The 72089-nt window shown below is 47.8% G+C and overlaps 1 long non-coding RNA gene across 1 annotated transcript; it reads left to right on the top strand.

Annotated features, from left to right (window-relative positions):
- Window positions 1-44601: 44601 nt before the first annotated feature.
- Window positions 44602-48538, top strand: LOC139279556 (uncharacterized). The gene is made up of 3 exons (XR_011596504.1): window positions 44602-44690; window positions 47809-47969; window positions 48109-48538. It is a non-coding gene; the product is annotated as an uncharacterized lncRNA (long non-coding RNA).
- Window positions 48539-72089: the final 23551 nt, after the last annotated feature.

Below are 72089 nucleotides of genomic sequence, written 5' to 3'. Positions count from 1 at the left end.
AAATGGTTAAAGTGGTTACCAGGAAGAGTGGTGAAGATATGTGGTCCTCGCACATATTTGGCAAAGATGTTTGATAATGGACAGGTTAGGTTTGTTCATATTGATCATATTTTACCTACAGACATGGAAGGAGTTGAAGGTGGGAATGATTCAATTATTTCTGACTCATCAGATAGTTTTGATATACCAGTAGCAAATCCTAAAACCAATGTACTGGAAACAAATCCAGGAGAGAATCAGAATGAAAGTCTGAGTCCGAGTCAGGAAAACAAAGAGCCTGAAGTTAGAGTGAGTTCAAATGAAAATCAAGGAAATTCCGTGGAGAAAATGTTCCTCAGGATGAGCCTCAAATGAGTGTGAAATCAACACCATGTTTGGAAGGTTCTGTTCGAGAGCGAAGGTATCCTCTTCGAAACAGAAAACAAGTGGTAAAGTTAAATTTGTAAATATGTATAAAAATGAAGTTATTTATGATGTTTGTTATGATGGCTTTTTCATTAAGGAGGGAGAAGTGTGGTGTCTAAGTGCTGTAAGCTTGTAATGCTTGTAGCTCCATACTGTGGATGTGGACGTATTGTGTACTGCAGCTGCAGAGTTATAATAAACAGACAGGCAGCTTCCGGTAGCTTCCGGACAGAGAGCCTGCCATCTTAAGCGCTGTGTGTGTGTGTTCTGTGAAGATATCACAGCATTGTACTCACCTTTCCTGACCTCATGAGATCATGAAATCTTTCCCGGCAATGAATCGAGGAGCAGCTGACAATACTCCCGCTGCTCACTTCTTCGGCGATCTCCAACCCAGCCCTCTTGGTTTCTCTGGTTACTCTTTTCCTGCCACTGACGGGGAATAGAACCTCCCTGCTTGCTCTGACTCCCTGGACCAGGACTTCCAGTGAGGCATCTGGGAACCTTGGTGCTGCCATCTGGTGCTGTGACTCCATTCTTACTAGTGCCCACACATATCTCTTCGGTGTATATCAATAGCCGCTACTTCCAACCACCTGTACGCCTCCTCCAACAACCTTCAACTGTGATGTGTTCAAGGCTCCTTTAAATATCTGAGCTGAAAGCGAGTCATCGAGACGTCATCAGACCCACTTTATTTAAATGGTCGGGGAACCAGCATGGCTGCTTCAATTGGTGTAATTGAGTTAAACGCGCGGTGCAGAATGCGCTGTTGGAAACTTCGGAATGGTGACCCGCTGCACGACCCGCACGCATTCGCCTCGATTCTCGGATAAAGATCGCGGACAATGTGTTATTATGGCTTTGTGGGGAATTTTAGCCCCCCAAAATAGGTGAGTTTCAGTTGGATGGGAAGTTTCAAATTTAAAATTCTGAAAGACGAACTCAAGCCGCCTCGAAACTATCCACCTCCGTGTATTACGCAAGTAGGATGAGAGGCGGGTGACAAATACACTGTTGGAAGGCTGGTGCTTCATTGAAACCTTTCAAGGAGGCTTGTGCATCCATTTTAACAGGATTTCTATTTTTTAATCACAATCAGCTGGATTTCCTGGGCCTCAGGAAATCCAGCAGGTAAAAGGAGATAATTGGGAGGGTTCTTAAAGAATACTTTGCCTCTGTTTTCACAAAGGAAAGCGGCAATGCAGATACTGCTATCGAGGAGGCGTGTGATATTCTGGATTAAATAACTATATTAAGAGAGGAAGTATTAAGAGGTTTAGCAGCTTTGAAAGTAGATAAGTCCACAGGCCCCGATGAAATGCATCCTAGGCTTGAGCGAAGTTAAAGAGGAAATAGCAGAGGCCTTGACCATCATTTTCCAGTCCTCTGATTCTGGGCATGGTGCCGGAGGATTGGGGGATTGCTAATGTAGTACCCTTCTTTAAGAAGGGAGAAAGGGATCGGCCTAGAAATTACAGGCCTGTCATCCTAACCTCAGTGGTGGGACAATTATTGAAAAAAATCCTGAAAGACAGGATAAATCTGCATTTGGAAAGGCAAGAATTAATTAGGGACAGTCAGCATGGATTTTTTAAGCGAAGATCATGTTCAACTAACCTGATTGAATTTTTTGAGGAGGTAACCAAGAGGGTCGATGAGGGTAGTGTGTACGATGTAGTATATATGGACTTTAGCAAGGCTTTTGATAAGGTCCCACATGGTAGACTGGTCATGAAGGTTAAAGCTCATGGGATACAGGGCAAAGTGACAAGTTGGATCCAAAATTGGTTTGGAGGTAGGAAGCAAAGGGTAATGATTGATGGATGTTTTTGTGACTGGAATGATGTTTCCAGTGGGGTTCCACAGGCCTCAGTACTGGATCCCTTGCTTTTTGTGGTATATAACAACGATTTAGATTTGAATATAGGGAATATGATTAAGAAGTTTGCAGATGACACTAAAATTGGCTGTGTAGTTGATAATGAAGAGGAAAGTCATGGGCTGCAGAGCAGTGGCAAATGGAATTTAATTCAGAGAAGTGTGAGGTGATGCACCTTGGGAGGGCTAATAAGGAAAGGGTATACACATTAAGCGGTAGGCCATTTAATAGTGTAGATGAAAAAAGGACTTTGGAGTGCTTGTCCACAGATCCCTGAAAGTAGCAGGCCAGGTATATATGGTGGTTAAGAAGGCATACGGAATACTTGCCTTTATTGGCCGAGGCATAGAATATAAGAGCAGGGAGGTTATGATTAAATTGTATAATACTTTGGTTAGGCCACAGCTGGAGCACGACATGCAGTTTTGGTCACTGTATTATAGGAAGGACGTGATTGCACTAGAGAGGGTGCAGAGGAGATTTACTAGGATGCTGCCTGGAATAGAGAATCTTAGTTATGAGGACAGATTGGATAGGCTGGGTTTGTTCTCATTGGAACAGAGGAGATTGAGAGGAGACCTCATTGAGGTGTACAAAATATTGAGGGGCCTAGACATAGTGGATAGTAAGGGTCTATTTCCATTGGTGGAGGGGTCTATGATGAGGGGGCATTGTTTTAAGGTGGTTGGTGGAAGGTTTAGAGGGGATTTGACGGGGGGCCTTTTTACGCAGAGGGTTGTGGGGATCTGGAACTCGCTGGCTGGAAGATTGGTGAATGCAGAAACTCTCACCACTTTTAAGAGATAGTTGGATGGTCACGCAAAGTGCAGTAACCTGCAGGGTTACGGATCTACAGCTGGCAAGTGGGATTAGACTGGGTGACTTTTTGTTGGACAGCGCAGATATAATGGTAAGTACTGCAGGGAATAGAATACAGCCAGGGTGATCTCCTGGACTAGTGTTGATTGCCTGGATGGATCGGAGAGGAATTTTCCCAGATTTTTTCTCCCTAAATTGGCCTGGATTTTTATGTGGGGTCTCTCCCAGGAGATCACATGGCTCCGGTGGGGGTGGAGTGTAGAATGTTTCAGTATAATGGGTGTCGCAGTTGTGTGAGGCGGACTGGTTGGGCTGGGTGCTCTTTGCCTTTCCGTCATTATATGTAACCTTTAGGGCTGCTGACCAAGGGCCGCGCGGCTTTGTCAGCTGGCGCGGACACGATAGACCGAAATGGCCTCCTTGTGCGCTGCAAATTTCTCAGTTTCTATGTTTCTAATTAAGGCTGAATCCATTAGCTTTTACAATGCTGTTCCTGGGCCAGGAGGAACTGATGTGTTTCCTCCAGTCCCAATAAGCCCTCCTATAAACAATCCCACCCCGTCCCCCACAAACCTCCACAATTTCCCCCCCCCCCCACATTGTCGACAGCTCTGTGCACACCATGGAGCCCATCATTGCCAGTGTGCAGACGTTGGTGGACTCCCAGCGTGACCATGCAGATCCAGCTGTGATGCTGCATGTCGTGGGCGATGTGGCAGCTGCCATTACAGCACAGGCACAAGGGAATGAACGTCGGAGTGCTGCTTTGGAGAGGATAGCCAGTGCCCTCAAAGCTCAGAATGCTCGTATGCACTCTGGGCAACAAGCCTCAGAGCGTCTAACTGCTGTCGTCCCTGGTGGCATTGAGACTGTATCGCCTCTCATGCTGTCTCAGTTAGATGCCACACGAGATCTGACTGCTGCCATCATGGCTGGGTCCACCAGGGTCCATGGGGGACCTTCTGGTGTCGTGACACACCACCAACCTATGCCCCCGCAAATTGGTGAGGATGGTTCAGTGCTGCCCTGTGGAGAGGCACAGGCTCCTCGGACCAGGATCCTGATATGATCTCTCAGGATCACAGCAGTCCTGAGCCCAGACCTGTCACTCAGTCATTGCCGCCAAGCAAGGAATTGCCCCAGCCAATCCCGACTGAACGCACCAGGAGAGTGCTGCCCAGTCTGCAGTCGACCCTTCCAGAGCTGGTCGAGGGCGTCCTAGAAGGACATCTGTAGCCTCTACACTTGAAACACAACAGTCTTCCCAGACCCATGATGCAGCCACAGGGGAGACACTGCGGCGTAGTTCGAGTATAGGTTTGCATAGGAGGGGTTATAAGGAAATGCACAAGGGTGATAAATGATTATGTTTGTTTTTTTGCACCTTTCTTTCTTGTGTAATTATTTTCTGTTTCAATATCTGTGCAGGTCTCTCATTTCACTGTGGCCAATGATGTGTGAAAGGGCTCATTGGGTTGGCTATGGAGATGCAAAGATGAAGGGTGAAGTGTGCATGAACTCATCAGAAAAGGGCAGCAATGAGATGGTCCTGCACTTCCTTTGCAGGATTTGGATGGTGACAGCGCCTCCTGGTCCTCCTCCTGCACCGCCTCCTCCTGTGCATCGTGCTCCTGGTCCTCCTCCTGCACCGCCTCCTCCTGTGCATCGTGCTCCTGGTCCTCCTCCTGCACCGTCTCCTCCTGTGCATCGTGCTCCTGGTCCTCCTCCTGCACCGCCTCCTCCTGTGCATCGTGCTCCTGGTCCTCCTGCACCACCTCCTCCTGTGCATCGTGCTCCTGGTCCTCCTCCTGCACCGCCTCCTCCTGTGCATCGTGCTCCTGGTCCTCCTGCACCACCTCCTCCTGTGCATCGTGCTCCTGGTCCTCCTCCTGCACCGCCTCCTCCTGTGCATCGTGCTCCTGGTCCTCCTCCTGTACCGCCTCCTCCTGTGCATCGTGCTCCTGGTCCTCCTCCTGCACCGCCTCCTCCTGTGCATCGTGCTCCTGGTCCTCCTCCTGTACCGCCTCCTCCTGTGCATCGTGCTCCTGGGCCTCCTCCTGTGCATCGTGCTCCTGGTCCTCCTCCTGTGCATCGTGCTCCTGGTCCTCCTCCTGCACCACCTCCTCCTGTGCATCGTGCTCCTGGTCCACCTCCTCAGGTGGCACTGCTGGCTCATCCTTTAATGGTTGTGCCCTCATGATTGCCAGGTTGTGAAGCATGCAGCAGATGACCATGAATCGGGAAACCCCGCTCAGACGAGTACTGCAACACTCCACCAGAGCGATCCAAGCAACGGAACCTCTGTTTAAGGATTCCGACACACTGCTCAATTAAGCACCAGGTGGCTGGCTGTGCATCATTTTAGGCTTGCAGCGCAGCAGTCCTGGGGTTGCGGAGAAGAGTCAGCAGCCAAGTGCACAGTGGGAAGCCCTTGTCTCCAAGGAGCCAGCCGCAATCTTGGTTTGGGCCACAAACATGCCGGGCACACTGGTCTGGCGCAGGATGAAGGCATCGTGCTTGCTGCTAGGATACCGGGCATCACCTGCCAAGATTGTGGTGGTTGTCACACACCAGCTGCACATTGAGGGAATGGAATCACTTGCGGTTTCTAAACAGCTTGGGATTGTTCTGTGGCACCCTCAATGCGACGTGGGTGCAGTATTGGATATATTCATTGGATATATTCAAGAGGGAGTTAGTTCATTGGATATATTCAAGAGGCAGTTAGATATGGCCCTTACAGCTAAGGGGATCAAGGGGTATGGAGAGAAAGTAGGAAAGGGGTACTGAGGGAATGATCAGCCATGATCTTATTGAATGGCGATGCAGGCTCGAAGGGCCGAATGGCCTACTCCTGCACCTATTTTCTATGTTTCTATGTATATGGTGCCCTGAACCCTGGGGAAACCTGCAATTTGCACAAATCTGGTCTGCCGCTCCAACTGCTTCTCCCTGCTCATCGGCAAGGATAGGTAGTCCATCCTTCTCTTATAGAGAGCATCTGTTGCATAATGAATGGAGCTATGCATTGCAAACTACGAAATGTTCGATATCTCTGCTGTAGCAGCTTGGAAAGATCCAGTGGCATAGAAATTGAGTGTGATGGTCACTTTGGTTGCAATGGTCAGAGCTGTCCTCAACCTTGATCCTTGTTTGAGGCTGTAGGTTTGGCTGCAGGAGATTGCACAGCTCCCTCATGATGTCCTTCTGGAATCGAAGTCTCCGGAGACATTGGTCATCATTAGTTCCATGAACGAAAACTGCTGTCTGCACGATAGGGCCTTCTCCCCCCACATCAATGCGCACGTCTTCCTCAGGCAGCTGCCTCATTGCCTTCTCCCTAATGCTCTTGTTGCTCCTCACCCTCTGCAGCTTGCTGCTGGCAAGCATCTGCCTCCTGTGCATCCTGCCTTCACTCGATCTCGCCCACTATCTTATGCGGAGGGTCTGCGTACCTGACCCTCCTCCTGACGGCAGGTCCTTCCTGGGCCACCTCTCTGGGTTGAGGTCTGTCGCCATCTCCATGGCCTTCTGCATGTTCAGCTGCCATGTCTGCTGCAACCCTTGCCCGCTGCCTCTGGAGCTGTTGGAGACGGCACTGCCTTCTCCTCGGGGCCTCCCAGTCACGCACCATGTGCAGGAGGCGTTCCAGTGCCAGCACTGAGCCCATTGCCTCCGCAAGCACAACCTCCACAATGAGGGCTCTGTGTTGTCGAGATTGAAGACCAAGCCCACTTGTACTCAATCCTGCTCTGAACAAGGCAAGTGGCAAACTTGTGAAAAGTCGGAAAAATTCTTGGCAAAAAGAATGGTGCTATATGCAACACGCCTTTAAAGACCGCTGGCAGTCTTCAGCTAGTACTGTGTACTGACCCAAAAAACTGTCATTGGCATCGACAGCTAATCAGAAGACTCTTTGAAGTGAATTTACCTTCCGGAGCGGAGCCACTGCGGTGCGGGCTCTGATGACGTCGTTAATGACGCATCTGCAGGAGTGGGGAAAAAAATGGGATCTTCAGACCGCAGCAAAAACTGCTGAGGGCAATGCCGCGAACGTCGGCCAGTCCGTCGCAAGTCGGCGGCAATTCCGCGCGGCCCATGTCTACCGCTTTCAGGCGGCCAGAGGCCTTACCAGAAGGGCCAATTTTGGCCCCATGAATTGGACTTCTTATGATAAGAATGGCTAACTTTACCATTATGCACATGATGATATTTCACTGGCTGCTGAAGTCACTCACCATGAGTGACTGCAGTATGCCATGTGAGATATTTAATTCTGTCACCAGGTTGCAGGACCACACTTCTCTCCATCTCCACCACCACCAGCTGTCATTCCACTTATTTCGAGAGCCTCCTCCTCTGCTCGCCTCAAATTTATATATATTGGAGGGCCACCTCCTGTTCGCTCTCTTTCTCTCCTGTTCTGCGCTCTCTTCTGCAAGGAGGGAAAGAAGAGAACTTTGAGTGAGAGTGATGGAATGAGTGTAATGTATAGATGGGCTACATCTGTAGAGGGTGACTATGAGGGAGTGCCGTGACATTGCCAAATGATCTCCTCCTGTGATGTTACTTTCTATAATTGTATTAGAATGAGTGTGAGTGTCAGTGGTGGATAGTCAGATGGGGATATTTCTGGTGCATAGACAGTGAGGGATGGGTGCAGCAGCAAGGAAGGTTGGTGTGAGGAGTGACGTGCAGGAGTAGGCTTGGGAAGGCAGAGTGATGGGGTTGGGGTGACACACACATCAGGATGTAGCAGAATGTGGCATTGTACTCACCTTTCCTGGCCTCATGAGATTATTAAATCTTTTCCGGCCTTGAAGCCAGGAGCAGCTGACAGGGAATAGGACCATCCTGCGATGTTCTGACTCCCTGGACCAGGACTTCCAGTGGGGCATCTGGGAACCTGGGTGCAGCCTTCTGATGCTGTAACTCCATCCTTGCTTGCACCCAGACAAATCTCTTCGATTATATAACAATAGCCACCTCTCCCAATCAATTGTGTGCCTTCTCCAACAATCTTCAATTGTGATGTGTGCACGGCTCCTTTAAATATCTGAGCTGAAAGCGAGTCAGCGAGATGTCATCAGACGCACTGCATTTAATTGGCTAGGAAACCAGGATGACTGTTTCAATTGATGTAATTGAGTTAAATGCACAGTGTAGAACACGCTGTTGAAAACTTCGGACTGATGACCCGCTACACAACACGCACCCGCCCCGACTCTCAGGTAAAGATTCGACCAATGTTTTATTATGGCTTTACGGGGAATTTTAGCCCCCAAAAATGGTTGGGTTTGAGTCGGTTGGGAAGTTAAAACGTTAAAATTCTGAAACACGAACCCAACCCGCCTCGACACACCCACTTCCGCGTTTTACAGAAGCAAGACTAGGGGCGGGCGACCAATCCCATCTTGAGAGGCTGGTGTGTTCATTGAAAACTTTCAAGGAGGCTTGTGCATCCACTTCAACAGGATTTCTATTTTTAAACCACAATCGGCCGGGTTTACTGGGTCTCGGGAAAACCAGCAGGTAAAAGGAGACGAGTGGGGCCAAAATCATAATGCTTTTACTGTGCTGCTCCTGGGCCAGAGGGAACTGAAGTGTTTCCTCCAGTCTCAACAATCTAACCCATAATCAACGTCCCCCGCCCCTGCCGCCCCCCATCTGATTTTGGGTCTCCTTAGGAGGTTTTTTTTGTTCTACAGCTCTGTACTTCCCCTTATCAATTTAATGTGCAGGTAGGTAATATTTCTATTACCTTACACATTGGGTTTGCACTAATCACAATGATGCTTTCTTTGTGATAATTCAAGGGTAAAGCAAAGGGCTTGCAGAAATACCGATGATCCTGTTTTTAAAATATTAATGCAGTTAATAAGTATCTAAGCTAATGGCAAAATGTCATCAGGTGAGACATTCAAGAGAGTACAGCGAGCTAAGGTTAATTTATCCCATAGGTGAATTATTGAGTTTTAAAAAATGTATCCCTTAATCCCCTGGGAGTCAAAGAATAAAAATGTTTTCCCTGTTCGGTGGGTCCTTCCTTTGCGGCCTCTATCACTGACAGTCCCTTTCCCATCTAACTGACAGCTGTTTCTTTCTTATCTCTGTGCTGAATGTCTCGTTATATTTTGTAATGACACTTTATTGGCTCCATGCTCTCAAACTTTGGGTTTCTCTGGGAGTACTTTGTTTATTCTACCGCTCTGTGCTTCCCCTTATCAATTTAATGTCCAAGGAGGTAATATTTCTATAACCCTACACACTGAGTTTGCAGTAATCTCACTGATGCAATCTTTGCGATAATTGAAACATAAAGCAAAGGGCTTCAGGAAATACTGACGATCCTGTGTTTAAACATTAATGCAGAATTAATTATTTTATCGTGCACAAGTTTCACCGTTTTGTGTTTTGAATAACAGATTGATTTTCAATAACAAAAATATCACTTTGGTAGATTGAGTGACAAGTATCTAACCTAATGGAAAAATGTCATAACGTGAGACAGATTTAGGGTCTGCTTTTCTACTCACCTCTGGTGCAGCAGCACTGCAGGACTTCGGAGCAAAAATTCAGATTGTCTGAATGGGTTGAGGTTTCTTGTCTCAGAAAGCATTGAAAATATTGCAGCTGACATTTCTTTTCTGTGTTCAAATACAGAGTCGAAGGTAGAGGAGCCAAAAGAAACTGTTGATGGAAATAAGGCAAAACATATGCACACTGACACTCAAAATACTGAGGAACAAGGAAGTATTCCAACATCAAAGAATGATGAAGGTAATAAATATGGTGACAACCCTTATCTACTATCGATAGTGCAAAAAGAATTGTTTGTAGTCCATGCACTGAAGTCGGCACATTGGGAATTGAAAAATTCCTGTAACAATTAGCTACATCATTCAGCAAACTTGTCTCTGAGTCAGAAGGTAGTGTGTTGAAGTCCCATTCCAGGACTTGAGCATATATCTCGACTGACAGCCCAGTACATTATTGATGGAAAGATACATTGTCACATTGGCCATCATATTCAGATGAGGTGAAGCTCATCTTTTCCAAAATTCAGAAATTGATGCAATTTTCTTCTGAGAACTCCACTTACATCAAAGTGCAGTATTTGTACAATGATTGGACCACAACAAGTTAGTGTGGAGAATTAATATTTAGTCTTGCTCAAGTTTCACCGTTCTGTATTTTAAATAATACTTTTATTTTTGAAAATCAATCTATCACTTATGCAGCTTGAGTCACAAGGTTTCATTAAGCATGAAAATGAAGATAATGTGTTGGGTAAAGTATCTAGTGTAATGCCAAAATGTCATAAGGTGAGACATGCAGGAGAGTACAGCTAGCTGAACCTAATTTATCCATAGGCCAAAGATTGCCTTTTTAAAAATGTATCCCTTAATCCCCTTGTGGGTCAAAGAATAAAAAAGATTACCCAGTTCATTGGGTCCTTCCTGCATTCCCTTACCATCCTCAGAGTGACATGGTGGCATTCCAATGTTCAGGACCGATGTCAAGTCGGGCATTGCTCTTGCATCCTTGCAGTTTCCGGAGGCCTGTCCCATCAATGCAGATGACTTCTCCTTGGCTTTCGGGACAGGATCTGGGCTTGTCTGTTCAGGTAGATTTAGGGTCTGCTTTTCTCCTTTCCCTCTGGTGCAGCAGCACTGCAGGACTTGAGCAGCAAAAATTCAGATTGTCTGAATGGGTTGAGGTTTCTTGTCTCAAAGTGTTGAAAATATTGCAGCTGACATTTCTTTTCTGTGTTCGAGTACAGAGTCGAAGGTAGAGGAGCCAAAAGAAACTGTTGATGGAAATAAGGCAAAACATATGCACACTGACACACAAAATACTGCGGCACAAGGAAGTATTCCAACATCAAAGAATGATGAAGGTAATAAATATGGTGACCACCCTTATCTACTATCGAAAGTGCAAAAAGAATTGTTTGTAGTCCATGAATTGAAGTCGGCACAATGGGAATTGAAAAATTCCTGTAACAATTAGCTAATCATTCAGTAAACTTGTCTGAGTCAGAAGGTAGTGTGTTGAAGTCCGATTTCCAGGACTTGAGCATATATCTCGACTGACAGCCCAGTAAATTATTGGTGGAAAGATGTATTGTCACATTGGCCATCATATTCAGATGAGATGAAGCTGCTCTTTTCTCAAATTCATATTTTCTTCTGAGGACCCCACTTGCATCAAAGTACTGTGTTTGTACAATGATTGTACCACAATAAGATAGTGTAATAGTACGATGGGGGCACTTCAATATCCAAGTTGTGCAAATTCACCAATATTATTTGAAGCTAGTTGACGGAGGTAAATTCAGGGCAGCGAGAGGAGCCTACTACCATCTCGTATCCAATCAGATGCATTCTTGCCTTCAAATAGAAACGAAGGGGCTCATGTAAATAGTTGTTGAAAGCCCCATATTTCAAAGATCCCTTGTGTAAGATTAGGATCACAGGACACACATAGATACCCAAAGGGTCTTAGGATTTTTGAGGTAATTTATTAAAGAGCTACAGTGTTAAAGCATAATCAGATAGAAACATAGAAACATAGAAAATAGGTGCAGGAGTAGGCCATTCGGCCCTTCTAGCCTGCACCGCCATTCAATGAGTTCATGGCTGAACATGCAACTTCAGTACCCCATTCCTGCTTTCTCACCATACCCCTTGATCCCCCTAGTAGTAAGGACTTCACCTAACTCCTTTTTGAGTATATTTAGTGAATTGGCTTCAACAACTTTCTGTGGTAGAAAATTCCACAGGTTCACCACTCTCTGGATGAAGAAATTCCTCCTCATCTCGGTCCTAAATGGCTTACCCCTTATCCTTAGACCGTGTCCCCTGGTTCTGGACTTCCCCAACTTTGGGAACATTCTTCCTGCATCTAACCTGTCTAACCCCGTCAGAATTTTAAACGTTTCTATGAGGTCTCCTCTCATTCTTCTGAACTCCAGTGAATACAAGCCCAGTTGATCCAGTCTTTCTTGATAGGTCAGTCCCGCCATCCAGGGAATCAGTCTGGTGAACCTTCGCTGCACTCCCTCAATAGCAAGAATGTCCTTCCTCCAGTTAGGAGACCAAAACTGTACACAATACTCCAGGTGTGGCCTCACCAAGGCCCTGTACAACTGTAGCAACACCTCCCTGTCCCTGTACTCAAATCCCCTCGCTATGAAGGCCAACATGCCATTTGCTTTCTTAACCGCCTGCTGTACCTGCATGCCAACCTTCAATGATTGATGTACCATGACACCCAGGTCTCGTTGCACCTTCCCTTTTCCTAATCTGTCACCATTCAGATAATAGTCTGTCTCTCTGTTTTTACCACCAAAGTGGATAACCTCACATTTATCCACATTATACTTCATCTGCCATGCATTTGCCCACTCACCTAACCTATCCAAGTCACTCTGCAGCCTCATAGCATCCTCCTCGCAGCTCACACTGCCACCCAACTTAGTGTCATCCGCAAATTTGGAGATACTACATTTAATCCCCTCGTCTAAATCATTAATGCACAGTGTAAACAGCTGTATGGAGATACTACATACAGTTAAGATAGGTGTAATACACATAACACATACAACCCGGGACAGTTGAGAGCAAACTACACGGAGTTAAACGATTGAAACGGAGTCCCAGACAGACTGACAGACGGATGAACGCATGGCGAGGCAGAGTGGGAGTCTTGAATTGTGGATCCCTGCAGCCTGCGACAGTGGTCACTTCTGCCGGGTTGTCATTCGAGCTGTTGGAGGTGTTAATTTGTAACAAGCATTGATCCACCTCCGAGGTTAAGACTTGACCAAGGTGTTAGGCTATTTAATCAGCATTAGCCTACCTTCTGGCCCTAGATGCCTGCTTACACTTCTCGGTCACCCATTTTTATACTTTATTTCGATGGACTTGTGGATCCCTGATGTCAATCGTCTTTTACCCGTCCTATAGTCCAATTACCCAGGAGAGGGTATCACTGACAGTCACTTCCCATCTACCTGACAGCGGTTTCTTTCTTATCTCTGTTCTGATTTAGGTCTCCCTGGGAGTACTTTGTTTATTCTGCCTCTCTCTGCTTCCCCTTATCAATTTAATGTCCGGGGAGGTAATATTTCTATTACCTTGCACAAAAGGTTTGCACTAATCTCACTGATGCAATCTTTGCGTTAATTGAAGCGTAAAGCAAAGGGCTTGCGGAAATACTGACAATCCTGTGTTTAAACATTAATGCAGAATTAATGATTTTGTCATGCACAAGTTTCACCATTCTGTGTTTTAAATAATACTTTTGTTATCGAAAATCAATCTATCACTTCGGTAGATTGAGTGACAAGTATCCATCCTAATGGCAAAATGTCAAAAAGGGCCACTGTACAGCAAAATTCTAAAGGGTCAAAGTGTAATAAAAAGGCAAGCATGAAAGCTCGGTGCCTCAATGCAAGGAGTATTCGGAACCCAGGAGAGGGCTCTGAGCTAGTTAGAGTGGGTGAGAGCTCAGATGAACAGGACCCCAAGAAAGAATGCAAAAGGCAGGAGGCAACAGAGCAGAGTAGCACTGGGGTAAGTGTAAACCACAAGGCGATAGGAAGGGACAATATGTATGAATATAAAGGGGCTGCAGGAGGGGTCAAAACTAAAAATCATGGTTTAAAAACCAGTATTAAAACACTCTAAGTAAACGCACGCAGCATTCGAAATAAAGTAAATGAGTTGACGGCACAAATCATTACAAATGGGTATGATTTGGTGGCCATTACAGAAACGTGGTTGCAGGGTGGCCAAGACTGGGAATTAAACATACAGGGGTATCTGACAATTCAAAGATAGACAAGAAGGGAAAGGAGGTGGGGTAGCTCTGTTAATAAAGGATGATATCAGGGCAGTTGTGAGAGACGATATTGGCTCTAATGAACAAAATGTTGAATCATTGTGGGTGGAGATTAGAGATAGTAAGGGGAAAAAGTCACTGGTGGGCGTATTTTATAGGCCCCCAAATAATAACGTCACGGTGGGGCGGGCAATAATCAAGGGAATAATGGAGGCATGTGAAAAAAGAATGGCAGTAATCATGGGGGATTTTAACCTCCATATTGATTGGTCAAATCAAATCGCACGGGGTAGCATTGAGGAGGAATTCATAGAATGCATACGGGATTGTTTCTTAGAACAGTATGTTACAGAACCTACAAGGGAGCAAGCTATCTTCGATCTGGTCCTGTGTAATGAGACAGGAATAATAAACGATCTCCTAGTAATAGATCCTCTCGGAATGAGTGATCACAGTATGGTTGAATTTGTAATACAGATTGAGGGTGAGGAAGTAGTGTCTCAAACGAGTGTACTATGCTTAAACAAGGGGGACTACAGTGGGATCAGAGCAGAGTTGGCTAAAGTAGACTGGGAACACAGACTAAACGGTGGCACAATTGAGGAACAGTGGAGGACTTTTAAGGAGCTCTTTCATAGTGCTCAACAAAAATATATTCCAGTGAAAAAGAAGGGCAATAAGAGAAGGGATAACCAGCCATGGATAACCAAGGAAATAAAGGAGAGTATCAAATAAAAAATCAATGTGTATAAGGTGGCCAAGGTTAGTGGGAAACTAGCAGATTGGGAAAATTTTAAATGACAGCAAAGAATGACTAAGAAAGCAATAAAGAAAGGAAAGATAGATTACGAAAGTAAACTTGCGCAAAACATAAAAACAGATAGTAAAAGCTTTTACCGATATATAAAACGGAAAAGAGTGACTAAAGTAAATGATGGTCCCTTAAAGATGAGAAGGGGGATTTAATAATGGGAAATGTGGAAATGGCTGAGACCTTAAAACAATTATTTTGCTTTGGTCTTCACAGTGGAAGACACAAAAACCATGCCAAAAATTGCTTGTCACGGGAATGTGGGAAGGGAGGACCTTGAGATAATCACTATCACTAGTGGGGTAGTGCTGGACAGGCTAATGGGACTCGAGGTAGACAAGTCCCATGGTCCTGATGAAATGCATCCCAGGGTATTAAAAGAGATGGCGGAAGTTATAGCAGATGCATTCGTTATAATCTACCAAAATTCTCTGGACTCTGGGGAGGTACCAGCGGATTGGAAAGCAGCTAATGTAACGCCTCTGTTTAAAAAGGGGGGCAGACAAAAGGCAGGTAACTATAGGCCGGTTAGTTTAACATCTGTAGTGGGGAAAATGCTTGAAACTATCATTAAGGAAGAAATAGCGGGACATCTAGATAGGAATAGTGCAATCAAGCAGACGCAGCATGGATTCATGAATGGGAAATCATCTTTAACTAATTTACTGGAATTCTTTGAGGATATAACGAGCATGGTGGATAGAGGTGTACCGATGGATGTGGTGTATTTAGATTTCCAAAAGGCATTCGATACGGTGCGACACAAAAGGTTACTGCAGAAGGTAAAGGTACGCGGAGTCAGAGGAAATGTATTAGCATGGATAGAGAATTGGCTAGCTAACAGAAAGCAGAGAGTCGGGATAAATGGGTCCTTTTCTGGTTGGAAATTGGTGGTTAGTGGTGTGCCACAGGGATCGGTGCTGGGACCACAACTGTTTACAATATACATAGATGACCTGGAAGAGGGGACAGAGTGTAGTGTAACAAAATTTGCAGATGACACAAAGATTAGTGGGAAAGTGGGTTGTGTAGAGGACGCAGAGAGGCTGCAGAGAGATTTAGATAGGTTAAGCGAATGGGCTCAGGTTTGGCAGATGGAATATAATGTCGGAAAATGTGAGGTCATCCACCTTGGGGGGAAAAAAACACAGTAAAAGGGAATATTATTTGAATGGGGAGAAATTACAACATGCTGCGGTGCAGAGGGACCTGGGGGTCCTTGTGCATGAAACCCAAAAAGTTAGTTTGCAGGTGCAGCAGATAATCAGGAAGGCGAATTGAATGTTGGCCTTCATTGCGAGAGGGATGGAGTACAAAAGCAGGGAGGTCCTGCTGCAACTGTATAGGGTATTGGTGAGGCTGCACCTGGAGTACTGCATGCAGTTTTGGTCACCTTTCTTAAGGAAGGATATACTAGCTTTGGAGGGGGTACAGAGACGATTCACTAGGCTGATTCCGGAGATGAGGGGGTTACCTTATGATGATAGATTGAGTAGACCGGGTCTTTACTCATTGGAGTTCAGAAGGATGAGGGGTGATCTTAGAGAAACATTTAAAATAATGAAAGGGATCGACAAGATAGAGGCAGCGAGATTGTTTCCACTGGTCGGGGAGACTAGAACTAGGGGGCACAGCCTCAAAATTCGGGGGAGCCAATTTAAAACCGAGTTGAGAAGGAATTTCTTCTCCCAGAGGGTTGTGAATCTGTGGAATTCTCTGCCCAAGGAAGCAGTTGAGGTTAGCTCATTGAATGTATTCAAATCCCAGATAGATAGATTTTTAACCAATAAGGGAATTAAGGGTTACGGGGAGCGGGCGGGTAAGTGGAGCTGAGTCCACGGCCAGATCAGCCATGATCTTGTTGAATGGCGGAGCAGGTTCGAGGGGCTAGATGGCCTACTCCTGTTCCTAATTCTTATGTTCTTATGTTCTTATGTAAGACAGATTTTGTTGTGTATGGAGAAAGAGTCAGACTGAACACTGTGAACTCAAAGTCGAGTGTGACCGTAGTCTTTTATTGCAGGTCTCCTTTGTGCCTCTCCAAACTGTGAAGCTTCCTTAAATACCTGTGCTCCCAAGGGATTATGGGAACCATTGGGACTCCAGGGAATGAGCCCTCTGGTGGCTGTACAGTGTAAATACAAGTCCACATATATAACCACACTGCCCCCGCCCCCCCAAAGTCAATAGTGTATCTATTTACAATGTGAGTCGATCTGGGGCCCTTCTTGCCCTTGTTGGTCGTCTTGGTGTGAAAGCTGGTGGTGTTCAATCATTTGTTGGGCCCTCGTTGGGCTGCTGTACAGCTGGCTTTGCTGGGCTGCCTGGTGTGTTTGGCCCTGCAGGGCTGCTGTGGATGATGGTTTCTTCTTCGTGGTCAACCGTGGTGCCGGTTGCCACTGGTGTGTATGTTGGGGGATTAAAAAAGGTAGGGTCCAAGGTGGGTTGCTCAGGATAGTCCGTGAATCTGAGTTTGATTTGGTCCAAGTGTTTCCGGTGAATGAGTCCATTTGAAAGTTTGACCAGAAACACCCTGCTCCCCTCTTTGGCCACGACAGTGCCGGGAAGCCACTTGGGACCATGTCCATAATTTAATACAAATACAGGATCATTGATTTCAATCTCGCGTGACACGTTTGCTCCATCATGGTATGCACTTTGTTGAAGCTGCCTGCTTTCTACATGTTCATGTAGATCAGGGTGTCTTAGGTGCTCTTTTCATGAGCAGTTCAGCAGGTGGGATCCCAGTGAGTGAGTGGGGTCTCGTGCAGTAGCTAAGCAGGACTCGGAATAGGCACGTCTGCAGCGAACCTTCAGTTACCCTTTTCAAGCCTTGCTTGATGGTTTGTACTGCTCTCTCTGCCTGACCATTGGACACTGGTTTAAACGGGGCAGATGTGACATGATTGATCCCATTACGGGTCATGAATTCTTTGAACTCAGCACTGGTAAAACATGGCCCGTTATCGCTCACCAGGACATCGGGTAAGCCGTGAGTGGCAAATATGGCCCGCAGGCTTTCAGTAGTGGCAGCGGACATGCTAGCCGACATTATCTCTCATTCAATCCACTTGGAGTACACGTCTACAACCACAAGGAACATTTTACCCAAGAACGGGCCTGCATAGTATACGTGTACCCTCGACCACGGTTTAGAGGGCCAAGACTATAAACTTAGCGGCGCCTCCCTGGGTACATTGCTTAACTGCGAGCAAGTATTACATCTGTGAATGGCAGAACTCTAAGTCTGCATCGATATCGGGCCACCACATGTGGGATCTGGCTATCGCTTTCATCATTATGATGCCTGGGTGGGTACTGTGGAGGTCATTGATGAAGGTGTCTCTGCCCTTCTTGGGGACCACTACTCGATTGCCCCACAGAAGGCAGTCTGCCTGTATAGATATTTCATCTTTGTGCCACTGGAACGGCTTTATCTCTTCCTGCATTTCCACTGGGACACTGGACCAGCTCCCGTGAAGCACACCGTTTTTGACTGGAGATAATAAGGGATCCTGGCTTGTCCAGCTTTTGATCTGCCGGGCAGTGATGGGTGATTGCTCACTCTCAAATGCTTCCATAACCATGGCTAGATCTGCGGGCTGCACCATTTCCACCCTCGTGGTGGGCAATGGCAGCCTACTGAGAGCATCGGCGCAGTTTTCTGTGCCTGGCCTGTGGCGGATGGCGTAGTTGTATGCGGACAATGTGAGCGCCCATCTCTGGCTGCGGGCCGATACGTTGGTATTTATCCCTTTACTCTCAGAAAACAGGGATATGAGTGGCTTATGGTCAGTTTCCAATTCGAATTTGAGCCCAAACAGGTATTGATGCATTTTCTTTACCCCATAGAAACACGCTAACGCCTCTTTTTCAATCATGCTGTAGGCTCTCTCTCAGCCTTAGACAGACTTCTGGATACATAAGCAACTGGTTGCAGTTTCCCGAAATCATTAGCTTGTTGCCATATGACGACGCATCACATGCTAGTACCAAACGCTTACATGGATCATGGATCATACAACACAAGCAATTTGTTTGAGCATAACAATTTTCTCGCTTTTACAAAGGCATTTTCTTGGCTTTTGCCCCAAACCTATTCACCCCCTTTTCGTAGTAAGACATGTAGTGGTTCTAGCAGTGTACTGAGACCCAGTGAGAAGTTACCAAAGTAGATCAAGAGTCCCAGAAACGACCGCAGCTCCGTCACGTTCTGTGGCCTCGGTACGTTCTCGATTGCCTCCGTCTTCACGTTGGTGGGCCCGATGCCGTCTGCCGCTGTCCTCCTTCCCAAGAACTCCACGTCAGGCGCCAGGAAAATGCACTTCGAGTGTTTTAACCTGAGCCCCACGTAGTTGAGTCGACTAAGAACCTCCTCCAGGTTCTGCAGGTGCTCGACTGTGTTCCGACCTGTGACCAAGATGTCATCCTGGAAGACCACAGTGTGCGGGACCGACTTCAGTAAGCTTTCCATGTTTCTCTGGAATATCGCCGCCGCTGATCGGATTCCAAACGGGCATCTGTTATAAATAAAAAGACCTTTGTGCATGTTGATGCAGGTGAGGGCCTTCAATGATTCCTCCAGTTTCTGCGTCGTGTAGGCTGAAGTCAGATCCAGCTTCGTGAACGTCTTTCCTCCCGCCAGCGTTGCAAAGAGGTCGTCGGCATTTGGTAGTGGGTATTGGTCCTGCAGGGAGAAACAATTTATAGTTACTTTGTAATCGTCACAGATGCTGACGGTGCCGTCTCCCTTGAGGACTGTGACAATAGGACTGGCCCACTCGCTGAACTCGATCGTAGAAACGATGCCCCCTCGTTGCAGCCGGTCTAGCTCGATCTCTACCCTTTCTCTCATCATTTACGGTACTGCTCTCACCTTGTGATGGATGGGTCAGGCCCCGGAATTAGGTGGATCTGCACTTTTGCTCCTTGGAATTTCCCGATGCTTGATTCGAACAGCGAAGGAAATTTGTTTAAGACCTGGGCATACGAAGTTTCATCAGTGGGCGATAGCGCTCGGACGTCATCCCAGTTCCAGTGTATCTTTCCCAGCCAGCTCTTGCCGAGCAGCGTGGGGCCATCGCCCGGTATCACCCAGAGTGGTAGCTTGTGCACCGCTCTGTCGTAGGAGACCTTTACAGTAGCACTGCCGATTACAGGAATCAGTTATTTTGTGTAAGTTCTTCGTTTTGTGCGAACTGGAGTAAAGACTGGCCTTGAGGCCTTGTTGCACCACAACCTTTCGAAAGTCTTTTTGCCCATGATGGACTGGCTCGTGCCCATGTCCAGCTCCATTGACACCAGGAGTCCATTTAGTTTAACATTCAGCATTATCGGGGGACAATTCGTGGTGAATGTGTGCACCCCATGTAACTCTGCCTCCTCGATCCAAGGCTCTGATCTGTCCTCCTCTGCAACATGGTGGTTTGCAGGTTTAACAGGCTTTGCAGCTCACCTGCACACTCATTGGAGGTGTCCCATTGTTCCCCTGCTCTTGAAAACATACTCTTTGAATCGGCATGAATGGAAATGATGATCACCCCCGCAGCGCCAACAAAGTGTTAATGACCTTGCATTCATCACCCTTGATGGTGGACTCTTACCTGCAGGTGCACGTCTGCAGATGATTGTGTGACCTGGCCTGTACGTTACATTTGGAAAACATCACTTTGTTCACAGTACTTGTAGCAGCACTTGTGTGCTGAGAGATTTGCTTCGTATTGTCACTGATGGCAATGAACGTCTGGGCTATCGCTATGGCCTTACTCAAGGTTGGGGTCTCTACAGTCAAAAGTTTGCGAAGTATTGTTTCATGGCTAATGCCAAGTATGGAAATGTCTCTGAGCATGTGCTCCAAATGTCCTTCAAATTCGCAATGTCTTAGCTCGGCGACATAACTTACCATTTCCTGGCCTTCAGAACTTTTTGTAGGTGTAGAACCGGTACCTCGCCATCAGAACGCTTTCCTTCGGGTTCAAATGCTCTCTGACCAGTGTGCACAAATCGTCATACGATTTCTCTGGGTTTCGCTGGAATGAGCAGATTCTTCATGAGGCCATACGTTGGTGCCCCACAGATGGTGAGGAGGATTGCCCTTCGTTTAGCAGCGCTCTCTTCCCCATCTAGCTCGTTAGCCAAGTCGTATTGGTCAAGTCGCTCCACAAAAGCTTCCCAATCATCTCCCTCTGAAAATTTCTCCCGGATGCCCACTGTTCTCTGCATCTTTGGGTTCGCTATCTGTATCTCGTCGCCAGTTGTGGTATATGGAGAAAGAGTCAGATTGAACACTGAGCTCAAAGTAAAGTGTGACCTTAGTCTTTTACTGCAAGTCTCCAGAGTGTCTCTCCAACCAGTGAGGCCTCCTTAAAAACCTGTGCTCCCAAGGAATTATGTGAATGCTTGGGACTCTAGGGGATGAGCCCTTTGGTGACTGTACAGAGTAAATACAAGTCCACATATATAACAGATTTAGGGTCTGCTTTCCCTCTGGTGCAGCAGCACTGCAGGACTTCGGAGCAAAAATTCAGATTGTCTGAATGGGTTGAGGTTTCTTGTATCAGAAGGCGTTGAAAATATTGCAGCTGACAGTTCTTCTGTGTTCGAGTACAGAGTCAAAGGTAGAGGACACAAGAAACTGTTGATGGAAATAAGGCAAAACATATACACACTGACACTCAAAATACTGTGGCACAAGGAAGTATTCCAACATCAAAGAATGATGAAGGTAATAAATATGTTGACATTCCTTATCTACTATCGAAAGTGCAAAAAGAATTGTTTGTGGTCCATGCACTGAAGTCGGCACATTGGGAATTGAAAAATTCCTGTAACAATTAGCTACATCATTCAGCAAACTTGTCTCTGAGTCAGAAGGTAGTGTGTTGAAGTCCCATTCCAGGACTTGAGCATATATCTCGACTGACACCCCGGTACAATATTGATGGAAAGATGCATTGTCACATTGGCCATCATATTCAGATGAGAAGAAGCTCCTCTTTTCTCAATTTCAGAAATTCATTATATTTTTTTCTGAGAACCCAACTTACATCAAAGTACATTATTTGTACAATGATTGTACCACAATAAGGTAGGGTACTAGTACGAAATGGGCAGTTGAATATCCACATTGTGCAAATTCACCAATCTTATTTGAAGCTAGTTGACGGAGGTAAATTCAGGACAGCGAGAGAAGTCTACTACCATCTCGTATCCAATCAGATGCATTCTTGCCGTGAAATAGAAACTAAGGGGCGAATGTAAATATTTGCTGAAGGCCCCATATTTCAAAGATCCCATGTGTAAGATTAGGATCACAGGTCACACACATACCCAAAGGCACTTAGGATTTGAGGTAATTTATTCAAGAGCTACAGTGTTAAAGTATAATCAGATACTAGATACAGTTAAGATAGGTATAATACACATACAACCCGGGACAGTTGAGAGCAAACTACGCGGAGTTAAACGATCGGAAGTCCCAGACAGACAGACATGGCGAGGCAGAGCGGTCGTCTCGGACTTTGGGTCTCCCTTGGAGTACTTTGTTTATTCTACCTCTCTGTGCTTCCCCTTATCAATTTAATGTCGAGGAGGTAATATTTCTATTACCTTACACACTGGGTTTGCACTAATCTCACTGATGCAATCTTTGCGTTAATTTAAGCGTAAAGCAAAGGGCTTGTGGAAATATTGACAATCCTGTGTTTAACCATTAATGCAGAATTAATGATTTTGTCATGCACAAGTTTCACCGTTCTGTGTTTTAAATAATATTTTTATTATCAAAAATCAATCTATCACTTCGGCAGATTGAGTGACAAGTATCCAACCTAATGGCAAAATGTCATGATGTGAGATGGAGTTAGCGTCCACGTTTCTGATCACCTCTGGTGCAGCAGCACTGCAGGACTTCGGAGCAAAAATTCAGATTGTCTGAATGGGTTGAGGTTTCTTGTCTGAGTGTTGAAAATATTGCAGCTGACAGTTTTTTCCTGTGTTCGAGTACAGAGTCGAAAGGTAGAGGAGACAAAAGAAATTGTTGATGTAAATAAGGCAAAACATAAACACTGACACTCAAAATACTGAGGAACAAGGAAGTATTCCAACATCAAAGAATGATGAAGGTAATAAATATAGTGACAGCCCTTATCTACTATCGATAGTGCAAAAAGAATTGTTTGTGATCCATGCATTGAAGTCGGCACATTGGGAATTGAAAAACCAAATAGACGCTAGTACGGGGTCTAAGCACGTAAACCCAAACCCTTACCCGTCACCCTAGTCCCAACCCTGCGAGTCCCATGAGTTCGGCCCTACCTCAGGCTTCCTATCACATCGCCCATCGACGACCTCTAGTGAGTCCCATGAGTTCAGGCCATTCGTGCCTACCGCAGGCTTCCCACCTCATCACTCATCGACGTTCCCCGGCGACCTCCGACATTCCCCGGCAACCTCCAATGCTCCCCAGCCGACCTCTGATGATTTTCAATGACCCCCGGCATCCCCTGGCCGACCTCCGATGCCCCCCAGCCGTCCGGCAATGACCTCCGACGACCCCCAACGAGTACCACGAGTTCGGGCCATCCGGGCCTACCGCAGGCTTCCCATCGCCGACCTCCGACGTCCCCCAGCGACCCGCAGAGGCGGCGCCCTCGACCTGGACATCGGGCCTTCACCCCCCCCGTCCAGCAACGATCGGAACACGTCCTGCGACAGACCACCTCCTCAACGACAACCGGATCCTCCGCTCCCACATCGGCGACTGGCCTCCCCTCCTCCTTCAGCGGTGACCTGGCCTCTTCTCCACCTCCAATACGTGGTGAGTATCATGGCTGTGACCCCCCCCCTGCCCTCCCACCCTGAACCCCAGTGCGCCACTGACCCTCCCAATGCCTGTCCACAACTGGGCCTCAGACCACCTAACACCAAGGGCGCTACCCAGCGCTAAGCCTGCAGCCAACATCTCGCCACAGGCAACTAGGCCCATATTGCAGTGCCTGGTCTCCAGTCGTCTTGGACCCCCTTGCCACTGGATCAAGACCTTGCTCAGCTAAGCCCGTGTGGTAACCGGTGTGCAACGACCACCCCACGTTAAAAGAACTCACACACAGGCATCTTCCACTCCATTAACATGAAGTTCGGGACCTGGAACGTCAGGACTCATGGACAACCCCAACAGCGACAGGCCGGAACGCCGCACTGCCATAGTTGCCCGGGAACTTAGAAGCTTCGATATTGACATCGCCGCCCTAAGCAAGACCCGGCGGGCAGGGGAAGGCCAGCCCAAGGAATAAGGTGGAGGTTACACCTTCTTCTGGAAAGGGAAACCAGAGGAAGAATGCTGCCTCCACGGAATCGGCTTCGCCATCAAAAACGAGCTGGTTGACCGCCTCAAAGACTCCCCCTGCGTGACTAATGAACGCCTCATGACTCTTCGACTCATCCTATCCTGTAACCAGTGTGCCACAGTCATCAGTGCGTACGCCCCGCACTTGATGCAACTGTTGAAGCCAAAGAGGATTTTTACGCCAACCTCAAAAAATCCCTGGCCTGCGTCCCCGCAGGCAACAAACTGATCTTCCTCGGTGACTTCAATGCCAGGGTTAGCAAGGACACAGACCTCTGGGGGAGCATGATTGGCAGAGAGGGGGTAGGGAAAGCCAACTCCAGTGGTACCCTACTCCTGACAAAATGTCTAGAACGGACTTGTCATCACCAACACCTTGTTCCGCCAGAGGGACAAATACAACGCATTGTGGCAACAACCTCGCTCCAAGCACTGGCACCTGCTTGACTATGTCATCGTACGAGCCAGGGATCGCAAGGATGTGTGCATCACCCGCGCCATGACCGGAGCCGACGACTGCCGGATGGACCACCGCCTAATCCGATCCATCATCGACATCAACATAGTCCCAAAGCGAAGGGGGCAGCAGAAGCAGTGCAGCAAAAAAGTCAATGCCAGAGCAATTAAGACCAAGCTAAGAGAACCCTATACAGCCAGCGCCTCACAACTAACCTAGCATGCCTTGACACCGCGAGATGCAGAATGCCCACAGCGCTTGGTCTGCCCTCCAGGTCTCCATAACTAGTGCCTGCAAAGAGACACTCGGTTACTCAACCAGGAAGCGCCAGGACTGGTTTGATGAGAATGATCAGGAGATCCAAGAGCTAATAGATCGCAAGCGCAGGGCATTTCTGAGCCTTAAACAATGCGGGAACAGCATTACAGGCTCAAGGCTGAGGTCCAACAAAAAACCCGGGACCTAAAGAACAGGTGGTGGATGGAGAAAGCACAGGAGATACAGCAGCTGGCCGACAACCATGATGTGCGCGGATTCTTCATCATCGCAGTCAAGGCCACCTATGGGCCAAACAGCCAAGGGCCCACCCCACTGCTGGCCAAGAACGGAGAAACACTCATCAAGGACAGCGAGGCACTTCGAAGGTCTCGTCAACTGAGACTCTGCTTTTGACTCGAGTGTTCTCGACTCCATCGCGCAGCATACTACCCACCACCACCTCGGTAAGAATCCAACACTGCACGAGGTAGAAAAAGCCATAAGACAGTTCAAAGAACAAGGCTATAGGTGCGGACAGAATCCCTGCTGAGGCATTGAAGTATGGAGAAGAGGCACGAATACACGACCTCATCTCCATCAGGAGGGAGGAGAGCATGCCGGGGGATCTCAGAGATGCAGTAATCGTGACCATCTTTAAAAAAAGGGGACAAGTTTGACCGGCAACTACAGAGGAATCTCCTTGTTATCAGACACTGGGAAAGTCGTCGCTAGAGTCGTCCTCAACCGTCTTCTCCCCGTGGCCGAGGAGCTCCTCCCGGAGTCACAGTATGGATTTCGTCCCCGATGGGGCACAACGGACATGATGTTTGCAGCACAACAGCTACAGGAAAAATGCAGAAAACAGCGCCAGCCCTGATACATGGCCGCCTTCAACCTTACAAAGGCCTTTGATACTGTCAACCGCGAGGGTCTATGGAGTGGTGTCCTCCGTTTCGCATGCCCCCAAAAGTTCGTCACCATCCTTTGCCTGCTCCACGATGACATGCAGGCCGTGATCCTTACCAACGGGTCCATCACGCACACAATTCATGTTCAGACCGGGGTCAAACAGGGCTGCGTCATTGCCCCAAACCTCTTCTCAATCTTTCTCGCCGCCAGCTCCACCTCAGTCAACAAGCTCCCCGCTGGAAGTGGAACTAAACTACAGAACCAGTGGGAACCTGTTCAACTTGTGCCGTCTCCAGGCCAGATCCAAGACCACCCCAACTTCTGTCATCGAGCTACGATGACTGCGTCTGCGCACATAGAGGCCACACTCCAGGACACAGTTGACGTATTTACCGAGGCATACGAAAGCATGGGCCTTATGCTAAACATCTGTAAGACAATGGCCCTCCACTGACCTGTCCTCACCGCACAGCACTGCTCCCCAGTCAAGATCCGTGGCATGGCCCTGGACGCCGTGGACCACTTCCCATATTTCGTGAGCCTCCTATCAACAAGAGTAAGCATCGACGACGAGATCCAACACCACCTCCAGTGCGCCAATGCAGCCTTCGGTCGCCTGAGGAAAAGAGTGTTTGAAGACCAAGACCAGGCCCTCCAAACTTCCACTGAGCTCATGGTCTACAGGGCTGTAGTAATATCTACCCTCCTGTATGGCTCAGAGACATGGACCATGTACAGTAGACATGGCAAGTTGCTGGAGAAATATCACCAAAGATGATATATCACCGCGATCCTACAAATCCCCAGGAGGACAGGCGCACCAACATCAGCGTCCTCACTCAAGCTAACATCCCCAGCATTGAGTGTGGTCAGTGCTTCAATCAGCTCCGCTGGGCAGGCCACATAGTCTGCATGCCAGACACGAGACTCCCAAAGCAAGTGCTCGACTCGGAGCTCCATCGCGGCAAACGAGCCAAAGGTGGGCAGTGGAAGCGCTACAAGGACACCCTCAAAGCCTCCCTGATGAAGTGCAACATCCCCACTGACACCTGGGAGTCGCTGGCCCAAGACAGTGGAGGAAGTGCATCCGAGAAGGTGCTCAGCACCTCGAGTCTCAACTCTGAGAGCATGCAGAAATCAAGCGCAGGCAGCGGAAAGAGTGTGTAGCAAACCACTCCCACCCACCCCTTCCCTCAACTTGTGACAGAGTCTGTGGCTCTCATATTGGACTTTTCAGCCACCAAAAAACTCACTTCAGGAGTGGAAGCAAGTCTTCCTCAGTTCCGAGGGACTGCCCATGATGATGATGACATTATTGATGGAAAGATGCAATGTTTCATATTCAGATGAGATGAAGCTCCTCTTTCCTCAAATTCAGAAATTCATGATATTTTCTTCTGAGATCCCCACTTACATCAAAGTACAGTATTTGTACACTGATTTGACCACAATAAGATAGTGTACTAGCACTTGAATATCCAAGTTGTGCAATGTCGACTATTATTTGAAGCTAGTTGACGGAGGTAAATTCAGGGCAGCGAGAGAAGCCTACTACCATCTCGTATCCAATCAGATGCATTCTTGCCTTCAAATAGAAACTAACGGACTAATGTAACTATTTGCTGAAAGCTCCATACTTCAAAGATCCCTTGTGTAAGATTAGGATCACAGGTCACACACACACACATACCCAAAGGGTCTTAGGATTTGTAAGGTATTTTATTAAAGAGCTACAATGTTAAAGCATAATAAGATATTACATACAGTTAAGATAGGTTTAATACACATACAACCTGGGACAGTTGAGAGCAAACTACGTGGAGTTAAACGATCGGAAGTCCCAGACAGACCGACAGATAGACGGATGAACACATGGCGAGGCAGAGTGGGAGCCTCGGATTGGTGGATCCCTGCAGCCTGCGACGGGTCACTTCTGCCGGGTTGTCTTTCGAGCTGTTGGAGGTGTTGATCCACCTCCGAGGTGAAGACTTGACCAAGGTGTTGGGCTATTTAATCAGCATTAATCCACCTCGAGGAAGCCTCCGGCCCTAGATGCCTGCTTACACTTCTCGGTCACCCATTTTTATACTTTATTTTGATGGACTTGTGGATCCCTGGTGTCAATCATCTTTTACCCGTCCTATAGTCCAATTACCCGAGAGAGGGTATCACTGACAGTCCCTTCCCATCTAGCTGACAGCGGTTTCTTTCTTATCTCTATGCTGAATGTCTCGTTATATTTCTTAAGGACACTTTATTGCCTCATTGGCTCATGCTCTCTGACTTTGGGTCTCCCTGGGCGTACTTTGTTTTTTCTACTGCTCTGTGCTTCCCCTTAACAATTTAATGTCTGGGGAGGTAATATTTCTATTACCTTACACACTGCTTTTCACTAATCTCACTGATGCAATCTTTGCGTTAATTGAAGCATAAAGCAAAGGGCTTGCGGAAAATACTGACGATCCTGTGTTTAAACATTAATGCAGAATTAATGATTTTGTCTTGCACAAGTTTCACTTCTGCATTTTTAATATTTTTGTTTTTGAAAATCAATCTATCACTTTGGCAGATTGAGTGACAAGTATCTAACCTAATGGCAAAATGTCATAATGTGAAACGGATTTCGGGTCCGCTTTTCTGCTCACCTCTGGTGCAGCAGCACTGCAGGACTTTGGAGCAAAAATTCAGATTGTCTGAATGGGTTGAAGTTTCTTGGTTGAAAAATAGAACACTTCTTCCCTATTGGGTGTAACTTGTGATGGGGTTGGCAACTTAGACATAACATCAGCATGAATGTGATCAGCTGATCCTCTGTACTCAATGTCACATGTATATGCTGACAAGATCAAGCCTAGTTCTGCATTCGGGCTGCAACTAATGTTGGAACTGGGGGCTTTGGATTGAGGGTTGCTGTCAGGTGCTTATAGTCAGTAACGATGGTAAACTTGTTATATATTTAATCCTTGGCAACCTGTATCACACCACCACCAGGGGGCCAGCTGTTGGAGTCCCAAGGGATCCCAGCATCCCTTGGGAGCACTGTATATAAGCAGGCCACCCACGAGGTACCTGCACTCTGGAGTCTAATTAAAGGAGCTAAGGTCACACTTACTCATTGCATACAGTACTCAGTTTCATCCTTTATTATGAGCATAATAATTGGCGACGAGATAACGAACAACTGCGCGAAAATGCAAAGAACTGTTGGTACACTGGAGAAGTTCGAAGAAGGGGATGATTGGGAGGCATTCGTGGAGAGACTCGACCAATACTTCGTGGCCAACGAGCTGGAAGAAGATGAGAACGCTGCCAAATGAAGGACGATCCTCCTTCCCGTCTGTGGAGCAACAACCTATGGCCTCATGAAGAATCTTCTAGCTCCGGTAAAATCAACAATCAAATCCTATGAAGAATTGTGTACGCTGGTCTGGGAGCACCTAAATCCGAAGGAAAGCCTTTTGTGATGGCGAGGTATCTGTTCTACACGTGAAACGGTCGGAGGGCCAGGAAGTGGCGAGCTACATTGCCAAACTAAGGCACCTTGCAAGACATTGCGAATTTGATGGATTTCTTGAACAAATGCTAAGAGACTTTTTTGTGCTTGGCGTTGGCCATGAGATAATCCTTCACAAACTATTGACTGTTGAAACACCGAATCTGAGCAAAGCCACAATAATAGCCCAGGCATTTATGTCCACCAGCGATAACTCCAAACACACTTCGCAGCATAAAGAGGTTTTGGCTAGTACTGTGCACAAAGTAACGTCGTTTTTAAGCAGGAATATACATGGCAAAATGTACACACCAGCTGCTGCACGACCTCAGATGACCCAGAGTCCGCCATCAATCATTAATGCGAGGCAGTTAGCACCTTGTTGGAGCTGTGGAGGTGATCATCGGGCCCATCAATGCCGCTTCAAGCACTATGCGTGCAATGGCTGCAGAACAATGGGGCACCTCCAGCGAATGTGCAGGCGAGCTGCAACCCCTGCAAACCACCACGTTGCAGAGGAAGATCGATCCATGGTGGATCAGACTGAACTAGAGACTCGAACCAAGGAGGCAGAAGTGTATGGAGTACAAACCTTCACCACAATGTCCACCGATTATGTTGAAAGTTGAACTGAATGGAATTCCAGTACCCGTGGAACTGGACACGGGTGCGAGTCAGTCCCTAATGAGCAAAAAGGCCTTCGAAAGGCTGTGGTGCAACAAGCCACACGGGCCCAAGCTCAGCCCCATTCAACCAAGCTGAGAACTTACACCAACGAACTAATCCCTGTAATTGGCAGCGCAGAAGTCAAAGTCTCCTATGATGGAGCACTGCACAAACTCCCACTATGGATCGTGCCAGTGGATGGCCCCACACTCTTCGGCAGAAGCTGGCTGGGAAAAATCCGCTGGAACTGGGACGACATCCGAGTCCTTTTGTCCGTCGACGACGCCTCATGTGCACAGGTTCTGAGCAGATTTCCATCATTGTTCGAGACAGGCATTAGAAGTTTCTCGGGGGTGAAAGTGCAGATCCACTTGGTTCCCGGTACACGACCCATCCACCACAAGATACGAGCGATACCGTATATGATGTGAGAGAAAGTGGAAATTGAGCTGGACAGGCTGCAGCAAGAAGGCATCATCGCGCCGGTGGAGTTCAACGAGTGGGCCAGTCCGATTGTTCCGTTTCTCAAAGGTGATGGCACGGTCAGAATTTGTGGGGACTATAAAATAACGATTAACCGTTTTTCGCTCCAGGACCAGTACCCGCTACCCAAGGCAGGCGACCTATTTGCGAACCTGGCTGGAGGAAAGACGTTCACCAAGTTGGACCTGACCTCGGCCTACATGACACAGGAGCTGGAGGAATCTTCAAAAGGCCTCATCTGCATCAGCATGCACAAAGGTCTGTTCGTCTATAACAGATGCCTGTTCGGGATTCTTTCGGCTGCGGCAATTTTCCAACGGAAGATGGAGAGCCTGCTAAATTTGGTTCCATGCACTGTGGTTTTCAAGGACAACATACTGGTGACAGGTCGGGACACCATCAAACACTTGAGGAATCGAAGAGGTTCTAAATCGGCTAGATTGCGTGTGGCTCAAAGTGTGTTTTCCTGTCGCCAGAGGTCGAGTTCTTGGGAAGAAGAATCGCAGCAGATGGCATCAGACCCACCGATGCCAAGACAGAGGCCATCAAGAATGCGCTGAGACCACAGAATGTGATGGAGCTGCGGTCGTTCCTGGGACTCCTCAACTATTTCGGTAATTTTCTACCCGGGTTAAGCACCTTGCTAGAACCCCTACATGTACTACTACGCAAGGGAGATGACTGGGTATGGGAGAATTTACAAGAGGCTGCCTTTGAGAAAGCCAGATATCTGTTATGTTTAAACAAACTGCTTGTTCTGTATAACCCATGTAAACTATTAGTGTTAGCTTGCGATGCGTCGTCATAATGAGGTCGGGTGTGTGTTACCACAGGCTAATGAAATGGGGATTTTGCAACTGGTCGCCTATGCGTCCAGGAGTCTGTCCAAGGCCAAAAGGGCCGACAGCATGATTGAAAAAGAAGCTCTGGCGTGCGCTTACGGGGTGAAAAAAGTGCACCAGAATTTGTTTGGTCTCAAGTTTCAGCTAGAAACTGTCCAAAAGGCCACTCGTATCGCTATTCTCAGGGCAAAGGGATTAACACCAATGCCTCTGCCCGCATCCAAAGATGGGCGCTCATGCTGTCGACATACAGCCATTGCCCACCACCGGGGTGGAAATAGCACAGCCTGCAGACTTGCTCATGGTGATGGATGCATTCGAAAAGGAAAAGTCACCCATTACAGTGCCAGATCAGGACCTGGACCAGCCAGGATCCTTTACTGTCCCTGGTTAAAAAACTGTGTCCTCCATGGGAGCTGGTCCAGCGTGCCAGCGGAGATGCATGAAGAGATTAAGCCGTTCCACAGGTGCAAAGATGAAATGTCCTTACAGACGGACTGTCTTTTGTGGGGTAATCATGTGGTCTTGCCCAAGAAAGGCAGAGAAACGTTCATACGCAACCAACACAACACCCACCCAGACATTGTAATGATGAAAGCCATAGCCAGATCCCATGGTGGTGGCCCGGCATCGACTCAGATTTAGAGTCATGCGTGTGCCAGTGCAACACTTGCTCTCAACTGAGCAATGCACCCAGAGAGGCACTGCTAAGTTTGTGGTCGTGGCCCTCCAAACCGTGGTCTTGCATCCACGTTGACTATGCGGCCCATTTCTAGGCATAATGTTCTTGGTTGTTGTGGATGCTTTTCAAAATGGATTGAATGTGTAATAATGTCTAAGCACGTCCACCGCCACCATCGAAAGCCTACGAGCCATGTTTGCCACACACTGCCTGCCTGATGTCCTAGTCATCGACAATGAGCTGTGTTTCACCAGTGCTGAATTCAAGGAATTTATGACCCGCAATGGGATCAAGCACGTCACATCTGCCCTGTTCAAGCCCACATCCAACAGCCAGGCAGAACGGGCAGTTCAAACCATCAAGCAAAGCTTGAAACGCGTGGCGGAAGGCTCCCTGCAGACCCGACTGTCTCGAGCTCTGCTCAGCTACCGCACCAGACCCCACTCACTCACCGGGGTTCCCCCAGCTGAGCTGCTCATGAAAAGGACGCTCAAAACAAGGCTCTCTCTTGTCCACCCTGACCTCCATGATCACGTCGAGGGCAGGCGGCATCAACAAAGCATTTAGCATGATTGCGCAAACTTGTCACACGATATTGAGGTCAATGACCCTCAATTATGGACATGGTCCCAAATGGCTTGCTGGCACTGTCATAGCCAAAGAAGGGAGTAGGGTGTTTCAGGTCAAATTGGCCAATGGACGAACATGCAGAAATCATTTGGACCAAACCAAATTGCGGTTCACTAACAACTACGAGCAATCCGAAGACGACACCACCAACTTCGAACCTCCAACATACACACAAGTGGCAATCGACATCATGGTTGACCACGAAGCCGAACTCACCATCCCCAGCAGCATGGCAAGACCAGCTGCCCAGCAGCCCAGTGAAGAACCAACTAACTCACCCACACCTGCATTTGTACCGAGACGATCGACAAGGGAGCGAAAAGCCCAGATCGTCTCACCCTGTAAATAAGTGTACTACTGACTTTACGAAGGAGTGATGTTATATATTTAACACTTGGCAACCTGTATCACACCACTACCAGAGGGCCTACCTTTTGGAGTCCCAAGGGATCCAAGCATCCCTTGGGAGCACTGTATATAAGCAGGCCTCCCACACTGTACCTGCACTCTGGAGTCTAATTAAAGGAGCTAAGGTCACACTTACTCATTGCATATAGTACTCGGTTTCATCTTTTATTATGAGCACAATACTTATGACATACATAATAATATTTGTGGAAATTCTTGACCCTAAGCTTCCAAAGCTTCCCTTTCGATCTGCGTATAATTATGCTCACTGGCACTGAGAGTGTGCGAAGCAAAAGCAATTGGTCTCTCCTCCCCACTATGTAGCACATGAAAGATCACTGCTCCAACACTATACAGCGAGGCATGAAAATGAAGATAATAAATGTCATAACTGTTGTGTATCTGTAAAGCATGCACTCCCATGTTCTGCCACCAGGGAGTGCATCCCCTGAAGTCCCAAGGGATCCCAGCATCCCTTGGGAGCATTGTATATAAGCCGGCCCCTAAGGCTTGTTCCTCACTCTGGAGTGTCTTAATAAAAACTGAGGTCACTGTTACTTTAACCTCCCTGTGTGCAGTCTCATCTGTGTTAGGAACACAATAATAATATGAGACATGCAGGAGAGTACAACTAGCTAGAGCTAATTATCCATAGGCGAATGATTGCCTTTTAAAAAATGTATCCCTTAATCCCCTGGGGGGTCGATGAATAAAAATGATTACCCAGTTTGTTGGGTCCTTCCTGCGCTCCCTCTACCATCCTCAGAGTGACATGGCAGCACTTCAGGACCGATGTCAGGTCGAGTGTCACTCTTGCATCCTTGCAGTTTCTGGAGGCCTGTCCTATCAGTGCAGAATACTTCTCCCTGGCATTTGGGACAGGATCTGGGCTTGTCAGTTCAGGTGGATTTAGGGTCCACTTTTCTGCTTTCCCTCTGGTGCAGCAGCACTGGAGGACTTCAGCAGTAAAAATTCAGATTGTCTGAATGGGTTGAGGTTCCTTGTCTCAGAAAGCGTTGAAAATATTGCAGCTGAATGTTCTTTCCTTTGTTTGAGTGCAGGATCAAAGGTAGAGGACACAAAAGAAACTGGTGATGGAGATGAGGTAAAACATGGAAACCATGATGCTCAAAAGAGTGATGAACAAGAAAGTGTGACAAAAACAAAGGATGGTGCAGGTAATAAATATGGTGACACACCCTATCTACTATTGAAAGTGCAAAAAGAATTGTTTGTAGTCCATGCATTGAAGTCGGCACATTGTGATTGAAAAATCCCTGTAACAATTAGCTACATCATTCAGCAAACTTGTCTCTGAGTCAGAAGGTAGTGTGTTGAAGTCCCATTCCAGGACTTGAACATCTATCTCGACTGACACCCCGGTACATTATTGATGGAAAGATGCAGTCGCCATCATATTCAGATGAGATGAAGCTCCTCTTTTCTCAAATTCAGAAATTGATGAAATGTTCTTCTGAGATCCTCACTTACATCAAAGTACATTATTTGTACAATGATTGGACCACAATAAGGTCGTGTGTTGGTACAACTGGGGCACTTGAATATCCAAGTTGTGCAATATCGACTATTATTTGAGGCTAGTTGACGGAGGTAAATTCAGGGCAGCGAGAGAAGCCTACTAGCATCTCGTATCCAATCAGATGCATTCTTGCCGTGAAATAGAAACGAAGGGGCTAATGTAAATATTTACTGAAAGCACCATATTTCAAAGATCTCTTGTGTAAGATTAGAATCACAGGTCACACACACATACCCAAAGGGTCTTAGGATTTGTAAGGTATTTTATTAAACAGCTACATTGTTAAAGTATAATCAGATACTACATACAGTTAAAATAGGTATAATACACGTACAACCCGGGACGGTTGAGAGGAAACTACGTGGAAGTAAATGACCAGAACGGAGTTCCAGATAGACAGACGGATGCATGGCGAGGCAGAGCGGGAGTCCCGGATTGGTGGATCCCTGCAGCCTGCGGGAGAGGTCACTTCTGCCGGGTCGTCTTTCGAGCTGTTGGTGATAGTTTAGTAACAAGCATTGATCCACCTCCGAAGGTCAGACTTGACCAAGGTGTTAGAGTATTTAACCAGCGTTACTCCACCTCAAGGAAGCCCCCGCCTTTAGTTTTTGCTTTCCCTTCTCAGTCACCCATTTTTATACTTTAATTCGATGGACTGGTGGATATCTGATGTCAATCATCTTTTACCCATTCTATAGTCCAATTACCCGGGAGAGGGTATCACTGACAGTCCTTTCCCATTTAGCTGACAGCGGTTTCTTTCTTATCTCTGTGCTGAATGTCTCGTTATATTTCATTGTCTCATTGGCTCATTCTCTCTGACTTTGGGTCTCCCTGGGAGTACTTTGTTTATTCTACCGCTCTGTGCTTCCCCTTATCAATTTAATGTCTGGGGAGATAATATGTCTATTATCTTAAACATTGGGTTTGCACTAATCTCAATGATGCATTCTTGCCGTTAATTCAAGAGTAAAGCAAAGTGCTTGTGGAAATGCTGCTGATCCTGTGTTTAAACATTAATGCAGAATTAATAATTTTGTCTTACACAAGTTGCTCCCTTTTGTATTTTAAATAATACTTTTAATTTCAAAAATCAATCCATGGGCTAGAAATTGAATTGATTAGCTAGCACTCGTGCGGCGCGATACCGGAGCGTTAAATGGTTATCGTCTAGGCTCAGCGCTTTTAGTGCCACTCAGGAACTTGATTGTGTTTTTACCGGCAGTGCTCATACTTAGCGTCAGGCACTGGAGCGCCAATGAGAACGTGACATCAATGAGTTAGCAACGCCACGCTAGCGCCGCGATCACAATATTGATTGGCTTCACTTCACTTACCGCTTGGCGCTAATGATGCCAGAAAAACAAGCGTTCAATCATGGGATTGGGGCTACCGTGGCGATATTTAAAGGGATGAGAAACTGGGTCATTGGGAGATCAGATTGATTACTAGATTTTGAGCTAGCATATTGACTGCTTTCTCAGTGTGCACATCGTTGCTTTGTTGTTGCTCTTAGTTTGTTCATTAGCATTTCTCAGAACATTTGGACCCACTGCTTTCACTCAGTCATGGGGACTGTGCGGCAATGCACCTTTGCCATCCGGCATCTACTTTTGAAATGGCGGCTGCAGAGACAGATCATGACAAATGGGCCCAGAGGCAGGGGGAGGGCCCACAGATGTTGCAACAGGAGGCCTTATGCTCCCAGGGTTTTCTGGGAGCAGTTCTCTTACCTTCATTTGTTAGAGAAGCAGTGCCTTAGAAGGCTACGCTTTAGCAAGGAGGTGGTCACAGAGCTGTGCCTCCTGCTACAGCAAGACCTCCAGCCTCATATCAGGAGGAGGACTTCGCTCTCAGTGGCAGCTAAGGTCACAGTTGCTCTCAATTTCTATGCTGGCGGCTCCTTCCAGGCGACAGTAGGGAATAGAGCAAACATTTCACAGTTCACCGTCCGTTGCTGTATCCAGGATGCAACAGACAGGAGAAAGGACTACATCTCATTCACCATAATCGAGGAGAAGCAGCAGGAACACTTGTGTGGATTTGCAAGGATAGCGGGCTTCCCCATGGTTCAGGGTGCTATTGACTGCACTCATGTGACATTATGGGCATCTCATCACAATGCAGAGGTGTTTTGTAACAACAAAGACTAACAGTGTCTGAACGTTTAGTTGGTGTGTGACCACAGGCAGCTCATCCTTGCTGTGAATGCCTGCTATCCTGGCAGAACCCACAACAGACCACTGTCCCAGCACTATTACAGCCACCACATGGAGCTCGCGGCTGGCTGCTCGGGGACAAGGGTTATGGATTTGCCATCTGGTTGATGACAGCCCTCCGTGACCCCAACACACGTGCTCAGCACGCATAAAATGAGAGCTATGCTGCCACCAGGCACCTCATCGAGCAGACTATCAGGGTGATCAAACAATGGTTCCGCTGCTTTGACTGCTCTGATCGAGTCTCCCTTTTCATCGTTGTGTGCTGCACGCTGCACAACCTGGCCATTGAGAGGGCCCAGCCATTGCCAACAGGGAATGCAGGTCCACCTCAGCTGGTTGAAGAGGGAGCTGAGGAGGAGGATGAAGAGGATGATGAGGATGAAGAGGACGAGGATGAGGATGAGGATGAAGAGGACAATGAAGAGGAGGAGGAGGAGCAGCAGCAATGGAGGAGGGAGCGTGCCAATGTTGTTTTTGTAAGGACCTTGTGTGACCATCTCATTATGCAGCGGTTCCACTAAACCACAGACCACATGGTGATTGAGCAGCACTAACAAATGACTCTGTGCACAGCACAGCCCCTATCATCCTGCACATGCCAAATGAAAAAGAGCACAAAAACTGAACTTTCAAATGACTCATTTATTACAACTGTCAACATCAATCATAACTTCCTTCAACCAACAACAACAATATATTTACAAACAGCTGAATGATATTCAAAAATAAGAAAGCACAACCAGCAGCAACAATATATTTACAAAGAACAATATATTTATAAATTACTGAGGTGTCGATGTTGGCAAAACTGCCTTACTGCCCTTTTTCTAAATATTTCCCTTCCAGTCCATTCTCCCCCTCCAGCCCAACTGCTCCTCCTTAATGGGGCCCCGGTGACTGCAGCGAGGCTGGTAGCAGGCTGCTCATCCTGCGACAGAGACTGCAGATGGCCTTACAGGACACCCTCGACCAGCTCTGGGCCTCAAGCTGGGTGGCAGCAGTCTTGGATGACTGGGGTGCAGACAGTGACAAGTGCAATGGCTAAGTGGCAGTGGTGGGAGACGGAATGCTGTCATCCTGAGAGAGAGCAGCACCTTCCATTTCACCGACACACTGCCACTCCCCCGGGGTAGAGCCTCAGCATCCAGAGCAATCTGCTGGAGCACAGGTTGCTGGCCTACTTTAGCACCGTGACTTCCCCGTTTTACTGCGGGGAACCCAGAAATGATGGCAGCAGTCAGTACTTGTGTGGCATCAATCTGAGTCTGCACGAGAGCGTCTGAGATTGGATGCCACCAAGCACTGTCTCCATTACAGCATTAAGCCGTTGCGTTATTTCGGCCTGTGCTGCAATAGCTGCTGCCACCTCACCCATGACACATGGCATGTGTTCTGGGTCCCCACGTACCATCTGCGTGGCCACCATCATTTGTCAGCTGCCAAGGATGGGCTCGAAGGTGTGCTGGGAGACACGCGCAATGTTGGAGGTGGACTCCTCCAAACTCCTAGCAAGTGCGTCCATGCTCTCGGACAACCTTGCCATTGCACCCAGAAGCTCGCTGTGCATGCCCGCTGACCACCTGGCCAAAGCCTCTACATCAAGGTCCTCATCTGAGTCCTGCTGAGCAACACTCATACATGAATGCCCCTCTGGGGAGCAGGCCCTCGAGCTTCCCTTGCCCCGTGGCATTTCTGCATGTCGCTGGGTCCCGGAGCAGTACCCTCCTCGAACCCCAGGAACATTGCCCCCTTCAGCGACATCATCTCGCCAGAGTCGGAGACAGCTTGCTGAGGTGACTGATGCAGTGATAGGGTCTTCTCTCCTTCCTCATCTGTCATTGCTGTCAGTGGGAGGATGAGGGACAGATTGCTGCTGTGCTGGCACAGGAGTTGGTTAAGTTCAGAGGAGGGGGGCAGGAAAGGAGCAAGGAATGGCGACAGTGTACTTTAATGCAAAATAGCAAAGGCTTGTGCTCTTTGGGGGAAGTGGCGTGAGAAGAGAGAGAGGTGAGAAACATACCATCATTGTCCCCATTGGCATAGGCCTCACCGCGTGCTGCAGCTCCCACGAGTTGTGGGCCGATGATCTGCTGGACTCTCTCCTCGAGCTCATTTAGGGGTCTCACTTCAGCTTCACCTCCTCCCATCATTTCCTGCTCACATCTGTTGTGAGTCAGTTTGACCTGCAAGAGAAAATAAAGCGTTTAAGTGAGTGTCGAGCTATGTGTTTGTCACGTGTGCCTGCTGTAGTTAATGTATGAAAGTGGTGAGATGTGGATGTGACTTTCATTACGTGGGCACAGCTTGTGATCATGCTGCGTGAGAACACCAGCGGCAGGTCGTGGCCATAAAAGGAGCGGTGAGCGATGGCCCAGGAGCAGCGTGGAGGTGTACCACTTCAGGGAGCAACGCGAGCTGGTGCAGGAAGGCGATGGCAGTGAAGAGTGACGTCATCAAGGTCCAGGTCGGTGATTGGAGTGTGGGCAGGTATAGCAGGAGTGGTGAGAGACTGTGGAGGGATGTGATCGGGGACAGGAGAGGCGTGAGTTCAGGGCCCTGGGGCAGCACGGCCCAATCCACACTGCAATATGTGTGCGCACTAGGTCCATGCAACAGAGCAGATCTCCAGTTGTCTTGGATAACACTTGCCACTGGACCAAGCTGTATTAAGCCCGTGTGGTGGCTGGTGTGCATTGGCCACCACATGTTAAAAAAAATCCACGCACAGGCATCTTCCACCCTTCAGGATGTAGGTCAGGACCTAGAATATTAGGTCCATCATTGAAACATCTGTGAACTCATCCTTTTTTGGCATGGGAGCAAGTCATCCTCGTTTCGAGGGACTGCCTATGATGATGATGAAAGCTTGTGGGTGAGTGCTGGGATGTGGAGCTTTACACAATGTGCACAAATAATTAGGTTGACATTGTGGAATGTAGAGGTTCTGGAAGAATGTACCACCGAGTGAGGTCATTGAACTTTTTCCGACATTGCATGGCTGTCCTGTCGAGCACGTTTCTGGCGGTCACATACTGGGCAACATCCCTCCATAGTCTCCGAAAAGCATTTGGCCGTGGCCTCCTTGATTTAGCATTCCTCTTCCCTCTTATTGCGCTAAGCATCAATTTCCCGATCGCCGGCACTAATTATCGGCAGGCGCTAAACTTACCGACCAAACAACGTTAACGCCTCAAAATGGTCGATAATCAATTTTTTTTCCTCTATCACTTATGCAGCTTGAATCACAAGGATTCATTAAGCAAGAAAATGAAGATAATGGAGGAGAAATTCGGGTCATTTGTGCCTCTCATTTACATCCCCTGAGGCACTACAGCACCACTATTGGCAGAAGACTGTAATTACACTGTGACATGTTTACATATGCAGTTTTCATTATAATTTTAGGCATATGTATTTATAATGGAACTGTGCATAGATGTAAGCGTTTTAATATAGACACACAGATATGTGTCTCTATTTATCAATGCTGAAGTTCAGTTCTTTCCATTACAATTTTTAATGTTAAAATTTGAAGATACCTATTCATATTTTGTTTCTTCATACAGATCAATGATCCAAGTTAATGCCAGACCTACTTCCGACGCAGGACACTTGAGTATGAGGAAATGTGATGTACCACAGTCACAGACTCTACGCAGAGATATTGGGCCCAAGTTTCGGCCTCAGTTGCTCCTGATTTTTTGGAGCAACTGGTGTAGAACAGAGTATCTTAGAAATTCAAATTCTCGGCATTTAGTTTGCTCCAGTTCTAGTCAGTTAGAACAGTTTCACTTTGGAACAGAATTTTTTTTTCAAAAGGGGGCGTGTCCGGCCACTTACGCCTGTTCTCAAAGTTTCAGCAGTGAAAACTTACTCCAAACTAACTTAGAATGGAGTAAGTGAAGATTTTTGTACGCTCGAAAAAACCTTGTCTACACTTTAGAAAATCAGGCGTAGGGAATGCGCGGGGGGGGGGGGTTAAAGGGAAGTTTACAAACATTAAACACTTCAGTTTTACAAATAAAGAGCCATCAACAATAATAAATGACAAAAACATCAATAAATCAATCAAAAAAAATTAAGAAATTTTTTTTTTTAATTAATAAATAAAACATTTTCTACTTACCAACTGCAGCACCGGGAGCCCTCCAACAGCGTACTGGGATGCCCCCCCCCCCCCACACCCTGGTGTGTCTCTATCTCTCTGTCTGTCAGTGTGTGTCTCTCACTCTCTGTCTGTCAGTGTCTGTGCTTCTGACGGGGAGGGGGAGGAGGAGGGTGGAGGGCGGGGGGCGAGGAAAGGAGATGGGGGAAAGGAGGAGAAGGGGGGAGAAAAGGAGGAGAAGGGGGGGGGAAAGAAGGAGAAGGGGGGGGAGAAAAGGAGGAGGAGGGGGGGGGAGAAAAGGAGGAGGGGGGGGAAATAACGAGGAGGGGGGGGAAAGAAGGGAGAAGGGGGGGAAAGGGGGGGAAAGGGGGGGAAAGGGGGGAGAAAAGGAGGAGGAGGGGGGGGGGAAGAAGGGGGGGGAGAAAAGGAGGAGGGGGGGAAAGAAGGGGGGGAGAAAAGGAGGAGGGGGGGGGAAATAACGAGGAGGGGGGGGAAAAGAAGGAGGAGGGGGGGGAGAGGGGGGGGGAGAAAAGGGGGAGGGGGAGGGGGAGAAAAGGAGGAGAAGGGGGGAAAGGAGGAGGAGAAAAGTAGGAGAAGGGGAGAAAAGGAGGAGAAGGGGGGGAGGAGGAGAAAAGGAGGAGGAGGAGAAGGGGGGGAGAAAAGGAGGAGAAGGGGGGAAAGGAGGAGAAGGGGAGAAAAGGAGGAGAAGGGGGGAAAGGAGGAGGAGAAAAGGAGGAGAAGGGGAGAAAAGGAGGAGAAGGGGGGGAGGAGGAGAAAAGGAGGAGAAGGGGAGAAAAGGAGGAGAAGGGGGGGAGGAGGAGAAAAGGAGGAGAAGGGGGGAAAGGAGGAGGAGAAAAGGAGGAGAAGGGGGGAAGGGAAGAGGGGGGGAAGGAAAGGGAAGGGAAGAGGGGGGGAAGGGAAGGGAAGGGAAGGGAAGAGGGGGGGAAGGAAAGGGAAGGGAAGAGGGGGGGAAGGGAAGGGGGGGAAGAGGGGGGCTGAACGGCCAGGCCCAAGATTTCGGGCAGGGCCCATCCCCAGCACCAGATTTACAGGTAGGTGGCGTTGGGTCGGGTCAGGTCGGGGGGAGCGTAGGTCGGGTCGGGTCCGGGTGGGGGGGGCAGTCGGGAGCACGGGTCGGGTCGGCGGGGGGAGGGAGGTCGGGTTGGTTCGGGTGGGGGGGCGGAGGGAGGGAGCGCGGGTCGGGTCGGTTCGGGTCGGGGGGGGGCAGAGGGAGGTCGGGTCGGTTCAGTTCGTGTTGGGGGCGGGGGGGGGAGGGGGCGGTCAGGTCGGGTGGGGGAGCGTGGGTCGGGTCCAGTCCGGGGGCGGAAGCGGGAGTCGGGTCGGGAGGAAGCAGGAGCTGGGTGTGGGAGGCAGCCTGATGCACGCAGCCCCAGTGAGGCCATTGGGCCAGGGCTAGGGTCTGCGTGCTTCAGGCCCCTCCCACAGTTTTGGGCGCCTGGAGCTACTGCACATGTGCGCCCACTGTAGCGCGCATGTGCAGAGGTCCCGGCACTGTTTTCAGCGCAGGGACCTAGCTCCGCCCCTCACAGCTCGTGCTGCGCCGTGCCCGACTCTAGAGGACCTGCAGGGAGCCGGAGAATCTAAGTTTTTTTTAGGCTCACTTTGTGGCGCGAAAAATGGGTGTCCAAGTCGGGGCTGCGCCGTTCTAGGCGCGGCCCGAAACTTGGGCCCATTATTGTGATTTCATCATCATCATAGGCAGTCCCTCCAAACGAGGATGACTTGCTTGCATGCCAAAAAAGGATGAGTTCACAGGTGTTTCGAATGAAGGACGCGAACTACATCCTCAAGGGTGGAAGATGCCTGTGCGTGGATTTTTTTAATGTGTGGTGGCCGTTGCACACCAGCCACCACTTTTGAGTTAAGATAATGTTAACACGCTGATATTAGATGAACTTCAATCAGAATCCATTGCATCTTTTTTCTGGTATTCTGGGCTTTCTGTTTGTAAGGGGGTAAAGTATAAGATAGACAGACAGTTGGTCACCAAAGGGTCACTGAATTGATCTGACACATGAGATGGTTCAGATTAAAAAGGCTGATCAGTATTAGGAGGTTGTGAGGAGTTGGGTGTTCCTTCACCTCAAGGTAGGGATTGTAATATATCGTGTAGTGACAGATTGTATGCAAAAGTCGCTTATAAAACTCGCTTACAAATGATAGAAAATGGCCGTATAACATAAAATGAAAACTTTACATATTCAGTACATTTAAGGAAACAACACCGACTAATAAAGCTCCAAGGACAGCAGGGAGTAAGCTGTCTGGAAACATAGATAGGATGATACTATTGTAGCAGCAGCTTGCTGATGGGAAAGGGATAGTTTGCTGAGCTCATGGGAAAGGGATAATTTTTCTGATAAGAAACCAGGTGCACAACAAGCAAGGTTAAACAACATTCCATGGGAAACCAAGACAAGGTTAATACTGTCGAACAGCACATTCCAGAAGGCTGACATGCTGTGGGAGATGGAAAGGTTGGGAAACTACTCAGCAGTCAGTCTGATAAGGGTCAACGAATCAAAGAAGCTCCGCTGTTAAACTGTCGGCCAACCGTTGGTCACAGAAGGTTTTCTAGGAGGATCGCACATCTTGAAAACTGTATAACTGCATGTAGAACCCTTGTACTTTGAAGGTTCATTCCTGAATTCTTCCCCTGCATATGCTTGAATAAATATCGGTTGAACCAAGGTTTTGTCTGAGTGATTCCGTGGTCGTTATATAGGCGGGTTTCAACTCCTTACATCAGGGAGTCCAGCTTGAAGAGAAGTCTTTTTACCCCAACACTATTGCTGGCCATTGGCCTGGAGGAAACTTTGGAATGATGGAGATAATCCCAGTATTCATTTGGTGCAGCATTTCCTCAAACTTTGGAATAGGATTCAACAGGATTGTAAATGTTTGGATAATTAAACCTATCTGCGCCAGGACTGAGAAACCAGAATATTCTACCATTGTGTCCAATTGAACGGTTGGCTGCCAAATTTTTACTGAAACATTTCATTGAGATATTTTACTGTGTGTCTTAAGAAGAATTGTTAGATTATTTTATCATCTGCGGTCTCCTATTGATCTTCCATAAAGACATCATTCTGCATTATTCATACAGCAGAGACTGGCTGCTCTATGTGCTCTTGAGTTAACCAGCAGTCCAGTCCTTACAAGGAAAACAATTGCATTTTGTCAAAAATAATGCGGCAGAAATCCCGGCCTCCCGGGCCCGTACAAAGTTTCTGCGGACCCGGGAAGGCATCGGAAAAGCCCGTTTTCAGTGCACAATGCGCATGCGCTGAAACCCGGCTTTCCCGATCTGTCGAGTGTCCAGCTTGACAGATCCTCGCAGACCGGGAGCGAGGACATTTGCAGGGCAAGGTTGGGATTTACGCATTTCTTGCCCAGCAAATGTCCTCAAAACTCTTGTGCCTGATAAAAGCAGGCACATAGCCTACTTTTACAGGCGAAAGAGTTTTAAAACACGCTTAAAACATAAAAAAATTACATTTAAAAACATTATTTTTAAAAACCTTGCCCAATATGTTACATTTATTTTTAACCAGAATTAAAACTTTTTAAAAAATTGGCAAATGTTTTTTCTTTTAAAAAAAACATTTCTAACAACTTTAGTTTCTATTAGTGTATTTATGTGAGGTGTTTTTTTTAAATGTTTTATGCAGCGTTTGTGTGTTTGGGTGTGTTTCTCATTCATTGTAATAAAAACTCCTATTACTCTGAGTGAGAAAATACTTACCCGTGATTGGGCGTCCAGGCCCACGTGACTCCTGCGGACGTCCCAACGTGAACGCGCTCCGTTGCGCAAGAGGAGCCCTCGAGTCCGGGATCTCAGGCGGGCATTCGACTGAAAGGTAAGTGCGCATCTTCTCTCTTATTTTTAGACGAATGCCCGCGGGAAGAGGAAACCAGGATTTCTGCCCCAATAGTCTTATGGGGTGTGCATCTTTAATATGTTCCAATAAGAAAAAGAGAAGAATAAGTGGATTTTTTTCAATTGTACAACATTCATTTTAGTGACCAGTTGTTCCCCTTTAGACATGATTTCAGTTGTTTGGGAGCCTTGTGCTAAGATGCCAGTTTTGAAAAACATTATGTGCCACCAACCACAATTGTTAATCACTAGAATCTACAGTCTGGTGGATGGAATAATTCAGAGACTGATTTGTTGAGGCACTATATTAAAAATGAATTTAAACATGTTTTGCCATGACTACATTCCTATCTTATTTTAGGGCATCATCGATAGAGAAGTTTGAGAGATTGTTCAGGAGTCGCAGCTGAATTCTTTCATTTCAAAATTGCCATTGAATTGCTGAGATATTGAAATCTTGTTGTTTCTTTTGAAAATATTTAACTTTGTTTCATATCACGGCTCTGAATTAAACTTTTTTAATCATGCACTATTCCGATCACTTGCTGCATGTGATGTTTTCTGCAATTGTGTGTGTTCGTCCGCTTATAATTTTTGCAGAAACTAATTTGCAAATGTTTCAGTAAAAGGTGCCTCTTTCCCATCCCAATACAGTTTAATGTTTATTGAAATGATCGGAAAGTTTTGTCATTTTAAATTGCACTTAGTGAAGCAAATATTTTTGTTTTTTAAAACCTGGTCTGTTTCATCGAGATAATTTAAATTAAAGAAGAAAGTAATATTATTTCTAAGAACATAATATTAAAAAATTTAATACTTTCAAAATGATTTTAATGCTGTTTAATGGATTTCTATTTTTATCACTGTTAAAGGACTTTGAAAGGACCGTGTAAACAAAATGATTTTCGGTACATGGTTTTTAAATGTGAACCAGACTGCCTTTTCAATCGAGAAGCTTTGTATATGTTAAAGCTGTATACCTATAAGTCACATGATGAATTACTTTTAACTGGAAATCACATTAAAACAGTTTATAAAAAGAATTACAGAAGTATAAAAGTTGCATGTAGTTTTGTATTTTTTAAATAATTGATAGTTATTGCAATAACTAACTTTCATGGGGCTGAAATTTGGCTGTTGTGCACCAGATTCTAGAAATTGTGGAGCACAAGCCTTACAGTGGAAATGTGTTAATAACGTTTGCCTGAGGATTTCTGATGGACAACACTCAGGGTGCAGTTGGCTCTTCTTGCTTCAGGATCTGAGTCTCTTCCAAAATGTACTTAAAATAAGGCCTCAAGTCTCAGTGGTAATGTACAGGGCCACCACTATATCCTGGACAAATCAGGCGCACAGCATCGCTCAACAGGTGCATAGCCACCTGAACCAGCACCTGGGAATCCCTGGCTCAAGACCGCCCTAAGTGGAGGAAGAGCATCCGGGAGGGCGCTGAGCACCTCTAGTCTCGTCGCCGAGAGCATGCAAAAACCAAACGCAGACAGCGGAAGGAGCGTGCAGCAAACCAGACTCCCCACCCACCCTTTCCTTCAACCACTGTTGTTATGTACTTAACCCTTTGTAACCTGCATGACACCTGACCACCAGAGGGCCCACCAGTTGGAGTCCTAAGGGATCCCAGCATCCCTTGGGAGCACAATATATAAGCAGGCCACCCATGAGGTACTTGCACTCTGGAATCTTATTAAAGGAACTAAGGTCACACTTGCTCATTACACACAGTACTCAGTCTCACCCTTTATTGTGAGTGTAATAACTGTCCCACCTGTGACAGAGACTGTAATTGGACTGTACAGTCACCTGTGAACTCACTTTTAGAGTGGAAGCAAGTCTTCCTCGATTTCGAGGGACTGCCTATGTTGATGATGAGCCATCCGAAGTAATCACTGCGCGTCTTAAAGCTGTATCTCTCGCAGATTGGTATATATTATAGTTGAGTTTTTTAAAAACATTTTTTTCAACGTTTATTTGGGAAAAGTTTTTGCCCTTTTTCAGTCTCAGTAATAATTTTATTTGTTTTCCATTACCATCTGCCAATAATGATAGCTTCATTGTAACTGCCCCCATAAATAGGATGAACATTCCTTTAGAATTGGTCTTCTCCTCAGATCAAGGATGATTTTCAGAGGATTCATGAGGGATGTCTGCCTGTGCCTGAGGCTTGTAGCACAGACTCACCTAAACCCCACTGCATAGACTTAGCACATAATATAGGCCTTAATTTTGGCCGAGCCCATTTTTCGGCACATTTACCGGAGTTGCGCTGCTTCTCTACGTTCTGAGATGCGCCGAACAATTTTTTTGCCACTTTGGCAGCTGTCCACCTCTTCACTGCAGTCGCGCAGCATGGCCAGTCGAGTCGGGGGCGGAGCCAGCGTTCTGCGCTGGAAAATGTGTCGGGACGGCTGCACATGCGCAGTGGAGTCCGCTGGTGATGTCCGCACATGATGCAGCGCTGAGAGTTGGCAATCGGCCCTTTTTAAAGAGCTAGCTAGCTGCTTGTGTTTTGGTGCCAGAAGGAGTGCTGTGGTCGGAAATTAACGGCTGAACTCAAGCAATACTCTGTTTGGTAAAATCAGTGCTGCATGCCTGCAGAAGTGTCAGAAGGAGAGCTGTATTTGTAAAAATCACTGCTGTATGTAAAATAAGGATTGTGTGTTTGGAAAAGTCACTGTGTGTCTGAGCATTGGAAAAGTGCTGTGTGTGTCTCAGAGCAGCTGCAGCAATACAGCAATGTGCACCAAGAACAAAGAATTTCTTGCATGACGAAGTGGAGACACTAGTTAATGTCATTGAGAACAGATGGCAGGAGCTGGATACCAGCAGAAGTTGCATAAAAGTGCCACACAAAGAAATGAAGAAATGCTGGAAGCAAGTTGCAGAAGATTACTGCGCATTGGTGAACACCAAGAGATCTGCAAGCCAGTGTAAAAAGAAATGGCAGGACCTTGGTCAAGTAGTTAGTGTAAATAATATTTTCATTTATTCAATGCAATTGCAATTGTAAATGTGACAAGCTGTATATATCCCACCCAGCAGATAGACACCCTCTCTAAAAAGTTGCATTTTCATCTTTGCAGAAGAAATTGTCCCACAACAAAAGGGAAAGAAATCAAACAAGAGGAGGCTCGGCAAATCTGCATGCACTGACACCCTTGGAAGAGAGGGTCGCTGCTTTGCTTGGTCCTGCCTGGAGAAAAACAATCAGTATTGCAAAAATGGACCCACACTTGAGGGAGAGGTTAAGTCCTGAAAATTCATCATGGCCCTTCAAATCAACCTGCTGCCTGGCCTGCTATGTGTGATCCTACTCCTGCCACCCACCCATCCTGCCCCCTCCTCTGCTGCTAACCATTTGTCTGTTCTGTTATATTTTGCAGAACCTGATGCCAATTCTGAAGATCCCGAAGAAGATTCATAAAAGGACCCGGTCGAGCCTGAGCAGGAGAACATCGTCTAAGCCAACCCTCCAGACCAACATGGGGGTGAGGGGGAAGTGGGTCAGTTGGATGAAGCTACCACTTATATACTGAATTTGGAGAATGTGCAGTTATCGGAGTTGCCAGCTCCTTCCATGACTATTGATTTGAGTTCTGGTGGGACATTCCTTGGTTTCTCACAATCAGAGGTTACGGGTCCCAGTCGTGGGATGCAGCAGGTAACACCCAGGGCCCCACTCTCCAAGGTTGTGGGTCTCAGTAATGGGATAGAAACATAGAAAATAGGTGCAGGAGAAGGCCATTCGACCCTTCGTGCCTGCACCACCATTCAATATGATCATGGCTGATCATGCAACTTCAGTACCCCATTCCTGCTTTCTCTCCATACCCCTTGATCCCTTTTAGCCGTAAGGGCCACATCTAACACCCTTTTGAATATATCTAACGAACTGGCCTCAACAACTTTCTGTGGTAGAGAATTCCACAGGTTCAAAATTATGAGTGAAGAACTTTCTCCTCATCTCGGTCCTAAATGGCTTACCCCTTATCCTTAAACGATGACCCCTGGATCTGGACTTCCCCAACATTGGGAACATTCTTCCTGCATTTAACCTGTCCAATCACGTCAGAATTTTCTATGTTTCTATGAGATCACCTCTCATCTAAATTCCAGTGAATATAAGCCGAGTCGATCCAGTCTTTCTTCATATGTCAGTCCTGTCATCCTGGGAATCAGTCTAGTGAACCTTCGCTGCACTCCCTCAATAGCAAGAATGTCTTTCCTCAGATTAGGAGACCAAATCTGTACACAATATTCCAGGTGAGGCCTCACCAAGGCCCTGTACAACTGCAGCAAGACCTCCCTGCTCCTATACTCAAATCCTCTCACTATGAAGACCAACATGCCATTTGCCTTCTTCACCGCCTGCTGTACCTGCATGCCAACTTTCAATGACTGATTTATCATGACACCAAGGTCTCGTTGCACCTCCCCTTTTCCTAATCTATCACCATTCAGATAATATTCTGCCATCCCGTTTTTGCCACCAAAGTGGGTAACCTCACATTTATCCACATTATACTGCAGTTGCCCACTCACCTAACCTGTCCAAGTCACCCTTCAGCCTCTTAGTATCCTCACAGCTCACACTGCCACCCAGCTTAGTGTCATCTGCAAACTTGGAGATATTACATTCAATTCCTTCATCCAAATCATTAATATATATTGTAAATAGCTGGGGGCCCAGCACTGAAACTTGCGGTACACCACTAGTCACTGCTTGCCATTCTGAGAAGGACCCGTTTATTCCTACTGTTTGCTTCCTGTCTGCCAACCAGTTCTCTATCCATGTCAGTACATTACCCCCAATACCATGTGCTTTAATTTTGCACACTAATCTCTTGTGTGGGACCATGTCAAAAAGCCTTTTGAAAGTCCAAATACACTACATCCACTGGTTCTCCATTGTCCACTCTGCTAGTTACATCCTCAAAAAATTCTAGAAGATTTGTCAAGCATGATTTCCCTTTCATAAATCCATGCTGACTTGGACCGATCCTGTCACTGCTTTCCAAATGCGCTGATTTACGTCTTTAATAATTGATTCCAACATTTTCCCCACTACCGATATCCGGATAACTGGTCTATAATTCCCTGTTTTCTCTCTCCATCCTTTTTTAAAAAGTGGGGTTACATTAGCTACCCTCCAATCCATAGGAACTGATCCAGAGTCTATAGGATGTTGGAAAATGACCAGCTATGCATCCACTCTTTCTAGGGCCACTTCCTTAAGTACTCTGAGATTAGGCCCTGAGAATTTATCGGCCTTCAATCCCATCAATTTCCCTAACACAATTTCTTGACTAATAAGGATTTCCTTCAGTTCCTCCTTCTCGCTAGACCCTCGGTCCCCTAGTATTTCCGGTAGGTTATTTGTGTCTTCCTTAGCGAAGACAGAACCAAAATATCTGTACAATTGGTCTGCCATTTCTTTGTTCTCCATTATAAATTCACCTGATTCTGATTGCAAGGGACCTACATTTGTCTTCACTAATCATTTTCTCTTCTCATATCTATAGAAGCTTTTGCAATCAGTTGTTATGTTCCCTACAAGCTTACTCTCATACTGTATTTTCTCCCTCCTAATTAAGCCTTTTTCCTCCTCTGCTGAATTCTAAATTTCTCCCAATTCTCAGGTTTGCTGCTTTTTCTGGCCAATTTATATGCCTCTTCCTTGGATTTATCACTATCCCTAATTCCCCTTGTTAGCCACGGTTGAGCCACCTTCCCCGTGTTATTTTTACGCCAGACAGGGATGTACAATTGTTGAAGTTCATCCATGTGATATTGAAATGTTTGCCTTTGCCTATCCACCGTCAACCCTTTAAGTTTCATTCACCAGTCTATGCTAGCCAGTTTACGTCTCATACCATCGAAGTTACCTTTCTTTACGTTCAGGACCCTAGTCTCTGAATTAACTGTGTCACTCTCCATCTTAATGAAGAATTCTACCATATTATGGTCACTCTTCCCCAAGGGGCCTCGCACAACAAGATTGCTAATGAATCTTTTCTCATTACACAAGACCCAGTCTAGGATGGCCTGCTCTCTAGTTGGTTCCTCGACATATTGGTCTAGAAAACCATCCCTTATATTCTCCAGGAAATCCTTCTCCACCGTCTTGTTACCAGTTTGCTTAGCCCAATCTATATGTCGATTAAAGTCACCCATGATAACTGCTGTACCCTTATTGCACGCGTCCTTAATTTCCTGTTTGATGCCATGCCCAACCTCTACTACCGTTTTGTGGTCTGTACACAACTCCCACTAGCGTTTTCTGCCTTTGGTGTTCCGCAGCTCTACCCATACAGATTCGACATCATCCAAGTTAATGTCCTTCCTTACTATTGCGTTAATCCATTCTTTAACCAGCAACGTTACCCCACCTCCTTTTCATTTCTGTCTATCCCTCCTGAATATTGAATACCCCTGGATGTTGAGTTCCCAGCCTTGGTCACCCTGGAGCCATGTCTCCCTAATCCCAATTACATCATATCCGTTAACAGCTATCTGCGCAGTTAATTCATCCACATTATTACGAATGCTCCTTGCATTGAGACACAGAGCCTTCAGGCTTGTTTTTTTAACATTCTTTGTCCTTTTAGAATTATGTTGTAATGTGGCCCTTTTTGATTTTTTCCTTTGATTTCTCTGCCCTCCACCTTTCCTTATCTCCTTTCTACCTTTTGCTCCAGAACCAGGGGTCACAGTCTGAGGAAAAGGGGTAAGCCATTTAGGACCGAGATGAGGAGAAACTTCTTCAGCCAGAGAATTGTGAAACTGTGGAATTCTCTACCACAGAAAGTTATTCAGGCCAGTTCATTAGATATATTCAAAGGGTAGTTAGATGTGTCCCTTACGGCTAAAGGGATCAAGGGATATGGAGACAAAGCAGGAATGGGATATTGATGTTGCATGATCAGCCATGATCATATTGAATGGTGGTGCAGGCTCAAAGGACCGCATGGCCTAATCTTGCATCTACTTTCTATGTTTCTATATTTCCAATGTCGCAATGCGGTCTGTCAGGAGCTGCAGCTGGAGACACTTCCTGCGCACGTCATAATCAGGGACACTGGAAACGTCCCTGATATCCCACATAGCACAGGAGGAGCATGACATGGGTCTGGGCTCTCCTGCCATGACTTAACCCTTAAATTAACTTAATTTGGCAACAATTACAAGGTTTCTTACTGCTAAGGAAATAAAAAGAAAATTAAATACTCACCAATCCACCAGCCAATCACTTACCCGCTTGGCTGTGACGTCACAATTCGATTTATTTTTACTTCTTTGTTAACCTTCTGCCCCTGCACCAGCTGACCTCCTCCGATCTGCCACCGCTCCCACTCGCTGCCGCCACCCTTTGTAGTCCCATGCCGCCCGCTCTCGCGATGCTGACTTCCTCCGATCTGTACAGACTTCCCTTTTTTTCGTATTTTAAAAATTGGACAACACATTTATCCACATTATACTGCATCTGCCATGCATCTGTCCACTCACCTAACCTGCAGCCTCTTAGCGTCCTCCTCACAGCTCACACCGCCACCCAGTTTAGTGTCATCTGCAAACTTGGAGATATTACACTCAATTCCTTCATCTCAATCATTAATGTATATTGTAAAGAGCTGGGGTCCCAGCACTGAGCCCTGTGGCACTCCACTAGTCACTGCCTGCCATTCTGAAAAGGATCCGTTTATCCCGACTCTCTGCTTCCTGTCTGCCAACCAGTTCTCTATCCTCGTCAGTACATTACCCCCAATACCATGTGTTTTGATTTTGCACACCAATCTCTTGTGCGGGACCTTGTCAAAAGCCTTTTGAAAATCCAAATACACCACATCCACTGGTTCTCCCTTGTCCACTCTGCTAGTTACATCCTCAAAAAATTGCAGAAGATTCGTCAAGCATGATTTCTCTTTCATAAATCCATGCTGACTTGGACTGATCCTGTCACTGCTTTCCAAATGCACTGCTATTTCATCCTTAATGATTGATTCCAACATTTTCCCCACTACTGATGTCAGGATAACTGGTCTATAATTACGCGTTTTCTCTCCCCCTCCCTTTTTAAAAGGTGGTGTTACATTAGCTACCCTCCAGTCCATAGGAACTGATCTAGAGTCGATAGACTGTTGGAAAATGATCACCAATGCATCCACTATTTCTAGGCCCTCTTCTTTAAGTACTCTGGGATGCAAACTATCAAGCCCCGGAGATTTATCGGCCTTCAATCCCATCAATTTCCCTAACACAATTTCCCGCCTAATAAGGATATCCTTCAGTTCCTCCTTCTCACTAGACCCACTGTGCCCTAGTACATTCGGAAGGTTATTTGTGTCTTCCTCCCTGCTCCAGTTGTCCCAACTTCCCACAGTTATAACACTAATGGGATTGACCTGCATTACCTCCCTCTTGTCTCCATTCTTTCTTTTGCCTGACCTCTCCCTTAACTTCGTGCACCTTCCCTTTTTGTTTCTCCTCTTCCCCTTGCCCGGACTTAAAAGCTAGAGTTAATCTTCGCAAAACCCCTGCCTCTGTATTCTGGAGGTCGTCATGTCAAACCATGCTTTGACCTTTGCTCTGAGCCGTGGCAAACTGATAGCCATTACAGTTCTCAGCCAATGGTTCCTGGATTCCCCTATTAAGTCTGCCCATACCATATTCCCTCCAGTGGCCCTTAAATAATTCAGCCACAGTCTATCTGCAAACGTATCGGGCGATTTGTTTACTTGCTGCCTAGTCTGTTCTAGCTGCCAGAACGGACTACCCTGACTGTACCCTAGTGCTGCCATGGTTTCCTCTTTTAAGCCTTGTGGGGTTCCTCCATCTAACTTGGTGACTGTCGACAAGCTCTGATAAAGCTTCCCCTCCAGCGAGAGCAATATTAGCTTCACTTTCTCATCCTCACTGCAGTTATTTATACCCCCTATTTGATCTATATTAGGGAAATGAACAAAGGCATCTCCTCCTTGTTTTAACTTTTTTTTTAAATGTTAAACTATATTTTATTCATATAAAAATTTGCACAATACATTGGAAGGCAGTTCAGTACATTTGGATGCGGTCAGCAATTCCATACATTGCATTTGGATGCTGACGGCAGTTCCGTTCAATACATTTGCTTGCTTCACATTTTGATGTACAATTCAGTACAATCCAGGATACATTGCAATAGTCATCAAATTACGTTACATGTGGCACTATACTGAACATGGAATGGGTGAGGGTACAGTTACATTTCTTTGCAACATATATTACTAAACAGAACTTGCAATTCACATGCACTACAGAGGTGTTTTCAGATCATGGTGCTCTATGTATACAAAAAGTTTACAAGTACAGCCCGAGGGGAGTTTTATACTGATTCCAGCCCCTGGGTTTACCGCGGTGGAAGGGCTTTAAACTGTGGCTCTTCCCCACCGTGCCTTTGCGGCGACTGCAACAATTTTTAGTGCGTCCTTCAACACGGACTCCTGGATCTTGGATTGCGCCAGTCTGCAACACGCAGACGTGGACATCTCCTTGCTCTGGAAGACCAGCAAGTTTCAGCAAGATGAAAGGGCGTCTTTCACCGAGTTGATGGTCCTCCAGCAGCAGGTGATGCCTGTCTCGGTGTGTGTCCCTGGGAACAGCCCGTAGAGCACAGAGTCCTGTGTTACGGAGCTGCTTGGGATGAACCTCGACAGCAACCACTGCATCTCCTTCAAGACCTGCCTTGCAAAGGGGCAATCCCGAAGGAGATGGATGACTGTCTCGTCCGCACCACAGCCAACTCGGGGGCAGAGTGCCATGTCTCTGAAACCCCGGCTGTGCATGAAGGATATGACAGGTAGGGCCCTCCTCACCACCAACCAAGCTTGTGTGCTTGTGTGAAAGCTCTGGTGATGAGATGTTCTGCCAAACGAGTTTGACAATCTGCTCGGGGAACCAACCAACAGGGTCCACCCTCTCCTTTCGTAGGGCGTCCAGGAACTTGCGTGCCGACCACTGCTTTATGGCCTTGTGGTCAAAGGGGTTTTTTCTGAAAAACTTTTCCACGAAGGACAGGTGGACTGGTATGGTCCAACTGGTGAGGGCGTTTCGCGGCAGCGTGGCCAGACCCATCCTTCGCAACACCGGGGACAGGTAGAACCTCAGCACGTAGTGACACTTGCTGTTTGCGTACCGGGGGTCTGTGCACAGCTTCATGCAGCCGCACACAAAGGTGGCTGCCAGGATGAGGGCCACATTCGGAACATCCTTTCCTCCACTGTCCAGAGATTTGTACATTGTGTCTCTGCGGACAAGGTCCATTTTGGATCTCCAGACAAAATGGAAGACGGCCCAGGTGACTGGCGCAGCACAGGAGCGTGAGATAGGCCAGACCTGCATCACGTACAACACCGAGAGCACCTCACTCCTGATGACCAGGTTCTTTCCTGCCATGGAGAGGGAGCGCAGCTTCCACCATCCCAGTTTTTTCTTCACTTTGGCGATACGCTCTTCCCAGTTTTTGGCGCACGCCCCGTCCGCTGTGAACCATATTCCCAACACCTTCAGGTAATCTGGCTTAACGGTGAAGGGAATAAAGGATCGGTCGGCCCAGTTGCCAAAGAACATGGCCTCGCTTTTGGTGCGATTGACCTTTGCTCCCGAGGCCAGTTCAAACTGGTTGCAGATTGTGAGCAATCAGCGGACTGACTGCGGATCCGAGCAAAAGACGGCGACGTCGTCCATGTACAGGGAGGTCTTGACCTGAGCGCCTCCGCTGCCTGGGATCATCACCCCTCTAATGCCCGCATCCTTCCTGATAGACCCGGCAAAGGGCTCGATACAGCACATAAACAAGACAGAGGAGAGAGAACAGCCTTGCCTGGCTCCAGATCTGATCGGAAAGCTTTCAATTTTCCACCCGCTGATTAGAACTGCGCTACTGATGTCTGTGTAGAGCAGTTGGATCCAATTGCGGATACCCTCCCCAAACCCCATTTTGGAGAGCACGTCCATCAGGTACGTGTGTGTTATCCTGTCAAAGGCCTTCTCCTGGTCTAAGCTGATTAAGCAGGTGCCCACCCTCCTGTCCCGCGCGTAGGCGAGGCTATCAGAGATCTTCCTGCCGGGGACAGTGCAGGTCTGGTCCGGGTGAATCACCAGCTCACGAGCAGGCTTGACTCTCTTGGCGATGACCTTTAACAGAATCTTGTAGTCCACATTGAGCAGCGAAATGGGCCGCCAGTTTATGATTTCCTCCCTCTCCCCCTTCTGCTTGTAGATGAGGGTGATGATGCCTTTCCTCATCAATTCTGACATGCTCCTGGCCAGAAGCATACCCTCGTACACTTCCAGCAGGTCTGGGCCCATCCAGCCCCACAGAGACAAATACAACTTGACTGGTAAGCCGCCACTTCCGGGAGTTTTATTCATCTCGAAGGACCCGACGGCCTTTGTCAGCTCGTCCAGAGTTAGTGGGTGGTCCAGACTCTCCCGCTCACTGTCGTCTAAGACCTCCGAGATAGACGACAGTGTCATGTATTCAACTATCCTTGTAACCCATGTATAAGCTGACCTAAGTTGTAAACCTTGAGAACATTGACCACAGGGGGCGAAATTGTGGGAGACACTCCTAACCTGGACTTTTCGGTATAAAAGAGGAAGCTCCACCCACCGTCAGCCTCTTAAGGTCTTGGTAATAAAGGTAACTGGTCACAGAGTAACCTTCTCTCAAGTATGGGCCTCGTGTGCATTTATACTGTATAGTAAGGACATATCATTGGCGACGAGAAACTGGGATTTAAACCACGCGAGCATGGCCAGTAGCAGCACAGAAGAGAGGTACTATGTTGGTGATGATTGGGATGACTTTATTGAGAGACTACAGCAAAGTTTTGTCACTAAGGAATGGTTGGGACAGGATTCGGCTGACAAACGCAGGGCTCATCTCCTAACGGTTTGTGGATCCAGAATGTACTCCCTGATGAAGGACCCTCTAGCGCCAGAGAAGTCGGCCGACAAGACATTCGAAGAGCTCAGTCAGTTGATCGGGGAACACCTTAAACCGGCAAGCAGCATGCATATGGTGAGACACCGGTTTTACACGCACCAGCGGCGAGATGGGCAAAGCATTCCAGACTTCGTGGCAGATCTCCGGCGACTGGCGAGCCTATGTCAGTTCCCAGATGCATGCAGAACAGAGATGCTGTGAGACTTTTTTATTGAGGGCATCGGGCATGCTGGGGTTTTCAGGAAACTGATTGAGACCAAAGACTTGACCTTGGAAGCGGCGGCTCTGATAGCCCAGACAATTAGCTCAGGGGAGGAAGAGACCAGAATGATTTATGGCAAAAATCTTGGCTCAAATGTGGCAAACGACAAGGGAGTCAACATTGTTAACGCGGCACACAGTTCTCTAGGCAGACAAGAGCAATCGGACATGCCTCAGCATGTAGTCGAACCCAAAGGGGGAATTCAACAGAGACAATGGCTAGCTGAACGGCGATTCATGCCATCGCAATGGACAATGCGGCCAGTAATGGGGCCATCAACACTTGTTAATGGTGCGCTTAAGGACAAGTACAGAGACAGTCAGAGACGATTGACTGGTAATGGACCTTTTGTTTCCAACAAAGGGGCCTCCAGCTCATGCTGGAGGTGTGGAGGCAAACACCCAGCCAGAGCTTGCAGGTATCAGCAATATACCTGCAGAAACTGCAACATCAGCGGTCACTTGGTACGTATGTGCAGGAAGCCTGCAGCCAGGTTGATGTACGAGGAGGACAGGCCTGATGTAAGCCCTACAAGACCAAATGAATACTAGGGGAAATCGCTGGAAGCTGAAGTTCAGCAAGTTCATGTGGAGCACATATACAGTTCATATACCAGAACGCCACCGATAATGATGAAAGTGCGCCTCAATGGCATCCCAGTATTAATGGAGATAGACACGGGGGCCAGCCAGTCCCTGATGAGTATCAAACAGTTCAAAAGGTTGTGGGTGTCCAAGGCCAGGAGGTCAAAATTATTACCGAGTGACGCACAGCTACGGACATATACAAAGGAGATCATTCTGGTGCTAGGCAGCACCACGTTAGTCATGACCCACAAAGATTCAGAGAACAGGTTGCCACTCTGGATTGTCCCGGGGTATGGTCCCGCATGACTGGGGAGGAATTGGCTTGCTGTCATGAACTGGAAATGAGGCGATGTCAATGCAATTTCTTCTGTGGAGCGAGTATCAAGCTCACAGGTCCTGGACAAATTTGACTCATTATTTCAACCCGGCATCAGCACTTCATGGGGACCAAGGTAGTGATTCACATAAACCCAGACACCAGGCCAGTACACCACAAGACCAGAGCGGTGCCGTACGTGATGCGGGAAAAGATAGAAGGCGAATTGGACCGCCTGCTGAGGGAAGGCATCATCTCACCAGTCGAAGTCAGTGACTGAGCGAGCCTGATCGTGCCTGTGCTCAAGGCGGATGGGTCATTTAGGGTATGTGGCGATTACAAGGCCACCATCAATTGGATGTCACTCCAAGACCAGTACCCGCTGCCGAGAGCGGAGGACCTCTTTGCGACGCTATCCGGTGGCAAACTTTTTTCAAAATTGGACCTGACCTCAGCTTACATGACCCAGGAGCTGGCGAGTGAGTCAAAGAAGCTGACCGCCATCACGACACACAAGGGGTTGTTTGAGTATAACAGATGTCTGTTCGGGATTCGTTCGGCCGCCGCGATCTTTCAGCGAAATATGGAAAGCCTCCTCAAGTCGATTCCAAGGACGGTGGTTTTTCAAGACGACATCCTCATCATGGGTCGCGATACTGAAGAACACCTCCACAACCTGGAGGGCTACACAGACTAGACCGGGTAGGGCTGCGACTGAAAAAGACAAAGTGCGTCTTCTTAGCTCCAGAGGTAGAATTCCTGGGGAGGAGGGTAGCAGTAGGCGGGATCAGACCTACTGCGTCCAGAACGGAAGCGATCCCGAGAGCACCCAGACCCCATAACACGATGGAGCTGTGTTTGTTCCTGGGGCTCCTGAACTATTTTGTTAACTTTCTTCCCAAGTGGAGCACACTGCCAGAGCCGCTACACGTGCTCCTAAGCAAAGGTCGTGATTGGGTCTGGGGGGACAGCCAGGAAAAGGCTTTTGATGGAGCATAACAAATTGCGTGCTCTAACAAACTGTTAATGTTATATGACCTGCGTAAGAATCTAGTTTTAACATGCGATGCATCATCCTATGGGGTCGGGTGTCTGTTGCAGCATGTGAATGCCAATGGTCAGGTACAGCCGGTAGCTTATGCTTCCAGAAGTCTGTCCCAGGCAGAAAGGGGCTACGGGATGGTAGAAAAGGAAGCGCTAGCATGCGTATATGCAGTAAAAAAAATGCACCAGTATCTGTTTGGCAGGAAATTTGAGCTGGAGACAGATCACAAACCTCTAACGTCCCTTTGGCTGACAACAAGGCCATAAATGCGAAAGCATCGGCCCACATACAGAGGTAGGCACTTACGTTAGCCGCCTATGACTACACAATTCAGCACAGACCGGGCACTGAAAACTGCGCCGATGCACTCAGCAGGCTCCCACTAGCCACCACTGAGGGGGCAACTGAGCATGCTGCTGAGATGGTCATGGCTGTTGAAGCTTTCGAAACAAAGGCTCACCTGTGACAGCCCATCAGATTAAAGTCTGGACAAATAAAGACTCGCTACTGTCTTTAGTTAAGAAATGTGTCCTGAATGGGGACTGGGCAGCCACGTACAGGGCATGTCCTGAGGAATTTAAACCGTTTCATAGGCGCAAGGATGAACTCTCGATTCAGGCTGATTGCCTACTGTGGGGAAACCACGTAGTCATGCCCCAGAAGGGCAGAGAGGTGTTTATCAGAGAACTTCACAATGAGCACCTGAGCATTGTCATGAAGACACAAAGATTAGTGGGAAAGCGGGTTGTGTGACAAAGATTAGTGGGAAAGCGGGTTGTGTAGAGGACACAGAGAGGCTGCAAAGAGATTTAGATAGGTTAAGCGAATGGGCTAAGGTTTGGCAGATGGAATACAATGTCGGAAAGTGTGAGGTCATCCAGCTTGGAAAAAAAAACAGTAAAAGGGAATATTATTTGAATGGGGAGAAATTACAACATGCTGCGGTGCAGAGGGACCTGGGGGTCCTTGTGCATGAAACCCAAAAAGTTAGTTTGCAGGTGCAGCAGGTAATCAGGAAGGCGAATGGAATGTTGGCCTTCATTGCGAGAGGGATGGAGTTCAAAAGCAGGGAGGTCCTGCTGCAACTGTACAGGGTATTGGTGAGGCCGCACCTGGAGTACTGCGTGCAGTTTTGGTCACCTTACTTAAGGAAGGATATACTGGCTTTGGAGGGGGTACAGAGACGATTCACTAGGCTGATTCCGAAGATGAGGGGGTTACCTTATGATGATAGATTGAGTAGACTGGGTCTTTACTCGTTGGAGTTCAGAAGGATGAGGGGTGATCTTATAGAAACATTTAAAATAATGAAAGGGATAGACAAGATAGAGGCAGAGAGGTTGTTTCCACTGGTCGGGGAGACTAGAACTAGGGGGCACAGCCTCAAAATACGGGGGAGCCAATTTAAAACCGAGTTGAGAAGGAATTTCTTCTCCCAGAGGGTTGTGAATCTGTGGAATTCTCAGCCCAAGGAAGCAGTTGAGGCTAGCTCATTGAATGTATTCAAGTCACGGATAGATAGATTTTTAGCCAATAAGGGAATTAAGGGTTACGGGGAGCGGGCGGGTAAGTGGAGCTGAGTCCACGGGCAGATCAGCCATGATCTTGTTGAATGGCGGAGCAGGCTCGAGGGGCTAGATGGCCTACTCCTGTTCCTAATTCTTATGTTCTTATGTTCTTATGTAAGGCAATTGCCAGGTTATACGTTTTTTTGGCCAGGGATAGATGCAGACCTGGAACTTTGTATTCGCAGGGTCAACACGTGTGCTCAGCTGGGCAACGCACCCAGGGAAGCCCCCCTTAACCCCTGGTCCTGGCGCGCCAAGCCAAGGTCACGCATCCATGTGGACTACGCAGGTCCTTTCATGGGAAAAATGTTATTGGTTGTAGTAGATGCCTACTCCAAATGGATTGAGTGTGCCATTTTAAATTCAAGCACAGTATCAAATCCTTTGCCACGGTAGAAAGTCTACGGGCAATGTTCGCCGCCATGGTCTACCGGACATCTTGGTCAGCGACAATGCTCCGTGCTTCACAAGCACTGAATTCCAGGACTTCAAGGCAGGCAATGGAATCAACCATGTCAGTACGACACTGTTCAAGCCGGCCTCAAACGGCCAGGCGGAACAAGCAGTGCAGATAATCAAACAGGGGATGCTCAGAATCCAAGGGGGTTCCTTACAAAGCCGCTTATCACACCTTAGCCAATAGATCCCAACCACACTCGCTCACAGGGGTTCCACTCGCAGAGCTGCTAATGAAAAGGACGCTCAAAACCAGGTTATCCCTTATTCACCCTACTGTGAGAGAAATTGTTGAGAGCAGACGTCAGTCACAATGTGACTACCATGACAGGAATGCGAGGGCACGATGTATTGATGTCAATGACCCTGTTTTTGTCCTTAATTACGGTGCAGGGCCCAAATGGCTTGCAGCCACTGTGATTGCCAAAGAGGGGAATAGGGTTTTGGTAGTTAAACTTACCAATAGACAAATCTGCCGCAAACACGTGGATCAAACTAAAAGGAGGTTCAGCAACCCCATAGAAGAAGCAGAGGAAGAACACGACGTAGAGTTTACTCCACCACAGGTGACCGAACACCGGAACCAAGTGGAGGAGAGCCTAGTCACTGTGGGCAGTCCGGACAGGCCTGAGGCACCGCAAACAGCAGACACTCAGGCCAGCGCCCCACAACCGGAGCCCCAACTCAGGCGCTCTACAAGGGAGCGTAGACCACCAGAGAGACTTAACCTGTGATCTTAATAAGACTTTGGGGGGAGAGGTGATGTCATGTATTCAACTATCCTTGTAACCCATGTATAAGCTGACCTAAGTTGTAAACCTTGAGAACATTGACCACAGGGGGTGAACTTGTGGGAGACACACCTAACCTGGACTTTCTGGTATAAAAGGGGAAGCTCCGTCCACCTTCAGCCTCTTGAGGTCTTGGTAATAAAGGTAACTGGTCACAGAGTGACCTTCTCTCAAGTATGGGCCTCGTGTGCATTTATACTGTAGAGTAAGGACATGTAAGACAGGAAAGACTGGGAGGTCGCGCGGTCTGTGGGCTTAACGTCATACAGCCTGGCATAGAAGGATTTGCTGATCCTCAGCATGTCAGGCTGCAAAGACGTCACAGAGCCATCTTCTTCCTTTAGCCCTGGTGATCACAGAGCTCCCCCTGTGTACCTTTTAGAAGAAGAAACGCAAACATGTCTCATCCTGCTCGACGGAGCGGACTCTGGAGCAAAAGATGATTTTGGAGGACTCTGAGGCAAAGAGCGAGGCTTGCTGGCCCTTCACCTCTTCGAGTTCCTCCATGACATTGACCCCCACCGACTGCAGCAAGAGCAGATTTGGCATACTCTTCTGGAGTTGGGACAATTCCCTCTGTCTCCCTCTCACTTTCTGAACACCTTTGAGGATGAAGAACCTCTTGATGTTCGTCTTGATTGTTTCCCACCAGTGCATCGGGAAATCGCAGAGGGGTTTTACGGTTCTCCAACCTTTGTAATCCCTCTTGAGTTCCTCAACGTTTTCCAGAGTCAACAGTTTCACGTTCAGCTTCCATATCCCTCTGCCAACTTTCTGGTTTTCCTGTGGGTGACAGTCGGCCAGTAGGGGGCAGTGGTCAGAGAAGAACACCGGCGTGACGTCGGTGGATCTGACCTTGAGCATGTGGGACACAAACAGGGAGTCTATTCTGGAACGGACGTACCCGTCTGGTCTCGACCAGGTGTATCTGAGCGGTGCTCCGTCTGCAGGGTTGCTGAAGACGTCGCACAGCTTGGCATCTTTTACCGCGTCCATCAGGAGTCTGGACGTGGCGTCCAGCTTGCTGTCGGCTCTGCTGGATCGTCCAGCCGTATCGATGATGCAGTTGAAGTCACCGCCCAGAATGACCGGCCTGGACGTTACCAGTAGCAGCGGGAGCTGCTGAAAGAGGGCCAGCCTCTCGTTCTTGAGAGCTGGGGCATAAACATTAATTAACCTGACAGGGGAATTTTTGTACATTACATCTGCTACGAGGAGATGGCTGCCCACCACCTTCTTAACTTCGGTGATGGTGAAGTGGCCTCCCTGCAGCAGAATGCCCAGGCCGGAGGACCGGCAGTCGTTGCCTCCTGACCAGACGGATGGTCCATGGGCCCACCATCGTGACCACTGCCGGTAACTGCTGAAGTCTGATTTGACCTTGGCGAGGTACCCCAAGGTGGAAACACATCGCGTAGTGGATTTTACGCTACGCACGTTAATAGATGCAATTTTAAAATCCATTTTAAAGTTAGTGGTTACAGTTCAGAACATTATATTTCAAATAAACCATCCTTTAAGTCGGAGACCTGCCCAATGGCCTGCTCCTGCATACATAGATTAACACTATAAAAGTCTACTTCACCTGGGCTGGGATACTGGTCATCCTCTGCCGTGAGGGTGTTTCGACCAGGGGACTGGTGCAGTGTTGTCAGAAAGTCCGATATGTCCTCTGCGCTGTTCTCGCCTGGTGTTGGTGGCTCCCTCTTTTCATCACTCACAATGTTCTCGAGCTGGGGTGCTCGGTCGCTGCATTGCTCCCGGTATTCCGGAGGTGGGGTGTGCTGGGCACTTCACTGCTCCCGTTGTCCTGGAGCTGTGGATTGGCGTTTTGCTTCTTGTTCTTGTGGCTGCAGCCGCTGCTGTTGCGGACGTTAGCCGCCTCTTCCCTTTCGTTTCAGCAGGGGCCTTTGTTTGCCTCTTTTCCTTCTGCTTGTGGGCCTTTATCTTGATGATCTCCCATCCCGCTTCATCATCTGCTGCCTCCTCGTTCATGGACTCGGTGCGCTGGGGGAGAGCTTCACTGCTGGATGCTGGTGTCTCGCAGCTCACCGTAGCCGGCTTCTCTTCCTCCCTGACTTGTTCGGAGTCCACGAGGGTGATTGCTTCTTTGCACTGCACGTTGGTGGGTGGGGGGAGGGTGTAAGTCTCCTCTGGAGCGTTGTGTTCCTCAGCTTCCTCCTCTGCTCGTGCAATGTTCTTTGCCGCCTGCGCATAGCTGAAGTTGCGTTTGAGGCAGTTTTTGTAAAGATGCCAGGCCTCACCACAAGGGTTGCAGCACTTGGTCACTTTACAGTCCTTTGTCTGGTGGCCTTCGTTCCTACAGTTGCGGCAGATGACTGTTTTGCAGCTTGTCGCTACGTGGCCTGCCTTCCCGCAGGTGCGGCACACGTTGGGTTGTCCGGCGTACACCATGTAGCCCCGACTTCCTCCGATGGCGAAGCTGGAGGGAGGGTGCAGGATGGTTCTGTGTGTGTCCCTGGGAACAGCCCGTAGAGCACAGAGTCCTGTGCTACGGAGCTGCTTGGGATGAACCTCGACAGTAATCACTGCATCTCGTGGGAAACTGAAAGCTTTCCGATCAGATCTGGAGTCAGGCAAGGCTGTCCTCTCTCCTCTGTCTGGTTTGTGTGTTGTATCGAGCCCTTTGCCGAGTCCATCAGGAAGGATGAGGCATTAGAGTGGTGATGATCCCAGGCAGCGGAGGCGCTCAGGTCAAGACCTCCCTGTACATGGACGACGTCGCCGTCTTTTGCTCAGATCCGCAGTTGGTCCGCAGATTGCTCACAATCTGCGACCAGTTTGAACTGGCCTCGGGAGCAAAGGTCAATTGCAGCAAAAGTGAGGCCATGTTCTTTGGCAACTGGGCCGACCGATCCTTTATTCCCTTCACCGTTAAGCCAGATTACCTGAAGGTGTTGGGAATATGGTTCGGAGCGGATGGGCCGTGCGCCAAAAACTGGGACGAGCGTATCGCCAAAGTGAAACAAAAACTGGGATGGTGGAAGTTGCGCTTCCTCTCCATGGCAGGAAAGAACCTGGTCATCAGGAGTGAGGTGCTCTCGGTGTTGTATGTGACGCAGGTCTGGCCCATCTCACGCTCCTGTGCTGCGCCAGTCACCTGGGCCGTCTTCCACTTTGTCTGGAGATCCAAAATGGACCTTGTCCGCAGAGACACGATGTACAAATCTCTGGACAGTGGAGGAAAGGATGTTCCAAATGTGGCCCTCATCCTGGCGGCCACCTTTGTGTGCGGCTGCATGAAGCTGTGCACCGACTCCCGGTACGCAAACACACCAAGTGTCACTACGTGCTGAGGTTCTACCTGTCCCCGGTGTTGCGAAGGATGGGTCTGATGGGACCAGTTGGACCAGGCCTGTCCACGTGTCCTTCGTGGAAAAGTTTTTCAGAAAAAAACCCTTTGACCACAAGGCCATAAAGCAGTGGCCGGCACGTAAAGTCCTGGATGCCCTACGAAAGAAGGAGAGGGTGGACCCTGTCAGGTGGTTCCCTGAGCAGACTGTCGAACTCGTTTGACAAAACGTCTCTTTCACACAAGCACCAAGACGTAGCTTGGTTGGTGGTGAGGAGGGCCCTACACATCACATCCTTCATGCACAGCCAGGTTTTCAGAGACACAGCACTCTGCCCCTGAGTTGGCTGTGGTGGGGATGAGACTGTCATCCATCTCCTTTGGGATTGCCCCTTTGCAAGGCAGGTTCAGATGGTGTTTCGGACGCCCTGGTTTCCAGCATCTCCTGCAGCTGAAGCGGCATGAATGGAATCAGTAATCATTCTGTAATTGAGCCGGACCACCATTTGGTGGGGGTGGGCCGACTTTCTGCTGTCTCAAAGGACACATTGGTTTCGGGGGTCCCAGTGCCCCGGGAGTTGGCCGATACTCGCTATACTCAGGCCCATCGTCTGATTCTTTCTCCTCTGGATCACAACCTTCCTCGCCTGTTCCGGGTGCCATGAGACAAACCATCCCTTTGGCCCCGTCTAACTCTGCCGTTAAGTTGCAGATCTTTTCCTTACAAGTTCCGTGGTCTGCCCTCTCATAACCTGTTTCTGCACTACCTGATAGCCTATCTTGATTCTCCTGAGCTGTTCTTCTGCCTCTTTGGCTTTTTCTAAGTGCCTTTCACTTTGTTCAATGTGGGTCTGCTGCTGCTTTTTGCACTCGGTCACCTGGCATTGTAAATACTCGAAGTGATTCCGCGCCGTTTCTTCCTTCCTACTCTGGTCCTGCCTTTCTTTTTTGGAACTGGCTACCTCGTCTTTTAACCTTTTATTCTCCACCTCCCGCTTTCCTATCCTTTCTCTTAACAGATGTGCCAATGAGCCAAACCGCCTTCTCTTTTAACCCTTTGTGGTTGCTACTGACTGTCCACTCTGCTGCTTTTTCCTGTGGATCCTCAGAGTGCAGCATTTCCCGTGCACGTGGCTCTGAAATGTCCAATTTGTTGCATATATATGCAGCTACCTTAGCCTCCATAAACTTTAGCCACGGGCTCTATCGCATTTTGCTGCAGTGAGTCCATTTCCAGTGCCTCTGGCTGAGAAATTTCTCCCTGACTACCTTGGTCTCCCCTGAGACCACCTCACAGTGACCTGCGGTTCCCGTTACTCAGGTTTCTCTCTGTGGCTACCCTATTCGACCCGAGAGTACTCCGGCCTGTCAGAGCCTGTTTCTCTCCTGGTCCTCTAGTCGCCCTTGAGATCACCCTTGGCCTCCCTGAGACCCCTGTTCGCAGACTGCCCGCGACTACCTTTTGGCTTCTCTCGGTGACTAACCCAGTCAACCGGGATTACTCCAGCCCATCCGAGACCGTTTCCTTCCTCTGGCTGCCTGTGAGAGTACTATGGTCTCCCTGAGACCCCTGCACAGACTACCTGCTGGGGCGAGATTCGATTATCGATATGGTGATCTGTTTAACTGGTTGTGGTAATGTGTTTAAATGGCTACTAATTTACACACGGAGTCGACAGTGCAAAAGATATCCAAAAATTTGTATTCCATGGGGTCCTTGTTGTCTGGTCTTTTTACAGACTCAATGTTTCCAGTGGCTGTTTTCCCCACCCTGGTCAATCAAGTTCAGGGTCTCACATAACAACTCCATTGTTGTTATACATGAAGTCAGTTTTATGTCCTTGGCCACAGAATGTTCTCAATTGTCCAGCTTAGTTCAAAAAGCTTGGATCAATCAATTTTTTAGTTCATGGTCTGCATTTTTCTGAGGATTAGTAATGTTACAGTGGCAATGCCAAAAGAGCTCCTTCTGAGGTGTTACTTTCTATGATTGTATTCATCATCATTATAGGCAGTCCCTCGGAATTGAGGAAGACTTGCTTCCACTGCTGAAGTGAGTTCTTTGGTGGCTGAACAGTCTAATACGAGAGCCACAGACCCTGTCACAGGTGGGACATACATTCGTTGAGGGAAGGGGTTGGTGGGACTGGTTTACCACACACTCCTTCTGCTGCGTGCACTTGACCTCTTCACGCTCTCGGCGTTGAGCCTCAAAGAGTGCAACGCCCTCCCGGATGCACTTCCTGCACCTTGGGCAGTCTTCGGCCAGGGACTCCGAGGTGTCAAATGGTGATGTCGCACTTTATCAGGGGGGCTCTGAGGGTGTTCTTGTAACGTTTCCGCTGCCCACTTTTGGCTCGTTTGCCATGAAGGAGCTCCACATAGAGCATTTGATTAGGGAGTCTCGTGTCTGGCATACGGACTATGTGGCCTGCCCAGCGAAGCTGATCGAGTGTGGTCAGTGTTTCAATGCTGGGGATGTTAGCCTGGACGAGGACACTGATGTTGGTGCACCTGTCCTCCCAGGGGATTTGCAGGATCTTACGGAGACATCATTGGTGATATATCTCCAGTGACTTGGTGTCTTCTGTACATTGTCCATGCCTCTGATCTATACAGGAGGGTGGGTATTACTACAGCCCTGTAGACCATGAGCTTGGTGGTAGATTTGAGGGTCTGGTCTTCGAACACACTTTTCCTCAGGCGGCCGAAGGCTGCACTGGCGCACTGGAGGCGATGTTGAATCTCCGTATAAATGTCTGCTCTTGTTGATAAGAGGCTCCCGAGGTATGAGAAATGGTAGACGTTCTTGAGGGCAGCGCCATGAATCTTGATGACTGGGGGCAGTGCTGTGTGGCGAGGACAGGCTGGTGGAGGTTAAGCGTAAGGCCCATGCTTTCATATGCCTCAGTGCGGGGAGCTTGTTGACTGTGAGGTGGAGTATGTCAGCGAGGAAGATTGAGAAGAAGGTTGGGGCAATGATGCAGCCCTGTTTGACCCCGGTCCGGATGTGGATTGGGTCTGCAATGGATCTGTTGGTAAGGATCACGGCCTGCATGTCGTCGTGGAGCAGACGGAGGATGGTGACGAATTTTTGGGGGCATCCGAAACGTAGGAGGATGCTCCATAGACCCTCGAATTGACAGTGTCAAAGGCCTTTGTAAGGTCGAAGGCCATGTATAAGGGCGGTGCTGTTCCCTGCTATTTTCCTGCACAGCACTGCCCCCCAGACATCAAGATCACGGCGCGGCTCTGGACAAAGTGGACCACTTTGCATACCTCGGGAGCCTCTTATCAACAAGAACAGACATTGACAATGAGATTCAACATCACCTCCAGTGCACCAGTGCAGCCTTCGGCCGCCTGAGGAAAAGAGTGTTTGAAGACCAGGCCCTCAAAACGGCCACCAAGCTCATTGTCTACAGGGCTGTAGTAATATCCGCCCTCCTGTATGGCTCAAAGACATGGACCAGGTACAGGAGACACCTCAAGTTGCTGGACAAATACCACCAATGATGCCTCCGCAAGATCCTACAAATCCCCTGGGAGGACAGACGCACCAACATTAGCATCCTTGACCAGGCCAACATCCCCGGCATTGAAGAGCTGACCACACTTGATCAGCTCCACTGGGCAGGCCACATCGTTCACATGCCAGACACGAGATGCCCAAAGCAAGTGCTCTACTCGGGACTCTTTCATGGCAAACGAGCCAAAGGTGGGCAGAGGAAACGTTACAGGGACACTCTCAAAGCCTCCCTGAAAAAGTGCAACATCCCCACTGACACCTGGGAGTCCCTGGCCAAAGATCGCCCTAAGTGGAGGAAGAGCATCCGGGAGGGCGCTAAGCACATCGAGGCTCAATGCCGAGAGCATGCAGAAATCAAGCGCAGGCAGCGGAAAGAGCGCGCGGCAAACCTGTCCCACCCACCCCTTCCCTCAACGACTATCTGTCCCACCTGTGACAGGGACTGTGGTTCTCATATTGGACTGTTCAGTCACCTAAGGACTCATTTTAAGAGTGGAAGCAAGTCTTCCTCGATTCCGAGGGACTGCCTAGGATGGTATCACAGCTCCCTCATTCTCACCTTTATCTCACTCCCTCATCATCATAGGCAGTCCCTCGAAACGAGTATGACTTGCTTCCATGCAAAATAAAAGGATGAGTTCACATGTGTTTCAAATAAAAGGACCCCTGAACTACATCCTGAATGGGTGGAAGATGCCTGTGCGTGGATTTTTTAACCTGTGGTGGCCGTTGCACACCAGCCACCACACGGGCTTGACAGAGCTAGTTCTTGGTCCAGTGGCAAGGATTAACCAAGACGACTGGAGACCAGCTCTGCTGCACGGACCTAGTGCGCGCACATATCGCAGTGTGGGCTGGGCCGTGCGGCCCCTGGGCCCCTGGCCCCGAACTCACGCCTCCCCTGGGCCCCGATCACATCCCTCCACAGTCTCTCGCCGCTCCTTCGGCCCTTCTGCTCCATCTGCTCACGCTCCAATCACCGACCTGGACCTTGCTGATGTCACTATTTGCTGCCGTTGCCCTCCTGCACCAGCTCACGCTGTACCTTGTAGTGGCCTCCACACTGCCCATGGCCACCGTTCACCGCTCCTTTTATGGCCCCGACCTGTCGCGGTCGAGGCCCCCCACTCCCCCTAGTGGTGGCTTCCTGTATTACAGCTCACTCAGTCTCACCGTTAGCTCACTCTCTCTGCTGGTGTCTTCCTGTATTACAGCTCATTCAGTCTCACCTTTATTTTACTCCCTCAGCTGGTGTCTTCCTGTATTACAGCTCACTCAGTCTCACCTTTAGCTCACTCCCTCTGCTGGTTCTTCCTGTATTGCAGCTCACTCAGTCTCATCTTTATCACACTCCCTCTGCTGGTGTCTTCCTGTATTACAGCTCACTCTGCCTAACATTTATCTCACTCCCTCTGCTGGTGTCTTCCTGTATTACAGCTCACTCAGTCTCACCTTTATCTCACTCCCTCTGCTAATGTCTCCCTTTATTACAGCTCACTCACTCTCACCTTTATCTCACTCCCCCATAGCACCTCGAGTATCTTCGCTGAGAGCATGCAGAAATCAAGCGCAGGCAACGGAAAGAGCATGCGGCAAACCAGTCCCACCTACCCCTTCCCTCAATGACTATCTGTCCCACTTGTGACAGAGTCTGTGGTTCTTGTATTGGACTGTACAGCCATATAAGAACTGATAAGAGTGGAAGCAAATCTTCCTCGATTCCGAGGGACTGCCTATGATGATGATGACAAGGAGACACCAGCAGAGTGAGTAAGCTGTGATAGAGGGAGATACCAGGAGGGAGAGTGAGATAAAGGTGAGACTGAGTGAGCTGTAATACAGGGAGACTCCAGCAGAGGGAGTGAGATAAAGGTGAGAGTGACTGAGCTGTAATACAGGGAGACACCAGCAGAGGGAGCGAGATAAAGGTGAGAGTGAGTGAGGTGTAATAAAGAGAGACACCAGCAGAGGGAGTGAAATAAAGGTGAAAGTGAGTGGGCTGTAATACAGCATTTTTTTTTCACACCATGACAAGAGGCTCCCAAAGCAAGTGCTGTACTCGGAATTCCTTCACGGCAAGCGAGCCAAAGTGCAACATCCCCACCTACACCTGGGTGTCCCTGGCCAAAGACCGCCCTAAGTGGAGGAAGTGCATCGGGGAGGGCGCTGAGCACCTCGAGTCTCGTCGCTGAGAGCATGCAGAAATCAAGAGCAGGCAGGGGAAAGAGCGTGTAGCAACTCTACCTAAATGCACGCAGTACTCTACCTAAACACACGCAGCATTCGAAATAAAGTAAATGAGCTGATGGCACAAATCATTACAAATGGGTATGATTTGGTGGCCATTACAGAAACATGGTTGCAGGGTGGCCAAGACTGGGAATTAAACATACAGGGGATCTGACAATTCGGAAAGATAGACAAGAAGAGAAAGGAGGTGGGGTAGCTCTGTTAATAAAGGATGATATCAGGGCAGTTGTGAGAGATGATATTGGTTCTAATAAACAAAATGTTCAATCATTGTGGGTGGAGATTAGAGATAGTAAGGGGATAAAGTCACTGGTGGGCATAGTTTATAGGCCCCCAAATAATAACTTCACGGTGGGGCGGACAATAATCAAGGGAATAATGGAGGCATGTGAATAAAGGAACGGATGTAATCATGGGGGATTTTAATCTACATATCGATTGGTCAAATCAAATCGCACGGGGTAGCCTTGAGGAGGAATTCATAGAATGCATACGGGATTGTTTCTTAGAATAGTATGTTACAGAACCTACAAGGGAGCAAGCTATCTTAGATCTGGTCCTGTGTAATGAGACAGGAATAATAAACGAGCTCCTAGTAAAAGATCCTCTCGGAATGAGTGATCACAGTATGGTTGAATTTGTAATACAGATTGAGGGTGAGGAAGTAGTGTCTCAAACGAGCATACTATGCTTAGACAAAGGGGACTACAGTGGAATGAGGGCAGAGTTGGCTAAAGTAGACTGGGAACACAGACTAAACGGTGGCACAATTGAGGAACAGTGGAGGACTTTTAAGGAGCTCTTTCATAGTGCACAACTAAAATATATTCCAGTGAAAAAGAAGGGCGGTAAGAGAAGGGATAACCAGCCGTGGATAACCAAGGAAATAAAGGAGAGTATCAAATTAAAACCCAATGCGTATAAGGTGGCCAAGGTTAGTGGAAAACTAGAAGATTGGGAAAATTTTAAACGACAGCAAAGAATGATTAAGAAAGCAATAAAGAAAGGAAAGATAGATTATGAAAGTAAAATTGCGCAAAACATAAAAACAGATAGTAAAAGCTTTTACCGTATATAAAATGGAAAAGAGTGACTAAAGTCCCTTAGAAGATGAGAAGGGGGATTTAATAATGGGAAATGTGGAAATGGCTGAGACCTTAAAACAATTATTTTGCTTCGGTCTTCACAGTGGAAGACACAAAAACCATGCCAAAAATTGCTGGTCACGGGAATGTGGGAAGGGAGGACCTTGAGACAATCA

This window comes from Pristiophorus japonicus, chromosome 14, assembly GCF_044704955.1.
Source record: "Pristiophorus japonicus isolate sPriJap1 chromosome 14, sPriJap1.hap1, whole genome shotgun sequence".
Classification (NCBI taxonomy): Eukaryota; Metazoa; Chordata; class Chondrichthyes; family Pristiophoridae; genus Pristiophorus; species Pristiophorus japonicus.
This window is presented reverse-complemented; position numbering and strand designations above follow the sequence as displayed.